Here is a 72,089-nt window from a genome sequence, read left to right on the forward strand (position 1 = left end):
CAGAAATTTTAAAAAAAAATTTTTTTTTTGGAGATAAATACTTTTAGAAAGAAATAATAAATATGATAATTTAATTTTTTGTGCTTATCTGGCATGTGTCAGACCATGTCCAATTTGTATCGGTGTGAAATTTTTTTTAACAAACCTTTTAATTCTATCCAACTAGAGAGCCGATATACTTTAGTTTCTTTTTTAATGCAAATATCAATGGATGCATGATTAGTGGGTATTTTCAAAAATTGAGTGAGCATATGAGAGTGTATAAGAGGAAATTGATTATCACAAATGTTGGGGCAGCAGAGACTAGAGAGTAAAAAGGATAGACAATTATATTTTGGATTAAAAAAAAAAATCAATAGGTGCAAGAATGTAAAGTGTAATATTGAGTGGGGCCATTTTTAAACTTTTGACAAAAATTATACCTGATAATGTAAATAAAAAATATTCTAGAGGGGATGCCTGCCCCACTAATCCTTAATTGAGTCCTTGCCTGGGACTCATGACCAATACAGAATTCATGTAAAGGATTTCAAATAATTAGAAAAAACTTAATTGTTGTCATTGTATTTAATTTTGGGTAAGAAATTAAATATTTCCTTTTTATTTACCAGATAAATGTTTTTAATTTTTATTATGAGTCATTCAATCATTGTAGTGTATAATTAATATTAAACGTAAATGTTTTTATGTTGAATTTGGGAGTCTCGTGTATCAGATTTGACATTTTATGTTATTTACTATTGTCATTTGCAACGTTACAATGCTGATTAGAGTTTTGTTTTGTTTTTGGTTCACTCTATGGCGGAATCAAAAATATTTTATTTAGGGGGCCAAATTAGTAATTTAAAATAAATAAATAAATAATTGTAAATATTTTCTTTCTTTGTAGTGCATTTTAAATGTATATTGTTAAGAATATGTCTCTAAATGATATGAGAAGAAAAAAATGGAGAGAAGAACCATTGAGTTTGTAAGTGTCAAGAAATTTTTTCTCTCTTTAGTGTAAATATATATACACACACACACACATACATGACCATATAGAGAATATTGTAACAAGGATTACAATAATAATTAAGAATTTTCCTTTGCAATAAATTTGTTTTTTTTTTTTTTTTTTTTTTAAAGGAAAAGGTTCATTAGTGAAGGGGTTACACATAAATTCATTTCCAAACCACAAGGTAACTATAAACAGAAAATTTTAATAAATTTGGGTAGGGCAGCTTTAGTTTTCCATAAAATAGAGGAAAATAAATCACAACTAATGATTATAATTTATTACCATAAATAGAGTTTTCTAAATAAAAAAAAAATTTATACTCCACAACATTATAACTAGGAAAAAACAATATATTCTTGGGAAAATTTTTAATTAAATTCCAAAACACACAAGCAAAAGACATTATGATGCCCATGGTATACATGGATACCACCCATCTATGCAAATTACAAAAATTACTTTTAAAAAATTAGAGCCTGCTTGATTTGTAAGTCTTCTGAAAACAAAAAATTGTTTTTAGAAAACGGTCTTTCTATTCTCTAAATTCTTGAAAACTGTTTTTAGAGTTAGAATCAAAAAGCCCTTATTGTCTATGCAACTTTATTCCATAATAAACTTGAAGCTTTTTTTCCGTTCAGCAATAACATTTGCATTCCTTATAAACACATCGAATGGTGCAACGGTAAGGACATGGCTGGTTATTACAATCTTTGAAAGTGGAGCACAAGTTCGGGTGAGAAATAATTTGCTTAAGACGATAATTTGGTTTCTGATTATCCATGTTTTTGACAACCGATTCATTTTGGTCCCATTGCTGTGCTACCCCTTCTTCAAGTGACACAGCTGAGAGCGCCAAACCTATCAAACAGTATTTTATTAGTCACCTTCATGTCGCACAAAGTGTACCACTATATAAGCTCTTTGTGTGTGTGGGTGTGTGAACCAGATGCAGTGGCCAAGAGCATGGCCAAGAAAAGCACCTTGAGAGAAGTCTGCTCCATGTCTGATCTTTTGAATTGGTCTGTGTTGTTGCTTATAATATGTATATGGGCTGTTCTTTGTTATGTGGTATTTATAGTTGAGAACGTGAATGATTTTAGTTCTCCACAGACTAGTATCAATTGAAATTTGAATTGCATTCATTGATGGTATGTTTTTATTTTTATTTTTATTCCGTCTCAGGGTAGTAATATCTTTTCTTTTTAGGGATTTTTCAAATTAATATATATATATATATATATATAAAGTAAGAAATTTTAAAAGAAAACAATGCATTAATTGCGTATTCTTTAAAAAATTATAATAAGAAAAGTGGACCTATCTGACAAAATAAGTATTTATTTAGTTTTTTGGTTTTTATTTTATTATTTATTTATTTGATTTTTATTTTTTATTCAATATTTATTTATCTTCTACATTTTTTTTTTTCACTAGTTAATTGCAATATATATTTCTTTTTTGGAGTTATGTGTTTCAAATTTATTAGTTATTAATTGCTAAAACTCCACCTGATTCCGAGCTTGTGGGATTTTGATTCTCCAAAAATTTCACCTACTCCATTTCAAAAATAAAAATAAAAAATCCATTCCCCTTCTTTAGTCAAACCTTTTTTTTTTTATTTTTCTGAATGGTAATCAAACACTAAATTTACTATTCAAAGTTCTCTCATTTTTCTTTTCTTTTTTATTTATTTTATTCTTCTTCTTTTGTTTTGTGTTTTTCTCTTCTTAAAATTTCTTATTCTTGCACTCATTTATGATGTGTATGAGCACTAACCCTTTTTTTTTTATATATATAATTTTTTACTGCCTATTTTTGCTAATAATGGCACAATATTTGAATATTGACTACTGCACCGTTACTGCACTTCTATATTTTTGGCTTGCTATTTTCCATTTTATGTCAAATGAAATAATAATAATAATAATAATAATAATAATAATATTCATGTTCAATATGTCCCACTGAAATAAATTCATATCTATGTGCGTGAGTTGGTATGCGCTGCAAATCAAATTTATTTCCTCAATTGTCAGACATTGTCAATAAAAACTTTATTCCATAATAACTTTATTAGCTCAGCATGTTTCCATTCAGCTACAATTTTTACAGTGGCATTTGTGATCAGCACCGCAGACGGTGATGCAAGGGTTAGGACACGTAGGACAATCACCATTCTTGGAGCAAGGGCCGTTGCCAGCATTAATTTTGGTAGAAGCAGCGTACTTCAGTTTCTGATTATTGATGTTTTTCACAACCCATTCATTATGCCTCCATCGCTCTGATACTCCTTCTTCAGTTCCAGGGACAAGTGAGAGTGCCAAACCTATCATACAGTCTTTCAAATTAGTCACCTTCATGTCACACAAAGGGCTAGTTTGGTCTTGTGGAATGAATTGAAATGGAGGTGGAAATAGAATGGAATGGGAATGATAATTCTTATTTTATCGTTTGGTTACAAACATGGAATATGTAAAAATAGAATGTTCATTCTTATTCCACTATTTGATAAGAAAGTTGGAATATAATGAATTATTTTGTTTCTTGAAAGTATATTTTATTATTAGTAAAATATAATTAACTAAAAAATTAACATATGTAAAAATAAAAAGAGAAAATAGATGAGATAGAGAGAGAAAATAGATGAGAAAAAAGAATTGAAAAGGAAGGATGAGGTTGAAGACTTGGCAAATTAGGGCTCTAGTTCGTCTTGCTTCTTTGCCCAATCATCAGAGACGTCTTACCAAACATGAAACTAGGAAAGAGTGGTTATGGATTGTCTTCCTCTTGTTCAATTGATCTCTAGCCCCAAACTCTCTCCAACATCACCATCAATTTCAACATTGTCAGCATCATCGTCGTCTGGAAAGTGTTCCATATTACGGAATTTCTCAACTAGATTCCCGAGATAAAGACGAATTGGAAGGTGATCGAACAGAGGAGAGGCGTCGCCAGAGAACAACCTTAGATCTCACCCGCCCGACGAATTTTTCGATCATCTTCTCCGGCAACGTTCTTTGAAAGTTTTAATAACAAAATCTTCAACAATTGCATCCTTTGAATCAGAGAGGGAGATATATATATATATTCCATGGTATATAGTGACGTGTGAAGAGAGAAAAAGGAGAGAGAGAGGGTGTACAATGCGTAATGAGAGGAGAGATGGAGATAGAGTCTGCCAGATCTGTAAAAAATAATGCGTATGGGTTTTTTTGGTCTTTGTATTTTATTATTTTAATTTAGTGGAAATGGAATGATCATTCCACAAGTCCAAAAGAGGAATGGTCATTCCATTTAAAAGTTAGAATGAGCATTCCAAGAGAATGGCCATTCCACTTTTAAAGTTGAGGAGGCCTCGGACGACATGGGCCGGATCCGACTCGCAAACACAACATTCAGTTCGTATAGCTGGGTCGGCCCATATAAAGACACTGCCATATGGGCCGAACGGGAATAAGCCCATCAAAGGTGACCAGGGCTTATGGAGGAATAGGCCCAGATCCAGCAATCAGTAAATATCTTGAAAATATCTTGTAAATATCTGGTAAATATCTATAAATAGGATATGGAATGGAAAGGAGAGGGATCTTTTGGGTTGAGGTGTAAGAATTCTAGAGAGAGAAAGAGGAGAAGGAATTTCTTGCATCTTCAATTGGCGCCGTCTGTGGGAAACGCATGGAAGTTTGGTTGATCAATGAGGAATATCGAATGGATTCAAACCAATTCGGTTGATCGAGACTCGATCTTTGGGATTTGAATCCAGATCTGAGCGATTGTGACCTACTCTGGAGGAATTACAATTCTTGAAGCTTTGGCAGGAGTGACTTCAGATCTACGCAACAGCGAGTTGTTCGATTGTGGCAGGATCTGACAGATTTAGAGTTCAGACAATTCAGATCTCGAAAACAGTGAGCATAATTCGGAGAATTAGAAGCCAGATCTAAAAATTCCTACTCACGAAGCTCGGATCTACTCGCGAACTTGAGATTAATGCCTTTACTCCGTTCGGGAATAATGATAGGTGAAAGCTCCAATCCGATGGAGACTGTCCAGCAAACAAAGCTTGAGGAGTTGATGAACTTGATTGAAGCTCTCAAAAAAGAGAATGCAGAATTGAAAGCTGGACTGCAACATCGGCAAATACCTGCGGTTTCGCATCCACTTCCAGTCGGAGAAGGAGGTGTTCAATCTAATATCGCGCATCAAGGCGAACAGGACGAGAACAATCAGTCAGCTCACCACCGTGATGAAAGGATGATGGACAATTTGCCGCCAAATGTTCATCGAGTTGAAGATCACGAGGGATCGACTCACGTTGTTCCGCAGCGGGAAAGGTTCGACCGAGAGGAAGTGATGGAGGCTGATCGCCGTCGAATAGCGTCGCCTTGGCAAAGAGAGTTCATAGAGGAACGGTCGTTCGATCCGTCTTACCGGCCCTCCATGGTTACTATCACTCATCACGGTTCGGAGGGCAGAACCGTAACTCACAGAGCTACCGCTGGACTCCAGAGAGAGAATGAAGCTCTCCGATCCGCAGCTCGGACGGTGGATTCACCATTCACCGACGAGATCTTGAATGCCCCGCATCCAAGGAAGTTTGCTATGCCAGTCTTTATTCTGTTCGACGGAACGACCGATCCGATCGATCATGTGTATCATATCCAGTTGAAAATGGCCCTGAATACGGAAAACGACTCTTTAATGTGCAAATGTTTCCCTACAAGCCTGGCCGGACCGGCGCTCAGCTGGTTCAAAAACTTGCCTAGGAGCTCCATTGGTAGTTTCAAAGACCTGTGCGATCGGTTCATAAGCCAGTACTATGGGAACAAACGCCCGCCGAAGGACATCTCGAGCCTATTCACGATGAGGCAGCACAAGGATGAACGTCTCCAGGCCTTTCTTACCAGGTTTAATCTCACTAAGAGTATGGTGATCGAATGCCACCCTTCTACGGCAGTTCAAGCCTTCAAGTTAGCCATGACACGCGGAACTCCGTTTCACACCAGTCTGGTAGTGAACACGCCGACTACTATGGATGAACTCAATGAGAGAGCCGATGGCTTTGTGCGCCTAGAAGAAGAGGAGGCAGCTAATGCTCGGACAACGTCGCTTGTGTCGACCGAGGAAAAGTCCAAGGCAAAGATCAGGCAGAAGCAGGCTCAGCCGCAGCGTCAGACCTCTTGGAAGGCAGAAAAAAGGTCCAGGGAGGAAGAGTTGATTACTCCGCTGAAGGTCACTCTGGCGAGGCTGTATCAGGAGAACAAAGACAAGTTTCATCCACCACTGCCAATTAGGCAACCCCTCGAACAGAGGGATCAAACTAAACATTGTGCTTTTCATTCTGATTTCGGTCATCAGACTAACGAATGCAGGAACCTGAGGAGGCAAGTGGAGATGTTGATAGCTAGAGGGGAGTTCGCGAGTTATGTTCAAGGTTCGGCGATGGAGCAGAATCGACCGGTGGAACAAATAAAAAGGAGTCATAAACAAAGCTCCCACAATTCACAACCAGTTCGTATAATCAATGCTATCCATGGTCGACCCGAGCCTAGTGAAGAGTCAGATGAGCTGCTCCGGGTGCGCCTGCGGCAGGCGCAGATGAAGAAAAGGGTCGGCAATGTGACTACTCTACACCAACAGAGCCCGTCGATGCAGATAAAGTTCGACTGGACAGACCTGCAGCGTGTTCAACTGCCTCATGACGACCCGTTGGTAGTCAGTTTGACAGTGGCAGATTGCTTGGTGCGCAGAGTTCTGATCGATCCTGGGAGCAGTGCGAATGTCATGCCGAGGGACACATTTGACAGGCTCGACATTAAACCAGAGAGACTCAAGCCCACCGAAAATCCCTTGTTAGGGTTCGATGGGAAGAGGGTGGAACCCGTCGGGATGGTGGAAGTGGAAGTTCAAGCTGCAGAACGAGCTCTTATGGAAACTTTTGTGGTTGTGGAAATTCACCCCTCGTATAATCTCCTGATGGGAAGAGGATGGATTCACAGAGTCCGAGGTGTACCCTCAACTCTGCATCAGGTCATGAGGTGCCTCGGGCCCGATGGAGATAAAGTGATAGACATTCGGGGGGATCAGGTCGCAGCCAAGGAGTGTTATTCCGTCACACTAAAGCATGCTGGGAAAGGAAAGGCGCCCGTTCGTTCGGCAAGCCCCAGATAGCAATTACAGGAACCTCCGCTCGAGCAGAATAGGGTGGAGGAGTCAGTCGAATTGACCGAGGAGCCCCTTCTGGATGTGCAGATCGATCAGTCCAGGCCAGAACGAACTACCAGAGTAGGTATAAGACTGACCAGAGAAGAGCAGCAAGAGCTAGTGGATTTCTTATCCCGCAATGCCGACGTATTTGCATGGAGTCACCTAGACATGCCTGGAATTAGTCCCTCCGTATCCTGTCATTCCCTGAATGTCAATCCCAATTTCAAACCAGTGAAACAGAAGCAGCGAAGATTTGCTCCAGAACGTAATCAGATCATAGCGGAAGAAGTCGATAGGCTGCTTGATGCGGGATTTATCAGAGAGGTGCACTACCCTGAGTGGTTGTCCAACGTCGTTGTTGTGCAGAAGAAGAATGGGAAATGGCGAGTATGCATTGATTTCACCAATTTGAACAAAGCCTGTCCGAAGGACAGCTTCCCGTTGCCTAAGATTGATCAAATGGTGGATGCCACCACTGGGTATGAGCGTTTAACCTTTCTGGACGCATATTCAGGTTATAATCAGATTCCTATGGACCCCGCAGATGAAGAAAAAACTTCTTTTGTCACCGAGCGAGGAACATACTGCTACAAAGTTATGCCTTTCGGGCTAAAGAATGCGGGAGCAACTTATCAAAGACTTGTTAGCAAAGTTTTTAAGAATCAAATGGGTAAGATTGTGGAAGCCTATATTGATGATATGGTGGTAAAGAGTAGGAAAAAGGATGATCATCTGAAGCATCTGCAAGATGTATTTGATGTACTAAAGCGATATGGGATGAGGCTCAATCCGACCAAGTGCTCGTTCGGTGTGAGTTCCGGACAGTTTCTGGGACACGTGGTCAACCGCAGGGGCATCGAAGTTAGCCCCGCTCAAGCAGAGGCTTTGATTAAGAATGCCGAGCCAAAGACGATCAGAGAGGTGCAAGCCCTCACAGGACGAGTAGCTGCATTAAGTCGATTTATTTCAAAATTGTCAGATCACTGCAAACCATTCTTTGACACGATTCGGAACCATGGAAGGCAGGTCTGGGGGGATGAGCAACGACAAGCATTGACTCATTTGAAGGAATATATGCAGAATCCACCAGTCCTGTCAGCCCCAGAACCGGAAGAAAAGTTATTTCTATATCTTGGAGTATCTGGTGTCGCGACGAGTGCCGTTCTGATTCGTTGCAAGGAAGGGGTGCAATACCCGGTATTTTATGTAAGCAAAACACTGACGGAGGCAGAAAGAAGATACTCAAAGGCCGAACGGGTGGTACTTGCCCTTGTAAATGCAAAAAGAAAGTTGAGGCATTATTTCGAATCCCACCCCATAGCTGTTCTAACAACTTTCCCAATCAGAACGCTTATGCACAAGCCAGAGCTCTCGGGCAGAATGACAAAGTGGGCCATAGAGTTGAGTTCATTTGACATAACGTATGAGCCGAGAACAGCTGTTAAGGGGCAAGCGGTAGCCGATTTCCTACTAGAATGTGACACCAAAGATACGGAAGAGGACCTTAGATGCGGCTCTTGGAAACTTTTTGTGGATGGCTCCTCTAACCAGATGGGGGCTGGGATTGGGATCAAACTGCAAACCCCAGAGGGTACTTCCTTGAGCCAAGCACTCAGACTTGAATTCCGAGCCACCAATAATGAAGCGGAATACGAGGCGTTGCTAAATGGATTAAAGTTGGCCAGAGAGCTACAGATCAAAAGTTTGACAGTGTATAGTGACTCGCAGCTGATTGTTCGACAGGTAAATGGTGAGTACGCGACCAAAGATGACACGATGGGGGCATATCGTTCTGCCGTTCTGCATAGAGCCAAGGACTTCGCAAAGATCGAATTCATACAGCTCCCGAGGGAACAGAATGCAGATGCAGACCGTTTAGCATGCAGTGCTTCGAGTTGCGGTGAAACATTGGCGAGGGTGATTCCAGTAGGAATAGTGACCCAGCCCTCTATTTTCGAAGAACCGTTGGACTCTGACCCTTGGCAAGTCAACGTCATACCGTATGAACCGAGTTGGATTGACCCCATCATTACCTATATTCGAGATGGCGTTTTGCCTATGCAAAGGGATGAAGCTAGGAGACTCAAAAAGAATGCTGCCAAGTACGCCATCGTGCGGAACCAGCTGTACAGAAGGTCCTACTCTGGCCCATACTTGAAATGTGTCACCCCCGCGGAATCGCAGCAGGTATTGCGAGCTATTCATGAGGGTGTGTGTGGCAATCATTCTGGGGGGCGATCGTTAGCGCATAAAGCAATGACACAAGGGTATTTCTGGCCAAACATGTCAAGAGATGCGGAGGAGTTCTCTCGAAGGTGCGATAAATGCCAACGATATGGACCATTGATCCACCAACCACCTGAAGAATTGCACGTAATGGCCTCGCCATAGCCTTTCGCGCAATGGGGGATGGATGTGGTCGGTCCTCTGCCAACTGCAAGAGCTCAGAACAAGTATGTGTTACTGGCCACGGATTACTTCACTAAATGGGTGGAGGCAGAACCGTATCCTAGCGTGACTCAGACTCATGTGAGACGATTTATTTGGAACAATATTATCTACCGTTTCGGTGTTCCCAGATCAATAGTCATGGACAATGGCACAAACCTCGACAGCAGGCAAGTAAGAAAGCTGCTGGAGGAGTATGGAATCAACCAGAAGTTGGCTGCAGTAAGTCATCCTCAGGCCAACGGACAAGCAGAAATCACAAACAGAACCATTTTCGCCTGCATTAAGAAGAAGCTGGAAGATCATAAGGGGAAGTGGTTGGATGAACTCCCGAACGTTCTATGGGCTTACAGAACCACCCCAAGGCGGCCGACTGGGGAGAGCCCGTTCGCAATGGCGTATGGCACCGAGGCAGTTATACCGGTTGAGCATTTAGTCCCCACTATCAGAAGCTTAGCATGGAGTCGAGATCAGAACGACAAGATGTTAAGATTGAACCTCGATATGATAGACGAAAGGAGGGACGCAGCGGCTATAAGGCTAGCATCGTATCAGCAAGTGCTGGCGAATAGTCACAACAAGAGAGTAAAACACAGGGATTTTGCCCCTGGCGATCTGGTTCTGAAAAGAAAGGTGGGGATGGTCAAAAAAATGATGCCACCCTGGGAAGGCCCATACAGAATTGCAGAAGTCATTGGCAAGGGGGCATATACGTTGGAAACCATGGTGGGAAGGTTGGTCAGCAAGCCCTGGAACGCCACGTCTCTGAAGAGGTACTACCAATAAAAGCTAAGTTCCGGCTTCAATTGGATGTTGTTTGTTGTCAATCAAATACATATGAATGAGCAAGTTACTGAAATTTACAAAAAAAGAATTTTCTTTTCCAACGGTCTACTATAAAAACTTAAAGCCAAGTGGCAAGTGGCATTCTAGCCGAGCGCCAGGCACTTAAGCAAGATAAGTGGCAGCTGGCACTATAAGCCGAACGCCAGACACTTGCTAAAGACTTAAAGCCAAGTGGCAAGTGGCATTCTAGCCGAGCGCCAGGCACTTAAGCAAGATAAGTGGCAGCTGGCACTATAAGCCGAACGCCAGACACTTGCTAAAAACTTAAAGCCAAGTGGCAAGTGGCATTCTAGCCGAGCGCCAGGCACTTAAGCAAGATAAGTGGCAGCTGGCACTATAAGCCGAACGCCAGACACTTGCTAAGAACTTAAAGCCAAGTGGCAAGTGGCATTCTAGCCGAGCGCCAGGCACTTAAGCAAGATAAGTGGCAGCTGGCACTATAAGCCGAACGCCAGACACTTGCTAAGAACTTAAAGCCAAGTGGCAAGTGACATCCTAGCCGAGCGCCAGGCACTTAAGTAAGATAAGTGGCAGCTGGCACTATAAGCCGAACGCCAGACACTTGCTAAAAACTTAAAGCCAAGTGGCAAGTGGCATCCTAGCCGAGCGCCAGGCACTTAAGCAAGATAAGTGGCAGCTGGCACTATAAGCCGAACGCCAGACACTTGCTAAAAACTTAAAGCCAAGTGGCAAGTGGCATCCTAGCCGAGCGCCAGGCACTTAAGCAAGATAAGTGGCAGCTGGCACTATAAGCCGAACGCCAGACACTTGCTAAAGACTTAAAGCCAAGTGGCAAGTGGCATCCTAGCCGAGCGCCAGGCACTTGCCATAAACAAACACACGGCAAAGCTAATAGAAAAGAAAAAGAGAGAAGAGATATGTATGTATTGAAGATAAGTTGAATAGAGCACAACACATAGGGAAAAAGAGTTCTGTCGTTTCATTAATATTGAGCATTGAGTTTACAAAAGAGAGATGTCCATCATTACAAAAAGATATGGAATGCAAGAATTCAAAGGAGCCCTAGCTAGACGCCTCAGTACCAACAGCATCCTGGTCGTGCCGACTCGCCTCCTCGGCCCCAACAGCCGTCTCACCTTCATGAGGTGGGGAATCAAGGTGAATGACTGAATCGTTCGGCTGGGGTTCAGCGTCAGCAGTGGCTATGGAAGGAACCACGGTTGACGATTGAGGAGCGGTCAGTGGCAGAGCGGTAGGAGGAGCTGTGATGATCCTGGAGGAAGCAATGTCCTGGCACTCATCAAATATACGCTCCGCTTCGGTGGGTTCTGGGTCGACATAGACCCCCAGAGGTTCGATCCCCAGGTCCTTGTCTACCTCATCCGGAGTGGAGCTGGTCTGTCCCTCATCCGGAACCCGGTCGGCGAAACCCTCCCGGAATCCTTGAGCATACCTAAGAGCACCGACCCTTGAGAACCGAGCGTGAAGGGCCAGCATCCCACCACCCACTCTGCTGATCGCGTCGATCAGAGCGGTACGCTCGTCCAGAGCTCTTTTTTCAAAAGCCATCCGAGCAGACTGTTCATCAGCTAGAAGGCGCTGGAGTTCTGCCTTCTCTTCTCTAATTGATTCCCGCTCGGTCTGCCAGACGCTCTTCTCAAGCTGGAGGGCGTCCTTCTCATCCTGAAGGGAATCATTCTCCTTCTTCAGGACATTTCTCTCTTGCTCGGTTTTGTCAAGCCGAGCCAGTACCTCGGTATTCTTCATGGCGAGGAGGTCGTTTTCTTTATTAGCCACCTCCAGGCTGTCAGAAAACTTACGGGCCCTGGCGTTCCCCATCTCCACCTGCTTCTGCATGGCCATCATTCCGAACAATGTCTGCATAGGTGCACATTAAAAACGGTTAAGCCAATAGTCAGGTCGGGCGAAGGCAAGACCAAATAATATGAGAGAATGCATGAGTTAGAAAATAAAAGTCACCTCCATAGCAGATTGGGGAAAGCGGCTGAACACATCCTTCTGGGAAAGGCCCTTTGCCGCCTCAAGGTCCTTCGGAGTCCACATGCTCCTGTAGTAGGCCATAGCGGTCTGGCCATCCTTCAGCATGGTCTCGTTCGGTTTCACGAACGTCCCATCCGTTCGGGTGTACCGAGGGGCCCATGGCGGTAAGGTGGGGATAGAAGAGGGGCCTGAAGCAGAAACAGAGCCACCAGCTGCAGCAGGCCCAGAGGGAGCAGGAGCTCTGACCGCTCGGTGCAAGAGAGCACCCGGCCCGGAGACCCGGGTCCTTCTAATGAGAGGCTCCTCCTCAGGATCGACTTCACTATCAGGATGAGGCCTTTTGCCTCGTTCTTTGTCCCAACCGCCCCCCGCAGCAGCAGGAGCTATGGTAGCTGGGGGGGACGCGTTCTGGTTGGCAGCAGGGGCGCTGGCAACAGGGTTAACAACCACTGCGCTCGGGGCAGTGTCAGATATGGTGGCTGAGGAAGAAGCTGACGCTGGAAAGGAGGTCGCCCCAGTAGCAGGAGTGGCTGGGGGAGTATTTTTCTTCCTGCCAAAAGAAGGAATCTGAAGTCTGCTCATGTTGTAGCCGAGTGATGAGAGCGCTAAGAGGTTGTCTGAAGTGAGGAGATCTGAGCAGGAAGGAATATCGTTCAGAACGTATTTCTTCAAGTAGTTACTCCTATCCCTGCAAACACTATAGCTCAAGTCATCACAAGGTATTCCCAAGGAACGGCATAAGAAAGTGCAAAAACGAGGAACGCATGTTTCGCAGGGGCAGTCATGTTTATGAGATTTGAATTTCTTATAGGAGGAGACAGAACAGACACCAAAGGCGCTCGGGATTGGGTAATCCTCTGCAGCCGGCGAAGACCAAGCCCCACTAATGCCCACTATGCTATCCCTCCAACCCTTCTCAGATTTTATTGTGTCCGTACATATGGACATCTTCTCGAACGGGTAGAGGTGGTAGAAGGGTTTGTTAGTACGGATCTTACTGACCTTATAGCACAGAAGGAGGTCTATGAGGTCGAGGTCCAAATTTCTGTCACGCATCAACAAGAGCATAACAGATATGATTCTAAAGAAGTTGGGGTTGACCTGCAGAGGGGATATCCCCAATCTATTGAAGACATAACTAAAGAAAGGGTGCAGAGGGAACCTAACAACATTCAATTGAAGGTTCGTGAATAAGACTTCGCCGGGCAGGAGGCCGGCGCCGGTCATAATGTTAACATCCTGGGGGCAAACCCTAACTTCGATGTTATCAGGAAGTCTAAGTCTCATACGAAGAACATCCAGATCTACAACCATGGTGGAAGTGCTAGAAGAATCTAAAAGGGGGTAAATGGAAGCCTGCCGAAAGTAAAAAGAACGAAACTAACTTCGGAGGACTGCAAGATCGCTGGAAGAATGACTCTTGAAGGATTTCACCAGAAAAAGCTTAGCACTGTTCTAGAAAGAGAGAGACTTGGCTGATAATGGAGACGGTAAAGGGAAGTGAAGTGGAATTCTAGAGCATTATAAAGGCGAGGGGGCCCGAGGGCCGAAGCGTCGGGAAGGCGAGAAATTCCTCGAGCCCCGGAACATTGATTCTGGATCTGACCGTCCGCTCCCCCACGTGGTTATCTCGAGCCGTCAACATCATGATGAGACGCCATCAATAATTACCCCTTATTAAATAAGGGGCAATTATGGGGGCAGTTGAGGAGGCCCAGGACGACATGGGCCGGATCCGACTCGCAAACACAACATTCAGTTCGTATAGCTGGGTCGGCCCATATAAAGACACTGCCATATGGGCCGAACGGGAATAAGCCCATCAAAGGTGACCAGGGCTTATGGAGGAATAGGCCCAGATCCAGCAATCAGTAAATATCTTGAAAATATCTTGTAAATATCTGGTAAATATCTATAAATAGGATATGGAATGGAAAGGAGAGGGATCTTTTGGGTTGAGGTGTAAGAATTCTAGAGAGAGAAAGAGGAGAAGGAATTTCTTGCATCTTCAAAAGTGGAACACCAAATAAGTGAAAGGAATGAGAAAGTGGAATGGTCATTCCATTCTACCCCATTCCATCACATTAAACTAGGCCAATACTACTCTATATGGTCTCTTTGTCTGTGTGTGAGAGAGAGAGAGAGAGAGAGAGAAATGAGAGACTGACCAAATGCAGTGACCAAGAGCATGGCCAAGAAAAGCACCTTGAGAGAAGCTTGCTCCATGTCTAATCTTTTGGTTTGTGTAGTAACTTATAAGAATTATTGCATGCTGTAGGTTTTTTGTCCGGTGTGGTATTTATAATTAAGAACTTTGAAATTTTTAGTTCTTGAAATTCCACCATCAATTGAATGCATTAATTATATATTTTTTTCCATATATATCTTTAAAGATATAGATTTTATAAAATAGGAAAAATTATATTTTGATGACCAAAATTAAACATAATTGCTATATAGTGACCTTAAAGTCAAGAAAATGTGAATAGTGACCAATCTTGAAACTTAATTGATATTAAGTGACCATTTAAGGATAATTTGGTCAAAAACACTTAAAAGTTTAATAAACATTTTAAAAATAAATTTTAGATGACAAAATTGCCATCCAATATAAATAATATTCATCCTCCTCCTACTCTCTCTCTCTCTAATTCAACGTTTTCTTTTTTTCCTTTTTAGTTTATAATTTACCAATTTAAAAAATTAAGATTTCTTTATCACCATTATCTTTTTTTCACCCTTTATCTATTTTTCAAGGCTCTCAACCATCTAATATTTTCCTTTTTAGTTTACAATTTACCAATTTATAAAATTAAAATTTCTTTATCAACATTATCTCTTTTCCATCCTTTATTTATTTTTCAAGGCTCTCCAGCATGAACGCTCATAACATTTACAGTGGCAAATCATACTTTTGAAACACCTTTAACAGTTAGTAAAATTATGAAATTAATCAATAATAGTCATTATTTCTTGAACTATAACTAAATAGTATTAAAAATTCCTAAAAATTACAATCTTATATCTTAAGAAAGATCTCTCAGACAAATCAACTCGTAAAGTATAATAACTATACCTTGAAAATAATGAATAAAAAGAAATCTCTTAGAATCTTGAAGAAAATGATGTTTCAATTAAAATATGATTAACGTTCATGTACCTTTACGGAGGCTTCCAGCCTATGCAAAGTATTCTAGTGTCAACAATTACAAGAAAAAAAACAACGAGAATTTTGTAGAATTTGTAGAAGCAAATGTTAATTCTCAAAGAAGTTGATGGTAAGCAAAATTCTATTGTTTAACCTCTTGCATTAAAGGTGATAAAGTTGTTCATACTTTGGTCTCAAAAGTTGCACCTGAAAAGATTTCCAATGATACAACTTCAGAGACTCATTGAAAACATGGCTGATGGTTTGGAAAAGGTGATAGACTTGAAATTAAATTGTTGATGATAAGGATGATGACAATGTTAAGCCATCTAGTGAAAAAAATGCTAAGCCATCAAGTGTGGTGCTTGCAAACACTTGTTATTCAAGTAGTAGTAACACAGACTCACGCTTGAAGGACAAAAATGATAGGGAGTCAGGAGAGCTTGAGCCAATGGTCACGCATGCTAAGGGTGTTGGCATAGTTAGCCTTAAAAATAAGGATAATTTTCATATTGAAAGTCATGCGAGGTCTATCTTATAGCGTGCACATCCATGCCACAACTACTTCATTGAGCAAGCTAAGCATGTTCAGTACTTTGTTTCTGAATCATGGTTCTGTGATTGGATATGGGATTCATTCTTTAGAGGAAAATACCAAAAGAATGATTTGGATTTGGTGATTTTACTTCAATGGTGCACACTCATAATCAATACTTTGGATATGCAACTGATGTCGTTGAACCCAACGAACATATTCATGGGCTCTTAGTCTTTCCTAAAGCTGTTGTCATGGTTGCCGGGCAAGCATTAAGGGAATGTTCCATGTGGTACAAAATTTTATTTATATTAATATATGATTAATCGACTAGGTTTTTTAAAGTAGAAGGGATTGATGTAGGACAGATTTTAAAAAATATTTTAATTAGATTTTTTATTTAGTTTTATTTTTATAATTTTGAGAGATATTTTAGTTTTAGGCAATTTTCTTGTATTTTTAGTTTTCTTTTGCTATTAATTAGGTTTATTTATGCTATTAGTATCCTTTATAGTTTTAAGGTTTTATTTATTATGAAAATCATGTACTGTAATAACATAAAAATCATTCAATTTTGTCATTGATATTTCAAAATTTTAGTTTGTGGAGTCTAATCGCTTCCGTTACTATTTTTCATATTGATAGTCAATATGTCAAAAAATAATAATATATTATTAATATATAGTAAAAAAATAATATATTTATTCTTGTTATATCAATTCAAAGGTTAGATAGACTAAATTCTATTTTCTTTGATCCCATCTTTATAAATCCAATCCACCCATATAAATTTCTTTCTTGTCTGCAACCACCAAATAATTTTAATATATCTATATAAAAAAAACATTACAAAGATTCACATTATTTTATTTTATTTTTCTTCTGTTTCACTCTCAACATATCACTGAACGCTTGTATAGGAATTTCATATCGCGAATAAAAATATTAATTTTTCAGAGATAACGAAATTGAAAAGATTGAGTATAACATGGATCAGAGAGAGATAACTGGTGGTGGCGGTGGCAGACGAACAATATAATAAAGTAATGAAGGTTTGAGGTGTTATTATATATATATATATATATATATATTCCCCGCAATTACGGGGATTTCGTCCATACATATTTAAATAATTGATTCCCCATGATCACGGGGATCACGGGAAGGCGTAAATAAATAAATATATATATATAATAAAGTAATGAAGGTTTGAGGTGTTATTAAATATATATATATATTAATTCCCCGCAATTACGGGGATTTCGTCCATACATATTTAAATAATTGATTCCCCATGATCACGGGGATCACGGGAAGGCGTAAATAAATAAATATATATATACGGGGATTTCGTCCATACATATTTAAATAATTGATTCCCCATGATCACGGGGATCACGGGAAGGCGTAAATAAATAAATATATATATACGGGGATTTCGTCCATACATATTTAACTAATTGATTCCCCATGATCACGGGGATCACGGGAAGGCGTAAATAAATAAATATATATAATTGATTCCCCATGACCACGGGGATCATTCCCCATGATCACGGGGATCACGGGAAGGCGTAAATAAATAAATAAATATATTTATTTATTTATTTACGCCTTCCCGTGATCCCCGTGATCATGGGGAATCAATTATTTAAATATGTATGGACGAAATCCCCGTAATTGCGGGGAATTAATTATTCAAATATAGTAGAAGTGTAGAGAGCTAACTCATAAGGAATGCATTTGGAAGACAATCAAGACAAGTTCTATCCTAATTTGAATATATTTGTATAAATAGGGGAGAAGTCCCCAGTAAGAGAAACACGCAACCTTTGCGCTATTGTTAAGAGAGTGGTTTTGTTGAAAAGAGCCACAGAATAACCCATTTTTATAACCCATTTTCTTATCTTTTTAGTTTTCCATAACGGTATTATCTTCTTTTTAGTTTTCTCAGTATTTTTCATGGTACTCAAATAGAAAATTTTGATTCGTACAAAAACCAAAATATTTTTCAAATTTTCAATTCTTTGCAATTTTTCTTTAAATTTTTCTCTTTGTTTTTGTTTCTGGAGTCACATAGATCATTACTTTTTAGGACGAATGGCAAAAAATCCCCCCTTGACCTTCACCTGTTAGCAAAAAAACCCCTTTGTGAATTGTTTTAGCAAAAAATCCCCTCATAATAGATATTTTAACTGTTGTCTGTCTAAGGGGTTATGTTTTGAACGAAAATACCCCTTAAGCAGTTCAACAATTTTTTTACCTTCTACTACCTCTCTAACCTCTCAATCTCCTCCATCCCACCATCCCTACCACAACCCACCTCCGCCACTGCCACCACAAGCCACCTCCATCCAACCCTTCTATATCTTTCCACTCACCGCCGCCTCCACCACCAAAATGGAAATTAGGCTCTTGAAAGGAATAACAATATCCATAAACATAATTTCTCAACTGTTCTGCTCTCCATAAGCCAAATGGGTGTACTTGTAAGGTTTAATTTATTCATGTCACTTACGAGTCAATGTACCTGGACATATAATGAGATACATAGACCACTCAGCTTCAAACCTTCCATAGTTCATGTAACAACCCACTCCACCACATGGTATGATATTGTCTGCTTTGGGCCTGAGCCCGCACGGTTTTGCTCTTGGGCTTCACCCCAAAAGGCCTCATACCAATTGGAGATGATGCACTTACATATAAGTACTTCACCTTTCCTCTACCCAGGCGATATGGGACTTGTGTACCCGTAGCTCGCTAGTATGGTAGCCTGACAGTGTCTCTCGCACCCGCCCACGGTACACCCACCTACAAGGTCATCACAATCCACCCCCTTTGGAGGCCCGACGTCCCCGTCAGCACACTTCCGGCTGGGTCAGGCTCTGATACCATTTGTAACGACCCATTCCAACACATGATATGATATTGTCCGCTTTGGGCCTGAGCCCGCACGGTTTTGCTCTTTGTCCGTGGGTGGGTGTGCCGTGGGCAGGTGCGAGAGACACTATCAGGCTACCACACTGGCGAGCTACGGGTGCACAAGTCCCACATCGCCTGGGTAGAGGAAAGGTGAAGTGCTTATATGTAAGTGCATCATCTCTAATTGGTATGAGGCCTTTTGGGGTGAAACCTAAGAACAAAACCGTGCGGGCTCAGGCCCAAAGCGGACAATATTATACCATGTGGTAGAGTGGGTCGTTACAAATGGTATCAGAGCCTGACCCAGCCAGAAATGTGCCGACGGGGACGTCGGGCCTCCAAGGGGGGTGGATTGTGATGACCTTGTGGGCGGGTGTGCCGTGGGCAGGTGCGAGAGACACTGTCAGGCTACCACACTAGCGAACTATGGGTGCACAAGTCCCACATCGCTTGGGTAGAGGAAAGGTGAAGTGCTTATATGTATGTGCATCATCTCCAATTGGTATAAAGCCTTTTGGGGTGAAGTCTAAGAGCAAAACTGTGTGGGCTCAGGCCCAAAGCGGACAATATCATACCATGTGGTGGAGTGGGTCGTTACAAATGGTATCAGAGTTTGACCCAGCCGGAAGTGTGCCGACGGGGACGTCGGGCCTCCAAGGGGGGTGGATTGTGATGACCTTATGGGCGGGTGTGCCGTAGGCGGGTGCAAGAGACACTGTCAGGCTACCACACTGGTGAGCTACGAGTGCACAAGTCCCACATCGCCTGGGTAGAGGAAAGGTGAAGTACTTATATGTAAGTGCATCATCTCCAATTGGTATGAAGCCTTTTGGGGTAAAGCCCAAGAGCAAAACCGTGCGGGCTCAGGCCCAAAGCGGACAATATCATACTATGTGGTGGAGCGGGTCGTTACAAATGGTATCAGAGCCTGACCCAGCCGAAAGTGTGCCGACGGGGACGTCGGGCCTCTAAGGGGGGTGGATTGTGATGATCCTATGGGCGGGTACGAGAGACACTGTCAGGCTACCACACTGGCGAGCTACGGGTGCACAAGTCCCACATCGCCTGGGTAGAGGAAAGGTGAAGTGCTTATATGTAAGTGCATCATCTCCAATTGGTATGAGGCCTTTTGGGGTGAAACCCAAGAACAAAACTGTGCGGGCTCAGGCCCAAAGCGGATAATATCATACCATGTGGTGGAGTGGGTCGTTACAGTTCAGACCTTCTCCACACTACACAGGTTTCTCTGATATTAGCAGAAAAATCACCACTCACCCATCTTTCATGGTAAGCGTTTCGACCCAACAAGAGCCCATTTCAACTCAGGATGTGTCGATTCAGAAGACCCATCAAACCTTACAGATACACCCATTTGGCATTTCTTTGATTTAAGCTTGATTTCATGCCATTTTCTTGATGGGTGTGTTTTGAATTGTTAAATTTTTTTAGCCCTTTTTGTGATTTGGTCAAATTGTTGTGTAATTGTGTTTCTTCATGTTTGTAGATTTTGGTTATGTTTGCTTTTTCTGTCTCTTTCTTATCTGCCTCTCATTCCCAGCTTTGTTCACTTTTACATAGGCATAACCTTTTCAATTTCTTCTTTTTTCTGAAGTAATTAATAGATGTTTTGCACAAATTTGCAATTTCCTCGGGTTATTAGTTTATATTGAAGTGAATTGATTTGATTCCTAATTTGTGGGGCTGTATGTTACCACATCATTATTCTCACAGTGGATGGAGGTGGATTGTGGTAGCAGTGGCAGAGGTGGGTTGTGGTGGCGATGGTGGGATGGAGGAGATTGAGAGGTTAGAGAAAAAAAAGAAAAAGAAAAAAAAAGGCTGTTAGAACTATTTAAGGGATATTTTTGTCCAAAATATAACCCTTTAAACAGACATTAGTTAAAATACCCCCTCATGATAGTTGAGGTGGGTTTTTTGCTAAAACAATTTACAAGGGAGGTTTTTTGCTAACAGTTAAAAATCGAGGGGGGGTTTTTCGCAATTCGCCTTTAGTTTTTATCATTATATCAAGGGCAAATTCTAAAAAACCCCTCTTTACTATTACCCAGTTGCGAAAAACCCCTTATGAATATTTTTGTCAAAAAATTCCCCTCAACTATCCCAAGGGTTGTTTTTAACTAATGCCCGTTTAAGTGTTGTCTGATGGAATTTTTTAGATGAAATTATCCCTTAACAGATTATTCTTCATTCAATTTATTTATTTTTTCTCTTTTCTCTCCCCGCATCAAGCAGACCTTCTTATTTCTTTAAACACAAAGGTAACAGTAGATTGAGAAACCCAATTGCGGAATCAAAATGATTTTCGAGTAGTAGGTGGTGGGATCAAAACAATATATGATGAGATGATAAATACATTTCTCTCAAACTAAATTATTTAAATATCCTTTATAATTAGATTATTGTGAATTGAATAGAGGGCAATGATGTCCTTTCATATTAAAAACTTTTATATTTTTAGGTCTTTAACTTGAGTACATCAACTACAACAATTTCGTCTCAAAAAAGTTACTTTGGGTATTTCATGTTCTCGAAGTAAGTAAATTTTTTTTTAAAAAAAAAAATTAGATTTGAAAAAGAAATTATGTTACTTTTTAATTGCCAATTTTAGTCCAACTTACCTCATAGCATAATTAGGGGTGTCAATTCTTACCGTCCCGCCTCATTAATAACGGATATGGAAACACTTTTTATACCGTTGGGACGGACATGGAAACAATGGCATATCTAAGGTAGGACTGGGCTGGGGCTCCAGCCCACCCTAAAAAAAAAAAAAAAAAAAAAAAATATTACTATGGATAATTTTAACCCAGCCCCAAAAAAAAATTATTATTAGTATTAACCCACCCAAACAAGCCCAATCAGTTAAGCCACAATACTAAAATAAAGGCCCAAGCTAAACAAGCCCATGCCAAACAGACCTTAATAAAAAAATTTCCTTAAAAAATTATGTTATTAAATTTATGTTTAATTTTATCCCACCCTATCCATGCAAGGGCTAATCCAGAAACCCTAATAAAAAAATTTGCTTAAGAAATTATGTTATTAAATTTATGTTTAATTTTAGCCTACCCCATTGACAATTTTTGGATCAGCCCTTGCATGGATACAAATTTTGAATCCATCGCGGGTCACGGGGAGGGTAAGGGTTTATTTTACATATCCGCCGGGGCCTCGCTAGCCCGCCCCGCCCAGCATATAACTATATTTAATATCTATATATATATATATATATATATATATATATATATATAACTTAACTTATTTTATTGGCTTATTACCCATCTCTTACAACCCTAACTTCTTATATATATTTACTGGCTTATTACCCATCTCTTAAAACCCTAACTTCTTATATATATACTTATTTTAGTGGCTTATTACCCATCTCTTACAACCCTAACTTCTTATATATATATATATATATATATATCTTATTTTATAATTTATTTGATCTATTCTTCTCAAGCAGAGGCAGAGTACGTGATTGATCTATTCTTCGTCTTCTTCTATTCGGACTATTCAACCAAGAAAATTATGGAAGACAGAAGGAGACACCAGATCAATTTTTGAGCCAAGTAAGCCTATAATAAATAGCTTAGAAAATATTCAATACAGAATGATTTGTATTTGCCTAACTCTTACATGATAAAGGTATTTGTGTGTGTATATTTATATGTGGAATCAGATCTTCTCTGGTACAAATTCTGGTGTTGTAAATATGCTTTACACATACAACATATTAAACTAAGTCAGCAAGATAATTATTTCAATAACTTTCACAAAAAAAAAAAAAAAAAAAAAAAAACCATACGGGTGGCTGCAACACTATTATTTTGTTTTTATTTTTGATTGATTTAGTGGTGACCCAGTGAAATATTTCATTAATATTTTTAATTTTGTTGGGATTCATAATTACATTTATGTTGTGCCATTCCTAGGCTTTCCACATTTAAATAGCAGCAGCTTTAGTCCCAAAAGGTGGGAGAAAAAAATTTGTTAGCGGGGCAGGCACGAGGCACAGTATTTCCCAACGGGGCGGGACTGGACATGAAAATCCAACCCGTCGCGGGTCATGGGCCGAGCATACACTTTACAAATTTTAACGGGGTGGGGCGGAATTTAGGGAAACCCGCCCTGTTGCCATCCCTAAGCATAATTAATTTAAAGAAAAGAAAGAAATTGAACTAAGGAAATATGGCAAATTATTAATTATTTTTCTTAAAATAATTAACTGTTATAAACTTATAATGGCTGCTAAAGATCAAAGGCACTAAAGGAGTTCTTGAGTTGCATTATTTTTTCATCTTCTATTCCAACATCACAGTGGATTTTTTCTCTCCTATACGGTTGTACTCAATTTATTTTAATAATTATACATAGCTTAAATATGATTTTGTTGGCTTTCCATTTTTTATTTTTTTTTGGGAATTTTTCTTAATTTGCTACTTCACATACCTTGCTTGATGAGAGAGAGAAAAGAGAAAAAATAAATAAATAAATTGTCTAAAAAATAATCTGTTAAGGGGGTAATTTCCTCAAACAATCACTTAAACGGACATTAGTTAAAAACACCCCCTTAGGATAGTTGAGGGGAGTTTTTTGCCAAAATATTCATAAGGAGTTTTTTCGCAATTGGCTAATAGTCGAGGGGGATTTTCTGCAATTCGCCCTTATATCAATGAACAAATGCCTATCTAATTATATATAACAGATGTAATCTTAAGTATCTTTGCGTTAGAGATCAAGATGCAATGTGATATACATAGTTCATTACCTTATATTCTAAAATGAGTCCCATTATATTTGACATATAGGTAGCCACATAGACTTGGTGAAGTAATAGGTTTTTATTTGTCGGGCGAAATAGCAGTACTCTAAATTTAATCTAACGACCCACATACAAAGTATGGATAAATTCCTATATATATATATATATATATATATATATATATATATTATCTTAGGTTTATATATTTGACACATTGATATTTATATATTAAGGTAGGGTAGTAATATTAGCACTCCACAATAGTACTATGGCCCTATTTTACTGCTATTAATAAAATAAAATGTCCAAAAATCCTTGTTTAAAGTTGTAACGGGATTCTACCACATCTCTTGTTCCCATTTTTTAAACCTTTGCAACTTTGTATGTATTTGTATTCTTTTGCCGCAAGAAATCCTTTCAGAACAATCACAAATCACAACTTTGTATATATTATTTATTTGTATCTATTTGTATTTATAGAGATGCTATCTTCTTCTTTTTTCTTTTTTCTTTTTTTTTTTTGGAATATCACATATATGAAATTTAGAGATTTGTATATTAAAGTATGTTTGGAGCACGTACAAAGGAGCCTATTTATAGGCTATTATGCAACGGCTATACAATTGTGATTAAGATATAATCACGGTAAGAATCAATATATATATATACAATGGTTATAATAAGATACACAAAATCTTTATATTAACATCCCCCTCAAACTCAAGGTGGTAAAGCAAAAACCAATTTGAGTTTGGAAACTAATTCCCGAAATTTGCCTTCTGGATGAGCTTTGGTAAAGACTGTTGGGATTTATATACCCTGGCATAGCAAATTCCTATTTGGATTATAGTGACATATGTTCCTTATATATTTGAAATATTTATGATTTATATAATTGGTGAATTCAATGTATTATGTTTCGATTCATTATAGAATTGATAGTGTCCATTTGATTACAAGAGATATATATATATATATATATATGATGGCGATCAATATATGAATATAAATAGTGATCATAAATTGTTCATAGTCGGTAATTATGGATGAATTCATTATTAACTAAGACTTGAACTGGATTCGTATTAGGTTGAGATATATTGCGAGAGACGTCGTATGCAATTGCTCCCTATCACCGTTATGGCATTTGACTCTTAATCATGAGAGAAGTATAGACTCTTTTATTAATTAGTAATTACTTTGATTTGTTCGGCAAAATCTTCGAAATCCTTAGACCGGCACTTTGGGTAATTATGTAATTAATAATTAGATGGTTATATTTTCAATATGTGCATCATTGCTACTTGTATTTATTTTGTATAGATTATGGTTGATCACAAAGTAAATTCGAAGGCCTTCGTGTATTTTTAGACAAAAATGATTTATTATATATTTATTTATTTAAATTATTATTTTTGTCAAATAAATGTTTTATTGTGATCAAGCCGGAAATAATCAAAGGTACCAAAAAAAATATATTAATTAAGTAGTCGGACTGATGACTTTATTTATCCGATAACTAATTATACATAGATGGGTCAAAATGCTACATTGACTTAGAGGTTATTTATTATTTAATTGGAGTTCAATTAATTTCTTTTAGTGGAGTAGAAATTAATTTATGAATTAATTAAATTGAGTTCATGGATCGGGTCAATTATTAATTCATTGTAGACAAGAAAATAATAAGCCCAAAGGATTCTCACTCATAGCCTAAATTGATATTGGAATCCTATTAGATTTGAGATATAGTAATTAAAGATTGAGAATGATTTAATGTTTCATTTTCTTATCTTTGTGTTGCCTATATATACATGGTCCATGTATATTTTAGGGGGACTTTTGGAAGAAAAAGGGATATATATTTTCTCTCTCTAAATTTAGGGTCAGTGGTCTTATCTAATGGAGGCTCCCACAAGCCTAGTTTTCTAAAGTCATTCATGGAAGCTTATGGGTGATTCCTAAAGGTAAAACCATTACCAAGAAGATGGAGATCCAAGGAGAAGACATCTAGCAAAGGGATCTACAATAACTGAGAACATTCACTTTAGAGGAAATATCTAAGGTTTACTCAAACCTTGATGAAAGTTTTCAATCTATTAATTGAATGACAGATCATATTTTATTTTTGCATAAAACTTGTTTCTATGTGATGAATCAAGATCTATGTATAAAAATCCTTCAAAAAGTTTTTAAAAACTTGCACGTTTCCCAATAGTGGTATCAGAGTATGGTTTGATTCATTACTAGAGATCATGTTTTTATCAAAATCATCATTCATGGATCCATATTATATTTGCATATATTTATATTTATTGATGTATGTTGATGTATGATTTAATATGTTGATATATATCGATACATGATGATGTATGTATAATTGTGAATGGACGATGATGTATGTTTGGTCCATGGATGAAGTTTATTGATAAGTGCTTAAATGTTGCACATTTCAGCACCTAAGTTAAGGTATTTCAGTCTTTGCATCTATCTTAATTTTATGTTTTAGTCCAAATTTATGTTTATGTGTATTTCAGGGCAATAAAGTTAAAATGAGTTAAGAACGGTCCAATTAAGCCTTTTTGGAGTTAAGCAAAGATTTTCAGACAATGGCACAAAGCGGTCAATTTCGGGCCTTTGATGATGTTCCCAAAGATGGAGAAGCAAACCAAATAGCCCGGGGCAAAAATGGAGCTGAATAAGGCTTAAAGGAATTTGTCAACTCTGGGGGGATCGATCCCCAGGGTGGGGGATCGATACCCCAGGACTTAGCAACATTACAGTTTTTATTTAATTTTTGAGCTCATTTTGGGAACTGTTGGGCTTTAATGAGATTGTTACTTAAGGCCCAATGAGCCATTAGATTAGGGTTAGTTTTAGTTTTTATTTAGGTAAAGATTATTAGAGAAAAGAAAAGAGGTTTTATATTATTATTTATTTTTCTGTATCGTAGTATCGTATTGTCTCTCTGGAAAAACACGCGAAGAAAGGGAAAAAGCAAGAACAGGCTAGGGTTTGGAAGAAAAGTTCAGAGAAGATGAAGCAGATGATGGGGATTGTCCTGTCTTCGACTCCATCAACCATGAGTGGCTGATTCTTCTACTTTGGGTTGGATAAACCCTAAGCATGTAACCTATTCTCTCTCTCTTTTCATACTTTTTGGGGATTAATTTATGTAATTAGTGTATAGTCTTGAATATTATGAATTAAATTCTTCCAATTGATTATCTGTATTAATCTCATATTGTCTTATGTGTGGTTGATTGATAAACAAATTTTACACATGAATTCTTTGTTAATTGATTCTTGTGATGGCTATGCATGGTATTGCTTAGTTGTAATTGTGTTTCAAATTGATGAAAAATGCTTCCATTTGATGGATGGTACTACATGTTTAGGTTAATTTGTTGTCTAATTAGTTTTAAATTCATATTTAATTAGTTTAATTTAAGTTTAATTAATTTAATTGCAATTCAATTATTAGGTAAGTAGACCATCCATACTTATGTTTGAATTCCATACTTTTTGTCACAATTGCATTATCTTCTAAATTAATGTGTGTTAAATTTGTAACTTGGATTGATAAATCATGCTTTGAATGGGTGAATTGCACTACACTTAGTTTAATTGTCATTAGGTAGTTGATTCATGCTTGAAATTGATGGTTTGCACTTTTCATTGCACTTGTTAGCCACATATAGATTACATAGTATTATTTCCCCAATTAGTTGAAAGTGAGTGAGTTAGGGAATGTACTTAGTGGTGAATCCTACACCCTAAGTCTCTTTCCAATCTCTTAAACTCTATTTCTTTATTGCAATCATTTAGTTTAAAATTAGTTTTAATCACAAACAAAACTCTTTTGGCAATCACATAAGCACTAAAGTAGAATTCAATTCTGGAAAACCTATAATTGTTTAGATCTCTTGGGACGATCCCTGCTCACTTCATACTCTATAGTATAAGTGTTTAGTGGTTTTATAAATTTTAAAATATGGTGCCCACTTGACATTATTTCTAAACCTAAAGTGTTGTGCATTATTTTGTGCACATGCTCGGTCGCACCATAGTTTTGGCGCCGTTGCCGGGGATCTAACGGTTTTGAAGAATTGAATTAAACATTAGTTCTTTGTTGATTGTCTACTTTTAAGTCATTTTAATTTTTAATTTTTTTTTTTATTTGATTTGTCAATTAGGTACTTGAAGCAAAGTGGAGCAAACGCTGGACTTAGAAGCAATTAAAAAAAAAAATTGAAGTTGCTTAAGGACCATCTGTAAGTTCTCTTTAATTTTAGTACTTTAATTGTATACCAATTTGCATGCTGTGGACAGCCCAAGTGGAGGCTTAAATTGAATTGTTTTATTTTTAAGTCCAAGCATACCTTCTTGTAGAAGGCATCGGCCCGTGTGGAGGCATTTATTTGTTTTAAGTGCATTGATATTATTGAGGAGTTTGGGAACATCGTATGTGGAGGTTGAAATTTTGAAATGTTGGTGTGTTGACTTGTTCTAGTGCATGCATGGTCGTAGATCACTTAATCGTCCTCTTGCTCCTGTAAATCAAAATCTCGAAATTTTTCTTCGGCGTTTAAGAAGTAGTACTAGGGATAGTCATCTTAATCTTTCAAATTTTGATCTTCCATCACCTTTAATGGAAGATCCAATTGAAGATCCCATTATAGATCTTGGTCATGTGGATCATAATGGTGTGCACCACCCACCACAAGTTCATATTGTGGATCCTCAAGGTGTGCATCCACCCTTGGGAATGCCACAACCAATTAATCATGCGGTGCAACAACCTAATCTAGGGATGCCAAGGCCAAATGTTGTTCCCCCAATTGGTGAGCAACAACAACAATATGTTCAAATGGCATACCCTCAACAAGGTCAAATGGCATATCATCAACAAGGTCAAATGCCATATCCTCCTCTCAATCCTCTCAATCCTCCAATGGTCTTTAGGGATCGTTACACTCCAAATCAATATAATGCACCTACTTGCATTCAATTGCCAAATTTTCATGCTCATCATTATGAGATTAAGGCTTCCACCATTAACATGTGCCCCCTTTTCTATGGGTTGAACAATGAAGAGCCTTATAAACATTTAGATAAGTTCTTGGAAGTTTGTTGCACCGTGAAAATCACGGATGTTTCGGAAGAAGTCCTAAAAATGAAGCTTTTCCCTTTCACTCTTCGGGATAAAGCTAAATATTGGTTCAACAACTTGCGGCCAAATACAATCACCTCTTGGGCACAATTGCAACAAGAGTTCTTAAAAAAGTATTACCCCGCAAGTCGAACTGATGCCATGAGAACTTCCATTTGTGAATTTAAACAACAAGAAGGAGAACCCCTTCATGAAGCATGGGAACGTTTGAATGACTTGCTACGGAAGTGTCCACATCATGACATTCCTAAGTGGCAATTAGTTCAATGTTTCTTTTCAAGTTTATCCGATGCCAATAAGGGCATTGTTGATGCTTTTTGTGGCGGAAGCTACATTGAAAGAAATGAAGATGAAATTTGGCAACTTTTCAAAAAAATGAGTGAAAACTCAATGCATAGATCTTCATCATCTAGGGGTAGTCACCTAACACATATGGGAGGAAAGAAAGCTATAAATCAAATAGACTCTTCCATGGAAATTGCCGCTGAGGTCAAAAATCTTACTCAAAGGTTTGATACATTCCTTTTGAATCAAGGTCCGGTAACTCAATCATATCCTCACCATTCCAATGAAATGTGCATGACTTGTTCTAGTTACACTCACCATACTTCAAATTGCCCTCTTGGACAAATTATACCAAGTGAGTCTCAAGAACAAGCAAATGCTTCTTTCATTCATCAAGGGAACAACCCTTATTCCAATACTTACAATCCGGGGTGGAAAAATCATCCAAACTTTGCATGGAGAAATCAAGGAGACGGTGCAAACCCTCCTCAAACTCAAGGTTACCAAGCAAAGTATGTTCCCCCACATCTCCAAAATCAAAATCATAATTCTCAAGGTTACCGTCCTTCATTTTATCCTCAAAATGTGAATCAATATTCTCATCCACAAGCATTAAATTCTCAATCTTTCTCTAATCCAAATCAAGCGCCTCCTAAGAGTTCTGCTTTTGAGGACAAAGTCTTGCAAGCTTTAGGTAAACTTCAAAAAAATAATCAACTGTTTCATTCTCACTCTCAATCAATTGCAAAGCTTGAAGCTCAAATTGGGCAATTAGCTAATTCTTTAAATGTGAGAGAGAAAGGTAAGTTGCCTAGTCAAACTGAGACCAATCCTAAAGGGCAATTTATGGCGCAAGCAAGTCCTTCATCAGAATTTTCTGGAAATGAGCAAGTTCAAGCAATTACTACCTTGAGGAGTGGTAGGAAAGTGGATAATAAGGTAGAGGTACCTAAGGAGGATAATGAATTGGCACAACCAAGTGGTTGCATCCATCCCATTCCAAATTCTATTCCAATTTCCTTGGATGCTAGTGGTTCCAAAAAGGACATTCCATCATCTTCATCATCATCTCCCCAATTAGAGAAGCCTTATGAGCCAAAAACTCCATTTCCTCAAGCTTTGAGAGAGAGTTCATCATTTGGGAGACAAGAAGGAAAAATTCATGATATGATGGAAGTGTTTAAACAAGTGAAAATCAATCTTCCTCTTCTAGATGTAATTAGGCAAATTCCACCATATGCAAAGTTCTTGAAGGACTTGTGCACACAAAAGAGGAAGAGCAAGGGAAGGGACCTTAAGAAAGTGCTTTTAACAGAACAAGTGAGTTCCATCATTCTTTCTAACACTCCTCCTAAGTTCAAGGATCCGGGTGCTCCGACTATTTCTTGTGTTATTGGAAACCAAGAGGTTCGTAGAGCTCTCCTTGATTTAGGTGCAAGTATCAATCTCATTCCATACTCTGTTTACTTGCAATTAGGATTAGGGGACTTGAAGCCAACATCGGTAGTCATCCAACTAGCCGATAGATTAATTAAAAAACCAAGGGGAATTGTTGAGGACATTCTAATTAAGGTTGATAAATTTTATTTCCCGGTTGATTTTGTGGTACTAGATATTGAGCCAGTCCCTAATCTCACCAATCACATTCCAGTCATCCTAGAAAGGCCATTCCTTGCCACTGCCAATGCCACCATTAATTGTAGATCTGGCATTATGGATATCTCATTTGGCAACATGATGGTTAAGCTTAATGTATTCAATGCGAGTCAACATCCCACAGATGAAGACGAGTGTTTCCTAGTGGATGTCTTGGATGAAACCATAGAGGAGACTCTTCCCTCTATTCTATCTAAGGACCCTCTTGAGGCGTGCCTTTGTGAAATGTTTGAAAGTTGTGGTTTTGACACAGAAGGATCCATAAGTGAGGTGAATGCTTTGATGGACTCTGTGGCCACTTTGGATTACCCACCTTGGAAAAGCAAGAAAGAACCTCTTCTTTCACTCTCTAGTACTCCACCAGTTCCATCTCTCATCTCTCCTCCTATTCTTGCGCTTAAGCCTCTTCCATCAAATCTGAAATATGCCTTCTTAGGCCCAAAAGAGACTCTTCCGGTCATCATTGCTTCCAATCTTGAAAATGACCAAGAGAATGATCTTTTGGAAGTGCTTAAAGCTAACAAAGAAGCCATTGGATGGACTGTGGCTGACCTAAAAGGCATTGACCCTTCTATTTGTATGCATCGCATACACATAGAAGAGGATGAAAGGCCATTTAGAGATGCTCAAAGGAGATTGAACCCAAATATGAAGGAAGTTGTCATGAAAGAGGTTGTGAAACTTCTAGATGCAGGAATCATTTATCCTATCTTTGATTCCAAATGGGTTAGTCCAACTCAAGTGGTTCCCAAAAAGTCAGGAATCACAGTTGTTGAAAATGCTAAGGGTGATCTCATCTCGAAACGCACCGCCACTTCATGACGTGTTTGCATAGATTACCGAAAGCTGAATTCTGCCACTAGGAAGGACCATTTTCCATTGCCTTTCATTGACCAAATCTTGGAAAGATTGGCTGGGCAACAATACTATTGCTTCCTAGATGGTTACTCGGGGTACAATCAAGTGGCCTTAGATCTATTGGATCAAGAAAAGACCACATTCACATGTCCTTTCGGTACATTTGCTTATCGACGGATGCCTTTCGGATTGTGCAATGCTCTTGCCACTTTCCAAAGGTGTATGATGTCAATTTTTTCGGATATGGTGGAGAAGTATTTAGAAGTCTTCATGGATGACTTCTCGGTTTTTGGGTCCTCATTTGATTCATGTCTGCAAAATCTCAAAAAAGTGCTTCAAAGATGTCGTGAGACTAATCTTGTGTTAAGTTGGGAAAAGAGCCATTTCATGGTTCAAGAAGGAATCGTGCTTGGACATGTCATCTCTAAAAGAGGAATAGAAGTAGATAGAGCGAAAGTTGAGCTAATTTCTGAATTGTCTCCACCTACTACGGTGAGAGAAATCCGCTCCTTTCTAGGACATGCCGGTTTTTATCGCCGATTCATCAAAGACTTTAGCAAAATTGCTAGACCCTTGTGTAACCTTCTTGCCAAGGAGACTCCATTTGTCTTTGATGAAGCATGCCTAAATACTTTTCATCAACTTCGCACTCTTCTATCATCCGCTCCTATCATGCAACCTCCAAATTGGTCCTTACCATTTGAGATTATGTGTGATGCTTCCGACTTCGCAATGGGTGCTGTTTTGGGGCAAAGGGTAGGTAAACTACCATATGCTATATACTATGCGAGTAAGACTTTCTCAAGTGCCCAATTGAACTATTCTACCACCGAGAAAGAGTTACTTGCCGTAGTATATGCCCTTGATAAATTTCGGTCATATCTCTTAGGATCCAAGGTAATTGTGTTTTCCGATCATGCCGCTCTTAGGCATCTTTTAATGAAAAAGGAAACCAAACCTCGCTTGATAAGATGGATTCTACTTCTTCAAGAATTTGACTTTGAAATCAAGGATAAAAAGGGCTCCGACAATGTCGTTGCCGATTATCTGTCTAGATTAATGGTTGAATCTTCTCCAAATCTTGAAATTCATGAATCATTTCCGAATGAACAACTCTTTCAAATCTCAAATGGGACGTTGCCTTGGTTCGCCGACATTGTTAACTATCTTGCAACCAGCAAACTTCCCATTAATTGGTCAAAACAAGAAAAGGACCGATTCTTTGCTAACATCAGGAAATACTATTGGGAAGATCCCATTCTATTTCGTTATTGCCCGGATCAAATCATCAAGAGATGTGTGCCGGAAAGTGAAGTTCCGAGCGTCCTTGCGTTTTGTCACACACTTGCTTGTGGTGGGCATTTTAGTGGAAAAAAGACCGCTTTGAAGGTTCTTCAAAGTGGGCTCTTCTGGCCCACTATCCACCGAGATGCCTATAACTTTTGTAAGGTGTGTGTTCGGTGTCAAAAGTTGGGATCAATGTCAAAGAGAGACATGATGCCCCTAACTTCAATCTTTGTAGTTGAAATCTTCGATGTATGGGGCATAGACTTTATGGGACCATTCTCAATGTCTTATGGCTTTCAATACATCCTCGTTACCGTTGATTATGTTTCAAAGTGGGTTGAGGCTTGTGCTACCAAAACGAATGACCATTCCGTGGTAATTGCATTCGTTAAATCAAATATCTTTGCTCGTTTTGGTATGCCAAGGGCTATGATAAGTGATGGAGGAAAACATTTCTGTAATCAATTCTTGAAGCAACTTTTCTTGAAATACTCCGTCACACATAAAGTGGCCACTCCCTACCATCCCCAAACAAGTGGGCAAGTCGAGGTGTCAAATAGGGAAATCAAGCATATTCTTGAGAAAACTGTCAATCCGACCCGAAAAGATTGGTCAAGAAAATTGAACGATGCTTTGTGGGCTTACCGGACAGCTTACAAGACTCCAATAGGCTGTCTCCATATAGACTTGTTTATGGGAAGCCTTGTCATCTTCCGGTTGAGCTAGAACACAAAGCACTTTGGGCAATAAAAAGGCTCAACTTTGATCTTGATAAGGCTGGAAAGGACCGTTTACTCCAACTCAATGAGCTAGAGGAATTAAGAAATGATGCCTATGATAGTTCAAAAATTTACAAGGCAAGGACAAAAGCACTTCATGATAAACATATTGTGAAAAAGTCCTTTGAAGCCGGTCAAAAGGATTGGTTACTCAACTCTAGGCTCAAATTTTTCCCTGGAAAGTTTCGAACCAAATGGGAAGGCCCTTATCAAATTATTTCCGTCTCACCTCATGGGGCTGTTGAACTTAAAAATCTAAAAGATGAAGGGACCTTCAAAGTTAATGGTCAAAGGCTTAAACCATACATTGATGGACAAAATTTTCAAAGAAATGTGGAATCTGCCCTCTTGGTAGATCCCATTTACTTTGAAGATTGAGAACATCTCACGTCTTTCTAGAGACGTTAAACACTAGTTGTATCGAGTTTCTCCTTCGTTGCATTTTAATTTTCATTTTATTATTATTTTATTTATATTTTTCCTTTTGTACATTTATGCATTTTTAAATTTAAAAAAAATTTTAAAAAAAATTGTAAATGAGTAATGTAGGTTGGTGTTTGATTTTATTTCTATTTTATTATTATTATTTTTGTATATATTTCATGTTAATTTTGATTTATTCAAAAACATAAATAAAAAATTTTTAAAAAAGTATTAATTAGTATAGGTTGATAAGTGATTTTATTTCAATTTTATTTATTATTATTTTTATTTTTTTTTATCTATTTTTCATTTTAGTGTATATATTCTTTTTAGTTTTGTTTTGTTTTATTTTTTTGTCTATTTTATTTATTTATTTATTATTATTATTATTATTATTTTTTTTAAAAAAAAAAAATTTTTAAAAATTGAAAAAAAAAAAAAAAGAAAAGATCGATTCCCAAAATGGGTAGGAGATCGATCCCATTTTCTTGGCAGAGAGCATCAAAAAAAAAATAGGCCAAGTGGATTGATCCCTGGTCCAAAGGGATCGATCCCATTTTACTTGTATTTCTCCTTCTCATTAAACAGTGAAGGGGACATTTTTTTGCCTAAAATTGTCGATCCCCCGTCAAAGCAGATCGATCGCCCCTTAGCCTTGAAACTAAGAATACATTCCTCTTGTCTGTTTCTTCAAATTTCTATTCCTCCCCATAATTTCTTCACCCAATTTTCTTTCTGGCGTTCGAGTGGAACACGAACCGAGATCTCCCGTAACAGAATGATTCCGGCTGGGCTTTAATTCCAGCGCTATTTGAGACTCGCCCTTTATTTTTCCGGCGTTGCGATCTCGGCTAGGACGTTGTTCTTTTCTGATCGCGTCTGTTCTGTTCTTCTTTGGTCGCACCATCTGATCATCTTTCCGGCGATCAAATCTGTTCATATTCCGGCGTCGGATATGGGTCACGGCTGCTTCATATTCCGGCGATTTTGACTGGGCTTGTGCAGTGATTCGTGGCTGGGTTCTTTCTGGTGGGTCGTCTTTCCGGTGAGCTTATGCGTCGTCATCTGCAGCGCCGTTTTCTCGGTTCTTTTCCGGCGCCGGCTGAGTTTATTTCCAGTGTCCCTGATCAACGGTGGTCGCATCTGGGTTGAGGGTCAAACGGCGTCGGATCTGGGACATCGTTTTTCAGGCTTCGCATCTGTTCGCAGTTCTCCAGCGATCTCGGCGTTGCATCTTTTCACATCTGTCTAGTTCTCCGGCGATCAAGGCTGTTTCGGCCTTTATTTTTCCGGCGCCATGGGTCTGAGCTATTTTTCCGGCGTCGCAACTGGGTTCATTTTTCCGGCGTCGCGGGTTCGTTTCTCTCTGGCCGTCTCGGCTTGGTTTCGCCGGCGAACAAGGCTGGTTCTTCTCCGGCCACGATTTCCGGCGGTTGGTTCTTCCAACAGCGGTCGCGGCTGTTCATCTTCTCCGGCGAGCTTTTAGCTTCGCCGTTCCAATTGATACATAGAAAAAAAAAAAAAAAAAAAAAAAAAAAAAAAAAAAAAAGAAAAGAAAAGAAAAAAAAGGAAAAGAAAAAAATTAAAATAATAAAAAAAAAACAAAAAAATAAAAAAATAAAAACATAACATAAAAATTTTAATAATTAAAAAGTATATATATATATATATATATTTTTTTTTTTGAATTGATTTATTAAAAAAAGGTAGATAAAAAAATAAAAAATATAAAAAAAAGAGTAGCATTGATGTTTAAAAAAAAAAAAAAGCTAAGTAGAATTTGTAGTAGTGTTTTTAGTTATTTATTTCTTTATTTATTTTTGAAAAAAATAAAAAAATATATTAAAATAAAATAAAATTTCAGTAACATTCAGTCTTGCTAGAGACGTTAAATTTAGCCAATTTTTCTTATTTTATTTTGTTGGTTGTATATACATGTTCTTTTCCTTTGTAAAAAAAAAAAAAAAAATTTTGAATTGATTTATTTTAGTATATATTTTTTTCTTTTTAGTTTAGTATATATTTTTTTCTTTTTAGTTTAGAATATTTTTCTTTGTGTTAAAAAAAAAAAAAAAAAAAAAAAAAACACTGGGAGATCAATCCCATTCTTGAAATTAAAAAAAAAACATATCACAAAAATTTCAAAAATATGTGTCCCCGTTATGCCCTTCTGCTTAGTTATGCATGTTTTCATCTTTTACAAAGGGCTTGATATCATATCTCTTTACATCTTATTCTATATTGTTTTGGAATGTATGCTTTACTTATCTCATTCGATATTTGATGTGAGTTGCTAGTGTGGCTTTTCTAGTAGGTTTTTGCATCCAAGTTTGGGGGAGACCTCTTTCGTCATGGATCATTGCCGGGCGTCATTAACTTTTGCCATCACGGTATACTCTTTCCATTTCTTTCATTGTTCTCATTGCACATTGAGGATAATGTGCAGTTTAAGTTTGGGGGTAAAGTAGCCTTGTTACATTCTACTTTAAGTTGAGCTTTAAATACATGATTGAGATTTGAGATATATTTGGCAATGATTTTGAACTTTTGAAGTATAGTTCCTTTGAAAAGCAAGTTGTTAGGGTTTAATACTTCTTGTATGCTCTAGGATGCCATTTAGGGGTAAATTTTTAATTTTTGATATCATGTTTGCTCTTATGGTACACATCATCTTGTTGGTTGAAAATGCATTGAGAGTTGATTCTAGAATTCTACACTTGCACTTGTGCACACTAGCATTCAATTTGTGGGGTACATGCTTAGTTGATTATTGTCTTGGTTTATTCCAATTGAGCTAGTATGCTTTAAAAGCTTTCATTCTTGATAAAATGACCTTGAAAAAAAAAAATAATAAATAAATAAATAAATAAAAGCACTCACCAAAAGTGAGGAATAAAAAATAAAAAAAAAAACTGCATTCTTTCAACATGTCAACTGATTAAAAAGGAAGACAAGGGAAGAATGTAAGATGTATGATTAGTTTGAGTTCGTAGCCTAGCCATTCCGAGTCATTACGCCCTTAGGAGTGTCTTTACACTTAACGCCCTAAGACCATCTGGTTTGGGAGTCGTTGGCTCAACGCTTGTTACATGGGGTGATTAGAGAGCTTAAGGAACTTGGACATTGCACATGGTCATACATAAAAATAAAAAATAAATAAATAAATGAAATCAATAAAAAAAAGAAAAAAAAAAAGAATGTTTGATTAAATAACAAGGTTCATTCAATGTCTTGATGTCTGGTACTATATCTGCATGCTAGTTTGAGGGTAAGGCTATGCTATTACTTTGATTTGCTAGGATAGCAACACATTTTGATGCCGGTTCACTTAAAAGGATGATAGAATTGATTCAATTTGCATGATTAATTGATTGATGTGTGGATGACCGTTTTTGCTTACATGATGTTGAAACGTTGATAATAGCTTAGAAATGGCAGAAATTTGCATACTTGAGGTAGTCTACTTTCAACACTTGTTTAATATGGGTCGTTACTTCTCAAGTAAGAAAGAGCTGTTGATGTTTGTGGGTACCATTTCTGTAAACCCTCATGAGACTTCACTCGTCCACTAGGGGTAACCTAGGGGTTTAAAAGGCTTGTTGCATATGCTAAATGCAACCGTGATCCCTACGAAAGTGGTGTTATCTTTATTTGCTTTATTAGTTCATAATTATATATATGTTTGTTTCATTTCCATGCTGTAGTTTATTGCTAGGGACTAGCAATATCTAAGTTTGGGGGCGTGATAAATGCTTAAATGTTGCACATTTCAGCACCTAAGTTAGGTATTTCAGTCTTTGCATCTATCTTAATTTTATGTTTTAGTCCTAATTTATGTTTATGTGTATTTCAGGGCAATAAAGTTAAAATGAGTTAAGAACGGTCCAATTAAGCCTTTTTGGAGTTAAGCAAAGATTTTCAGACAATGGCACAAAGCGGTCAATTTAGGGCCTTTGATGATGTTCCCAAAGATGGAGAAGCAAACCAAATAGCCCGGGGCAAAAATGGAGCTTTATAAGGCTTAAAGGAATTTGTCAACTCTGGGGGGATCGATCCCCAGGGTGGGGGATCGATCCCCCAGGACTTAGCAACATTACAGTTTTTATTTAATTTTTGGGCTCATTTTGGGAACTGTTGGGCTTTAATTAGATTGTTACTTAAGGCCCAGTGAGCCATTAGATTAGGGTTAGTTTTAGTTTTTATTTAGGTAAAGATTATTAGAGAAAAGAAAAGAGGTTTTATATTATTATTTATTTTTCTGTATCGTAGTATCGTATTGTCTCTCTGGAAATACACGCGAAGAAAGGGAAAAAGCAAGAACAGGCTAGGGTTTGGAAGAAAAGTTCAGAGAAGATGAAGCAGATGATGGGGATTGTCCTGTCTTCGACTCCATCAACCATGAGTGGCTGATTCTTCTACTTAGGGTTGGATAAACCCTAAGCATGTAACCTATTCTCTCTCTCTTTTCATACTTTTTGGGGATTAATTTATGTAATTAGTGTATAGTCTTGAATACTATGAATTAAATTCTTCCAATTGATTATCTGTATTAATCTCATATTGTCTTATGTGTGGTTGATTGATAAACAAATTTTACACATGAATTCTTTGTTAATTGATTCTTGTGATGGCTATGCATGGTATTGCTTAGTTGTAATTGTGTTTCAAATTGATGAAAAATGCTTCCATTTGATGGATGGTACTACATGTTTAGGTTAATTTGTTGTCTAATTAGTTTTAAATTCATATTTAATTAGTTTAATTTAAGTTTAATTAATTTAATTGCAATTCAATTATTAGGTAAGTAGACCATCCATACTTATGTTTGAATTCCATACTTTTTGTCACAATTGCATTATCTTCTAAATTAATGTGTGTTAAATTTGTAACTTGGATTGATAAATCATGCTTTGAATGGGTGAATTGCACTACACTTAGTTTAATTGTCATTAGGTAGTTGATTCATGCTTGAAATTGATGGTTTACACTTTTCATTGCACTTGTTAGCCACATATAGATTACATAGTATTATTTCCCCAATTAGTTGAAAGTAAGTGAGTTAGGGAATGTGCTTAGTGGTGAATCCTACACCCTAAGTCTCTTTCCAATCTCTTAAACTCTATTTCTTTATTACAATCATTTAGTTTAAAATTAGTTTTAATCACAAACAAAACCCTTTTGGCAATCACATAAGCACTAAAGTAGAATTCAATTCTGGAAAACCTATAATTGTTTAGATCTCTTGGGACGATCCCTGCTCACTTCATACTCTATAGTATAAGTGTTTAGTGGTTTTATAAATTTTAAAATATGGTGCCCACTTGACATTATTTCTAAACCTAAAGTGTTGTGCATTATTTTGTGCACACGCTCGGTCGCACCATTTATAGGTTAATTGAATGTAATTTTATCTTTGGATGAATGTAATTAAGACTTTGATTTAGCCGTTTGAAAGTTTAATGATTTAATTTATTTTTTTCCATTGTATTTCAAATTGTAAATATTTATTAAAGCCATGTAATCTTCATCAAAAGATGTTATGAAGCTTCAAGAAGGTCCAAAAGGGTTAAATTAGGCTTCAGTAATTTTTTGGCAATTTTTTGGGCTTAATTTAATTTTCTAGAATTTATTTTCTGGAATTTTCGGCGTTTTCCGGCGATTGGAGCGCCGCTGCCTACGAGGGCGGTGTTGGAAAGGAAGCCAGCCGATCCAGTGCTTCGCTGTACACCAGAATCATGTGCAACCGCATGCACAACCACAAGATGTGATCAGCGAAGAAGAGATGATTGAGTGTGGCGCGCCTCCATGAAGGATGGTGGGCATTCAGTTAGCTGGCGCATGAGGAGTACACGCAAGACAATGCTTCTTTAACCAGGCGCGTGTGGACCACGCGCCTGCAAGTTCTAACGCCACATGGCACGTGGCAACGCGTGGCATGGGCTACCAATCTCTTTTCGCGCGTGCAGGCGTGTGTAGTAACTTTGGGGCGAGTGGGGCTGTTGAGAACAAGTGTTTGACTCCTGTAGGTGCACAGGGCCTTATGATAGACCCTCGTACAATATTAAAGCATTTAAATGTTAAAAGCTTTATCTATTGGCCATTTTATTTGTTTTCTGTCTGTCATTTATTTATTTATGTGATGTATGAAATGCAATGAATAAATAATTGTTAATTAATTATTGTTCATGCATTAGATCCATAATTTTTATCTAAATGATTTGATTTATATTAATTAAATTATGAAAATTAATTGGATTTGATTACTAATTAATTAGAGGGCACTTATTGGGAAACGAAAAATTATTTTTGTAAATTATTTTTAAAATGTGCCTCAAATTAAATATTAGTGAATCATTTAAAAGTCCAAATATTTTCTAAATTTAATTGAATTAAAATCAAGGCGTTTTGCATGCATCATCTCATGTATTTGAATAAATGAAAAACCCTAATTATAAATAATTAAAAATTGAGTGGGAGCGGGGATTTTGATGCATTACTCCATGGCCTTCGTTATTATAACCATTGTAATTAGATCTTCAAAAATAAGGCGTTACACATGATTTGAAGAGTCTAAAAATTACAAGAATGATTGTCTCGTGAAAATAAAAATATAAAATATTCATTGTAATTAGATCTTTAAAAATAAAGCCCTACGCATGATTTAAAGAGTCTAGATTATAATGACAAGATATTTAATATTTTATTTTTCGTTGGAGCATTAATAACGTTATACACTCAATCTAAAATCAATAGTGTTAGCTCCCCAACGGAGTGGTCTACACTAGGTGATTTTAGAAAGGCTAAACATAATCGGGAATCATTTCATATAGATAGACAAGGCATTGTCTTAAGAGATATGGAAATGATAGGATTTGCCCGCCAATAACAATAATGAACTTCGCCAACCGAATAAGTTATTGGCGTATTGGTTATCCGATTTTTCATGCAGTGGTTAAGGGACGTACAGATATTTTAATGAAAGTGCTCGCCTAATAGCAAATGAATCTCAACAATAGTAATAATGAATTCCTCTATCAGGATAAGTTATTGACATATTGATTTTGTGATTTATTATGCTACGAAGTTGAGGGACCACATTAATTAAAAGGGATTGTTCACCAATAGTGATAATGAACTCTTATTCTATTGAGATTTATTATACTATGTGGTTGACAAACTCATTTTAATTTTAAATATGTATGATATTATTTATAATTCACCTTGTATATTGTATGAATGCATTTATATTCAGATATTATGTCTAATCCATTTTATTTGCTTGTTAACATATTCAATGTAATTGGACCTCATTTATACGGACTGGAAAAAGGAACTTAGATATTTTATTCACAACGTGGTGGTACAAAATGTATTTATTTCTCGTAAACCTAATCATTTTACTTTAAGATACCCAAGAGAACATTAATACTTTTAATAAGTGAAATAAGACAAATGATATGACTCGGTGCAACATTCTAGAGTTTATCTCGAATACTCTTTAAAGCTAATATTTGTATTATTTTATTTATTTTAAGCATCATGTTAAATCTTAATGAGATGTTTGGTGAGATTAGATAGATCGTATGCCTAAGTACAATGTCAGATTTAAATACCATCAAGATAGCCTAAGGATCTTCAGTAAAAAATCAAATTTTGGAAAATGTTTATTATTTAAAAATTTAACTGGACGTCAATTGGGCTGACTTGGGTGGTAAGTTTCAAGTTAGCATGATTATTGCCTTGTTACCAAACTCGTTTGACTCTTTACTAAATAAGGAACCAGTTTGAGTTCATGCTCGCTAGTATTCTTATAGAATTGGTAACATACGAAAGGATAATCAAAAGTATGGGCGTTCCTATTAATCTAACCTAGTCTATACCATCTTCTTCTAGGCCGAAGTGGAAGGGCAAAATAAAGAAGAAGGATGATAATAGGACTATACTAGAACAAAACATGGGTATCCAAAAGGTTAAAGGGATAAGGCAATGTATGTTAAGGGCGAATGAAACTGTTTCTTTTGTCGCTAACTAAGACACTAAAAAATGAACTGTCTAAGTAATAACGTGGCATAGGAAAATGTATATTTAATCATTGAGCCATGTTATGTGATTGTATCTATTAATTCCTGATGGATAGATTTTGGAGCTACTAAATATGTTTGCAATTCGTTGCAAGGATTTCAGGAATCCAAAAGCCTCAATGATATGGATATATATTTGTCTTTTGACTTGATGCCAAGGTTGTAGCTAAGTCAGTGGGAGTATTACATCTAAAATTAAAGAGTATGATGATATTAGTATTAGAGAACTATCTTTATGCACAGATGTTAGACGCATTCTCATTCTTATTTCAGTTTCGGTTTATAAAAACTGTGTTGTTACTTTTGGTAAAACTGCTTTTATAAAATTGAATAGATGTGCGACTGCTTCTAGTGTATTGAAGATGGTTAATATACTATAATCACAAGCTCTTAATATTTGCATGATGTAGAAACTAATGTTGCATTTTCTGGATTGAATGTTAAGAGAAAATTTGTTATTCCTGACTTATTATATTTTTAGTGTCTATTATTGGGTTATAATCAGTCAAAATAAGATTCAAAGATTGGTCAAAGAAGGTTTATTACCTAGTGAGGCAAGGGAGCCTAAACTAACTTGTGAATCATGTATTAAATGATAAATAACCCTAAGGGCTTTAATCAGCCAAATGAAATAGACATAAAGAACAATTGGAGTCGGTACACACTGACACGTGTGGTCTTATGAACATCCAAGCAAGATTACTCACGTTTTGGATAAATTTACCTGATATAACACAAGTCTTAAATTTTTGGTATATTCTGAAAGTGTCAAGACTGATATGGAGCACAGATTAGGTAAACTTATCAAAACACTTCAATCTGATCGTGGATATGAGTATTTATTGGGATAGTACAAAGACTATATGGTCAATGAGGGTGTAGTGTACCAGTTTTTCCGCAATTAATGCTCAATGAATTGAGGTGTCAAATAGGAATAACAGAATTTCGATTAACATGGTTAGATCTATGATCTGTTATGCTACATTATCTCTTTCATTTTAGAGTTTAGCCTTAACGATATCGATACAGATTATGAATTACATTCCATCTTAGTCTGTCTCAGGGATATCTTTTGAGCTGTGTTTTTTACTAAATCTTAATTTGAAACACATGCATATAAAGGGTAGTCTTGCACATATGCGTTTGATATGGACAAGTAAGTTGGAAGCAAATTATATTCATGATAGATTTGATAGTTACTCTAAAGGCACGAGGATGGATCATTTTTATGATCTCAATGATAAAAATTGATTATTTACACTCATTGTTTATCTATAGAAGAATCATATTATGAATCACATACCTAGTACCATAATGTTAAGGAATATAGTATGAGTACTAGTTGTACCACAAATGAACACCCTTATTATAGAAATTAAGAATTATATATGATTCTCTATTGATGCGTCGGCATCATTTAGTACACAGATTCCTGCATCAGTACATCGATGTAGTGGGAGGATTATCATCCAATCTGACAAAATTATGTTTTTAGCTGAGACCTTTATGGATATCCTTGTTAAACATGAGTTGGACCCAGTAAGCTACACGGAAGCGTGAACCGATATGGATACAGATCGTTTTGGCAAGTTGCTATGAAATCAGAGTTGGAATCTGTAACGACCCACTCCACCACATGGTATGATATTGTCCGCTTTGGGCCTGAGCTCACACGGTTTTGCTCTTAGACTTTACCCCAAAAGGCCTCATACCAATTAGAGTGACATACCTATATATAAGCACTTCACCTTTCTTTTACCCAGGCAATTTGGGACTGTGCACCCGTAGCTCGCCAATGTGGTAGCCTGACAGTATCTCGCACCCGCCCACGGCATACCCGCCCATAAGGTTATCACAATCCACCCCTCTTGGAGGTACGACGTTCCCATTAACACACTTCCGACTGGGTCAAGCTTTGATACCATTTGTAACGACCCAATTAAAATACAACAAATATCATACCATGTGGTGGAGTGGGCCGTTACAAATGGTATCAGAGCCTGACCCAGCCGGAAGTGTGCCGACGGGGACGTCGAGCCTCTAAGGGGGGTGGATTGTGATAACCCTGTGGGCGGGTGTGCCGTGGACGGGTACGAAAAGACACTATCAGGCTACCACACTGACGAATTATGGGTGCACAGTCCCACATTTCCTGGGAGATGAAAAGGTGAAGTGCTTATATGTAAGTATGTCATCTCTAATTAATATGAGGCCTTTTAGGGTAAAGCCTAAGAGCAAAACCGTGCGGGCTCAGGCCCAAAGCGGACAATATCATACCATGTGGTGGAGTGGGTCGTTACAGAATTTATGTATTCTAATAAAATCTGGGATCTTGTAGAACTTTCTAATAGGGTGATACCTATGGAAGGCAAGTTAATCTACAAAAAGGATACCAGAAGATTTCTTAGTGAATAAACTATGTGTGTGCAGGGTAATGTCATTATTTTTCCTAATTCTATATATTGATGACATCCTAATCATTTATAATGATGTGGAAGCTTCGTCATCATTAAAGAGGTAGTTGTTCAATTATCTTGAAATGAAGGATCTTCAAGATATAAGCTATATTCCTAAGATCAAGCTTTTGCAAGATCAGTTCAAAAGAAAAATAGCCTTATCTTAATAATCCTACATTGATAAAGTTTTGACCAGGTTTGGTATGCAAAACTCAAAGAATGAGTTCTTACTTTATTGATATAGATTGTTCTCTCTAGTAAGTAGTTTCCCAAGACTATCAGAGGAGATTGAGCAAATGAGAGTGGAAAAATATGATTCGGCATGTGGAATTCTCATATATGCCATGATCTATACCAAACGAGACATCAACTACATTGTAGGGATAGTCAGTAGATATCAGTCCAATCCCGAATTTGATAACTGGTTTGTTGTGAAAAATATCATTAAGTATCTTAAGAGAACCAATGATCTTGTACTCATTTATGGATATGATGATATGGTTCTAGTCAGGTTTGCTGATTCTAATTTTTAATCAGATATAGATATTATGAGGTTCATGAATTGGTGTATGTTCACTCAATGGAAGGGAAATCAGTTGGTAGAGTGTTAAGCAAATTTCAACTGCTTACTCAAACCTGAAGGTGGAGTACATTGCAGCCTTAAAGGCAGAAAGGAAACCATTTGGTTTGATCTCACTGATTTAAAGGTTGTGGAGCATACTAACCTACCCATCGAGCTATATTGTGACAATAGTATAGAAGTAGTCCATACCAATGACCCAAGGTTCTATAGAGGAACAAGGTACATTGAGAGGAAGTATCTACTTAATATTATCAGATAAGAAAATATACTCGTGGCTAGAACATTGCATTGGAACACAATTTTGTTGATTCATTAACAAATGTGTCATCGATCGATTATGACCTAGATAACATTGAAGTTAGATGCAATTAGAATTGGCTATGAGGGCAAATGGGAGCTGTTGGGATTTATATGTTCTAGCATAGCAAATTCCTATTTAGATTATAGTGACATATGTTCCTCATATATTTGAAATATTTATGATTTATATAATTGGTGAATTCAATGTATTATGTTTCAATTCATTATGGAATTGATAGTGTCCATTTGATTACAAGAGATATTTATATATGTATGTAATGGCGATCAATACAAGAATATAAATAATAATCATAAATTGTTCATAGTCGGTAATTATGGATGGACTCATTATTAACTAAGACTTGAACTGGATTCACGTTAGGTTGAGATATATTGCGAGAGCCGTCGTATGCAATTGCTCCCTATCACTGTCGTGCCATTTGACTCTTAAGTATGAGAGAAGTATAAACTCTTTTATTAATTAGTAATTACTTTGATTTATTCGGTGGAATCTTCGGAATCCTTACACTGGCACTTTGGGTAATTATGTAATTAATAGTTAGATGATTATATTTTCAATATTTGCATCATTGCTACTTATATTTATTTTGTATTGATTATGGTTGATCACAAAGTAAATTCGAAGGCCTTCGTGTGTTTTTAGACAAAATGATTTATTATATATATATTTATTTAAATTATTATTTTTGTCAAATAATTGTTTTATTGTGATCAAACCAGAAATAATTAAAGGTACCAAAATAAATATATTAATTAAGTAGTCGGATTGATGGCTTTATTTATCCGATAACTAATTATACATAGAGGGATCAAAATGTACCACTGACTTAGAGGTGATTTATTAATTAATTGGAGTTCAATTAATTTCTTTTAGTGGAGTAAAAATTAATTTATGAATTAATTGAATTGGGTTCATGGATTGGGCCAATTATTAATTCATTGTAGCTAAGAAAATAATAAGCCTAAAGGATTCTCAGTCATAGCCTAACTTGATATTGAAATCCTATTAGAGTTGAAATATTGTAATTATAGATTGAGAAGGATTTATTGTTTCTTTTCCTTATCTTTATGTTGCCTATATATACATGATCCATGTATATTTTAGGGGACTTTTGGAAGAAAAAGGGATATATATTTTCTCTTTCTAAATTTAGGGTTAGTGTTCGCATCTAATGGAGGCTTCCACAAGCCTGATTTTCTAAGGTCCTTCATGGAGGCTTATGGGTGATTCGTAAAGGCAAAACCATTACCAAGAAGATGGAGATCTAAGGAGAAGATATCTAGCAAATGAATCTACAATAAGTGAGAATATTCACTTTAGAGGAGAGATCTTAGGTTTATTCAAACCTTGATGTAAGTTTTCAATCTATTAATTGAATGATACATCATATTTTATTTTTGCATAAAACTTGTCTCTATGTGATGAATCAAGATCTATGTATGAAAATCCTTCAAAAAGTTTTTAAAAACTTGCACGTTTCCCAACAAAGATGTCAGCGGTTTGATCAGCGGAAGTTACAAAATGAAGGAGTACGGTTCCCTGAGTAACTTGTTGACGCACAATATGACAATCAATTTCAATATATTTGGTGCGTTCGTGAAAGACATCATTATGAGCAATATAAATAGCACTCTGATTATCACAATAGAGAATAATGCCACTGGAATGAGAAACACCTATATCTGTTAGGAGCCATCGAAGCCAAATAAGTTCTTGTATAGAATCAATAAGGGCACGGTATTTAGCTTCTATAACCTGGAAATGACGGATTACTTTTTACTTCGCCAAGAAATGAGAAAGTTACCAAGAAAAAAGCAAAAGCTAGTAGTAGAATGCCGGTTAGTTGGATCACCTGCCCAATCAGCATCAGAGTAAGCACGTGGCTCAAGTGAAGAATGAGTAGAAAAGTGAAGGCTATGAAACATAGTCCCTTTAATGTATTTAATGTATCGAAGAATGCATAATACAACAGTATAATGAGTAGATCGAGGCGTAAAAATGAACTAACTGACAAGATGCACAGCATAGGCGATGTCAGGTTGAGTAATAGTGAGATATACCAGACTGCCAACCAATTATCGATACAATATGGCATCACTAAGGAGTGTACCATCTAGAGGAGTGAGCTTAACATTGGTCTCAAGAGAAGTAGGAGTTGTCTTGTAATTAGTGATACCAGCACGAGCAAGAATATCAGAAGAATACTTGGCTTGGGAGAGATAATAGCCATCCAAATCAAAGAGAATCTCCAAGCCTAGGAACTAGTGGAGGCGCCCAAGATCCTTCATATCAAAGTGATGACTGAGAAATTTTTTAAGTGCAGAGATACCTACAAGATCATTGCCAGTGATTATCATGTTATCAACATAAAGTAAGAGAAAAATAATACCAGAGTCAGTTGTGCGGATAAAAAGGCCAGAATCATATAAGCTTGGGGTAAATCCAAAATCTCCAATTGTAGAACTAAATTTAGCAAACCAAGCTCTTAGAGCTTATTTAAAACTATACAGTGCTCGACAGAGTTTACAAACTTGATGTGGAGAATGGTCATATCTTGGAGGAGGTTTCATATATACTTCTGCAATGAGATCACCATTGAGAAAGGCTTTTTTCACATCCATTTGAAATAATTCCCACTTACGAGCTGCTACAACAACCAATAGGCTACAGATAGAAGTAAGTCGAGCAACAGGGGCAAATGTTTCCTCATAGTCAATGCCATATTCTTGGGTGAAGCCCTTTGCAACTAGACGAGCTTTATATCGTTTTATTGAACCATTAGAATGAGTTTTGATTTTGTAAACCCATTCATAGCCAACAACAATTTTGTCAAAGGGAAGAACAACCATATCCCAGGTATGAGCTTATGTGAGAGCCTGTAGTTCTTCTGCTATAGCTTACTGCCAAAGGGGGATAGAGCTAGCCTCACGATATGATTGAGGCTCATGATGAGACATAATAGTAGAGAAACACTGAAAATCACGTAAATGACTAGGAGGTTTTCTTACCCGATCAGATTTGCTAGGAGGTTTAGCAGTAGTGATGGTATCTGATGAAGAAGATTCAGTAGCAGGACCATCAGATGTAGCAGATTCGTCAGGTAAGGCCATTTGTGGGAGCTCAAATGAAAACGTTATTTCTAGAGTAGATGAGATAGTGTTTAGAAGCTCAGATGAAGATATTGTATCTATGTCGTCTGGGAAGAGTTCAACTAAAGAATCAGTAAAGAATAAAGGAGTAAAAGATGGAGATAGATGAAATTTGGAGAGAGAAAAGAACATTTTATGTTCCCAAAAGATGACATGACGAGAGACACGAAGACTTCTAGAAATGGGATCTCAACATCGGTGTCCTTTATGTTTAATTCCATAACCTAGAAAACAACATAGACGAGCCCAAGGTTCTAATTTGGTACGTTCATGAGGTTGAAATAAGACAAAACAAGCACATCCAAAAACTTTGAGAAGATTTTAAGCAGGAAATATCCCATATAAGCGTTCATAGGGAAATTTGTGACGATGTCGGCACTTGTAGAGATCGACGGCAGCTATTGGCGACAGTGGCAGAGTTTGTGATGGCAAAGAGCTGCGACGGTAGAGAGCAATGGTGACGGCGGCAAAAAGCAGCGATAGGAGTAGTGGTGACGGGCAGTAGAGAGTTTGTGAAATTTGAGATTGAATTTCAAAGGTACAGTAAGTGGAATGATTCAGTACAGGCCATTAATTCATGGCTTTGATACAATGTTGAATATCAAAGATAGAGAAATAGAGATATGAAATGTAGAGATTTGTATATTGAAGTATGTTTGGAGCATGTACAAAGGAGCCTTTTTATAAGCTATTATGCAATGGCTATACAATTGTGATTAAGATACAATTGTGATTAAGATATAATCAATAGACAACGGTTATAATAAGATACACATAATCTTTATATTGACATTTTTCTTTCTTTTTTCTTTTTTGAATAATCCGGGGTATCCGAGGTTTCGCTCTGACTAATTCTCGAGTCCCAAAAAAGGACGCAAGTCATATACTCAGCGAAGGCGTGTCCCCAAATTGTCGTAAGCTCCGAATGAGAGGTCCAAGTAATTTTACCACTAAGTCAACTCCTTCAGGTTAGAGATTTTATCCTTCATATCAAAAGAATCACAAATTTCACGTCAATACAAAGAAAACCCAAAGAGAAAATGTTTACCTCCTACCCTTTTTTTTCTTTAAAATCGAAAGAAAACAAAGTAACAAACAAACAGAAACATCCAATTCAGAGAAGAGGAGAAAATTAAATATCAACGGACAACAGTTAATTAATATGATTACACCATATATTCCAAAAGAGAGAATACCAATTAGAGAGAATAATTAACCATTAATACAATCAATATATAAAGTTAAAAACACTACACCTTTTATACAATTTTTTTTTCCCTTGAAAACACTACACCTATATATTACACTATCACTTGCAAGTTATTATAATATGGTTAAGAAGGCCTATTGTAGTCAAACTAGTTTAATTCTAGTCGAATTAGAGCCCAATTAAACTTTAATTTAGCTCGATTTAATCATAAAATTAAGTCAATTGTGTGCCCAATTAGATCAGATTCCCTTGCAACTCGTAGGCCCAGCCCTCAGTGGGCCCATTGTCCTGCCATCAATTGCAAAGCCACAGTTTGGGCTAAGGCTTTTAGATTTGACTTCCCTAAACAAAGGAAACACCAGGAATCTGAATTTTCTCTTCTGCCTATTTAATATCGCAGTTTGTGTTGTTACATCGGTTATGCAACTGTACTCAAATTGGTTATAGGTGCAACAGTACTTTGCACAGTGATCGATTTCTAGGTGTTGTCTAAACTTAATTAGTTACTTCCAATTACTTAAATTAATAGTTCAAACCCCACTCAAAACTCAAAAGTAGGCATTTCTCTTTTTATAGGAACATATGTACCAGAAACAATGGTATCTCCAATTCAAGTACATTATACATTGATTATGCAACAGTTTTTTAACCAAAGGTTAAGATCAATGTGGCATTAGAAGTAGTAGCAAAATTGAAGGTCATCACTAAATTTATAATAATTTAGCCCCACCTTAACCAGCTTAAATTTAAAAATAAATTTCTCTATTGAGCTCTTTTTTTTTTCCTTCTGACTTCATAATATTTTAACAAAAAAAACTCACATGCAAATTCAGAATGAGGACACATATAGCAAAGGTAATATATCCTTTTTGTGAATTTCACTACAAGAATCTAATTCAGGTGTGATACCCCAAACCCTTTTGTGAAGTTCAACCCAATTATTTTTTTTTTTTTTTTTTTTTTTTTTTTTTTTTTTTTTTTTTTGTGAACGTCAACCCTTTTGATTCTTAAACATGAGTAGTGTGCGCCGAATCTAATATATGCGCAGATGGTTCATGAATGCCGGAGCCGCAATATGCATTTGCATAATAAGCGCCGTTGAGCTCAAGGTTAGTGCTGCCTGTACTCTACAAAGTTCAGAATAACATTTACAGCTTGCTTTTGGGGGCCACAAGTTGAAATTGGTGTAACAAAATACCTAGGACACCGTTAATTTAAGACTTCAAGGGCCCAGAAAAAAGTTCAATTCATTATGCTTTTACACTTTTTGTTTTGTCATCACTACTAGCACTATAAATTAATGAGACCCTTCATTTTGCTTAGATATACAACAACTGAATTGCTTGAAATACCCTGCCTAAACTGATCATATCACATATATAATGGCAAGTCAGCAACCACCAGCTCGTCCATGGATCCGGTTTTCTTCTACAAATCGCCCTTCAGCCCCAGCCCCAGCCCCAGCACCCGCACCAGCACCAACCATTTTGGCGCCTCAGGCTCAACCACCTGCTCGCCAGCCAAGGCCACCATTTGTCCGACCCACATTTAGGCCCCCAGTAGCCCAACCTCCAGCACCACCTGTTGCTGCACCACCTCCTGCCACCACTTATGTGTCGTCGTCATCTCCATCCATCAAAGTTTCCCCTTCATCTTCTCTGCCAACTTCTCCAGCACCAAAACCATCACCAAAATCCACAGTTCCTCAAGTTGAATCCTCTTCTTCACTGTTACCATCTCCTAAAAAACAACTACTTTCAGCTTCTTCATCTTCATTGCCCACTTCTCCAGCCCCCAAAGTAGTGTCACCACCAGCACCACCTTCTTATATCTCTGCCACCACCGCCTCCACCACCACTATCAATGCTCGTGCCGCCACCCCAGCATCCTCCCCAAAATCTCTGTCCCCCAAGATGGAGCCCATTTCTACTCCACCGTCTCCTCTATTTCTTCCTCCTGCCCAAATAAAGTTTGTTGGCAAGCCCGAAACCAAGATTCCAGCAGAAGCGGAGAAAAAAACTATACTGGTACAAGAAACCTTCTACACCTCCAATGGTAACTTTCAAAAGCATGCCAGCACGTATTCGGATTCCGAAGATTTTGGGGTGAGAGTTATAACAATTGCAGGTGAAAATAGAGGTGCTATTATGGAATTGAGCCCTTCCCTCCGCAACAATCGCAATCCCACAGCTCTGGACAACAACGGTGGGAAATTGGAAAGAGAGAGTAATGAAGAAGGGAGGTCAAAGATGAAGGACGAAACTCACAAAATGGTAAGGCCATTGAAGACTACATTCATTAACAGCAACGTGCAGGGTGCGAGCAGCTCGATTCTCTTGGATTGTTCTTTCACTCAACACGGTCCTGGTGTCCACCTCTCTCTCTCTGGTAAGGCCAACGGTGGCCGTGGAGCTCAGCTCAAGGACTAAAATAATTGGAGAAAGAGAGGGTATATACATATAAATAAAATTTTAGTTTTACAATTTTATGTAATCAGAATAAATATGAGTGATTGATGATAAAAGGGGCGTGGATTCTGATTCCCCATTGTTATATTCCTTTTACACGATGGGTAAGAGTGAATAAGCAAGTAATGGAGGAAGTAATAAATGAGGGACCTTTGTATGTATAGTATATGAGTAATGGTTAGATCACAACAAATGGTAGTGACAATATATTGAATCTTTGTACCGATGTGATTTGATAGTAATGATACAGTAACACGATATATGAACCAAGATCATTTCTTGTGTCATTTCACACCAATAATGTGTTGTAATTAAATTATTTATATAGCCGTCTCACATCGCTTTTTATGTATTTGTTACACTAAGACATAATGTGTTGTACTAATAATTTACAACGGTGGTGAGAAATTGGAAAGAGAGTAATGAAGAAGGCAGGTCAAAGATGAAGGACGAAACTCACAAAATGGTGCTTGTAATACCTCTAATTTTAAAAAAACAGTTCTGACATTTAATTTAATTATTTAAGTGCGTTTGTTACTAAATTATTTGTTTATTTTTCATTGAATTGTGTGTTTTCTTTATTTGTTTTTTTTATTTGTTTTTATTTAACTGGTATTTTGTTTAATTTGTGACTGGTTTAATTATGTGCTTATGTGGCTATTTAAATAAATTGTTTTTTTAAATTAACTGTTGTTCGTGTTTTGGTTGCTATGTATATTAGATGTACGGTTTTATTTTAGTTTTTAATTAATCATATGAGGGATTTGGCCGACTTAGGGTTGGTTTTGTATTAGAATTAAGGTTGTGCTGAAACTTATAAATACAGTATTATACATTGGTTTAGGGTTACAAACAAAACCCTATTCACTACGGTGAAACGGAGAGAACTTTGAGAGATTTCCAAAGAACTTTGAGAGATTTCCATAGAGGTTCAAGGATAAATGAACGAAGTGCTTCTGGGTTGAACCAAGAGCATCAGAGGTGTAGAACAGGAGTCTTGGACGTGGATGGAAGCTTCAAAGATGGTGGTTTAGAGTTTCAAAACTGAAACTCGAGGCAAGTCTCTATTCTATTCCTTCCCTTTAATTCGTGTTCAGTGCATGCCTAGTTAGACTCCAGGGATTAATCAAGCATTAAAATAGATTAAATTGAAGTTAATAATAATCTTGTAAGCATGTTTGAATCAACTTTTAAATCGTTGCATAAATCTTTTTTTGTGTTGAAAGTTGTTCTCGCTTAAGAATCTGTTTACATTGGTTTTTAATCTTGCTTAACCTTAGTGTATTTGGGATTGAATGCATACTTATAATTAATTTTAGGACATCAATTGAACCTTGAAATAAATTATAAAAACTATACAGTGACTCTGAACTTCGCCGGAGGCGAAGAAGACGAACAGGTTAGGGGATACGGTTCTCAAAGGAGGAGAGCTGGCTCACCAAAAGAGGGAGGCGGCTCTAGGGCTTGTAGAGCCAGCTCTACAAGGGGCAGAGCCGGCTCCACATGAGGTGGAGGCGGCTCCACCAAGGGGAGAGCCGGCTCCTTTAGTTTGGGAGGCGGCTCAACCCTCTTTTCTTGGGTTTTTCATGTTCTGGGTTTGGTTTGGACAGTTGGGGTTGTTTCTAAATGTTTCCGGTTGCTATGAATGAAGAATATTACCTATTACAGACTTGTAAAAACTCTTGGGAAGCATGTGGATGTTAATATGTTGAAGCAGGAAGTAATATAAGGTTAAAAAATAAACCTGTACGTGGGAAGTCGGATTATACATTGAAACTGCTTACTATTTTTCTAAAGCAATTTGATTTCTTTCGCATGATTTAAAATTGTTAATCATATCTCAGCTGTGTTATAAGCATATAGTTATTTATCTGGAAATATATATATATATATATATATATATATATATATATATATATATATATATATATATGCTTAGATGGAATTAATTGATGTTTAAATCTACAGTTTATTGCATCAGTTATGGTATTGTTTGGAGGTGTTAAATGGGTAGTCTTACTTTGTAAATTTGAAAGACTGGAATATGATTTCTAAATCTTATATTGGATGCATAATTTGTCGTACACATGTTAGATTATATTTATGTTAATTCTGGAGTATGGTTGATAAGTATCTATTACTGTTTTGTCAACTGGAGGATTGTATGTACCGGTATGGGATCGTGACATACTAAGTATGGACTAGTTTAAACACTAAGTCCTATCTAATTTGGATTAAGGTACGAATTAACAGTATAGGTTAAGTCCATCACCTACTTATGTCATGTCGACAAAATAGTTGAATGACTTAATGTGGTTTCAGGACGGATGTTTATACATATATCATACCACTACACAGATGGATGGTATTTTGTATTAGGAGGAGTACGGACTTTATATATTTATTATATGGTGCTATGGTATGAGCTTGAGTCTCAAGACCATGGTTAGGGCATTATATCGCCTATGATGGTTAACTGGACATAGATGTTGTTCCCTGGTAGGTCTAGCTACACATGACCACATTATGTGCGATTTGTATGGTATCTCTACTTAGGCTGAGACAGACCTATTGGACTAGCGAGCGTCCTATAGTGTGTACTATATATACATGTGGACTACTCTAGATATTGTTGGGCTATCTAGGACGTATCTGTATATTGGATTACTGTATGGATTATAGTATAATAGGACTTACATATGGGCTTGACCCATTCTCTTATTTTTCAGGTGTTCATCAGTTTCAGGGTTAGAGCTTGGACGTACAGTGCAGATACAGACATTCATTCATTCGACTACGTAGGAATCCTTTCTATGTTTAGCTTTAGATTCTTTTTCTGATGTTTTAGTTTCTATTGGGATTTTTAATAAGGGGTCCACTGGATGGATTCCTGAGTTGTTAAACTTATGGAGTTTTGGAGTATCGGATTTTAATAATTATATTTTTGAGGATTTTAAATTAGCATTCCTTCAGTTTTTTATTTTTTATTTTTTATTTCATTTTGTATTCTGTGTTCGGTTACATATTGATTGTTTGATATTCCCTCGGGTTTGGGCATGGCCTGATTAACCCATGTCTCGGATCCGAGGGTATCACAGTTGGTATCAGAGCACTCTAAATTCAAGTGTCTCTAGGATTCTATCGTATAAGACTTCCGCGTAGCGTTTTCTCTTGATTAAAGCTTAAGTTTAAGATTCATTGTATTCTTTACGGTTCGGTTCAATCGTACTGATGTCTGTCTTTTTGTGTTGACAGAATGGTTAACGCAAGAACCAGACGGAACAATCGGCAATGAAGGGAAGCGGCCTGTAGGCAGCGTCAGGAGGATGAGGGTCAGTTCTATGAGGAGCCGGAGGAAGTTCAGCAGACTCGGGATCAGGAAGGAGATCCAGAGTATCCTCCTCACATAAACGACCTTATTGCTCGGGCTATAGAAGTATGTGTAATAGCTGCACTTCGGAATCAACCTCAGGTACAGTCGACACCGTTACCAGCATCGGTACCAACACCAGTTGTTCAGACTGATACTTGGGAGAAGGCCAGGAGTTCTTCAATAAAGGGGAGCCCACCTGAGTTCACAGGCTCCACCGATACAAGAGCAGCTCACTAGTGGAAACATGACATCGAGCGACATTTTCGCTTGGTTCAGTGCACGGAGGTTCAGAAGTAGATGTTTGCTACCTTCAAGATAGTTGGGGATGCACTGCAGTGGTGTGAGTCAGTTACCACCATAGAGGAGAGGATGGCATTGACTTATGATGAGTTCAGTGCACGCTTTGAAGAGAAGTACTTCCCTTATGCAGTCAGGGCAGCCATGAAGACTGAGTTTCTTAATCTGTAATAGGGGAACATGACAGTGGCAGAGTATGAGTAGCAGTTCACACGCTTATCTCTTTTTGCACCGAAGGAGGTGGATACAGAGGAGAAGAAGCACAACAGTTTTGTCAAGGGACTGATGTGGTCTATTAAATGAGCTATCACAGGGAGTCCAGTCTATACTACCTATGCTCAAGTGGTGGACACCGCTTTACAACAGTATCAGTTGACTATGGATTTCAGACAAGCTCGGGGTGAGAAGCGAGGTGATAGAAACTCTGCTAATCAGTTAGTTGAGAAAGGGGACAGCAATGGACACCGACAGAATGATAAGGGCAAGTTCCAGGGACAGTAGCCTTGGAAGAAGCATAAGAGTGGTTTAGATGCTCAAATGGGACACCTATTTAGAGGCAGCAGAATAGGGGACCACAGGCAAAACAGGGTCAGCCACCGGCTAACCAACAGAGGAGGCCATTTGGAACTTTTCAGGGTAGTTGCTACACTTGTGGGGAGTATGGTTATACCTCGAGGCAGTGTCCTAAAGTAGGATAAGGACAGGGACAGCATGTGCAGTAGGGGCAAAGGGCGCCAATGCCTTTACCAGCTCCACAGGTTCCACGGATTCAGGGACAGACACATCTGCCTTTACCGGCACCGCCGCAGACTCAGGAACAGGCACCACTGTAGTTGCACTATGGCAGGGTGTACAACCCCATGCTATAGGATGTTCAGGCACCTCAGGCTGTTGAGGGTAAGTTTCCTATTTATGGTTTGCATGGATGTGTTTTATTTAATACGGGTGCTATACACTCATTTGTAGCTAGGACTTTTGTTACTTTATCTGGGATGAGGACGAGGGTATGCACTAGACCTCAGGGTATTTCTACACCATTGGGCGACACAGACATTCTACATGAGAGTGATGGGCCTGTGACACTAGATATCGGTAGACTCAGATTTCTAGCCAATCTATTGGTCCTGGACATGCACACTTATGACGTGATACTCGGGATGGATTGGTTATCTCACTACCATACCCAAGTTAATTGTTTTGATAGGTCTATTGTATTTACCATACCTGGGCAGGATATGTACGTTGTAACTATGCCTCGTTCTAAGGGGGGCGGTAGCACTTATTTGTTTTATGTGGAGATGGAAACGGAGAAAGAGGTTACTGTGTCATTGGATCGTATACTGATTGTACAGGATTTTTTGGATGTTTTTCAGGAGATTCTAGGATTATCGCCTAGTCGCGAGATCGACTTTGTGATTGACTTAGCCCCGGGCACTACGCCTATTGCTAGGGCACCTTATAGGATGGCACCAGTGGAGATGAGAGAGCTGAGGGATCAGATTCAGCAATTACTTAGCCAGGGTTTTATTCATAGGAGTACGTCACCCTGGGGAGCACCGGTCTTGTTTGTGAAGAAGAAGGATGGTTCGCTTCGCTTGCGTATAGATTACAGGAAGTTGAACAAGGTTACTATTCGTAACAAGTATCCTTTACCCAGGATTGATGATCTATTTGATCAGTTAAGGGGAGCCACATATTTCTCCAAGATTGATCTGCGTTCTGGATATCATCAGTTGAGGGTTAGGGAGCAGGATGTTCTTAAGACAGCATTTCTTACGAGATATGGATCTTATGAGTTCCGTGTCATACCGTTTAGGACGACTAATGCACCAACAGTTTTCATGGACCTGATGAATTGAGTCTTCAGGGTTTATTTGGATCAGTTTGTCATTGTTTTCATTGATGATATCTTGATCTATTCTAGGTCAGAGGATGATCATGCTAGATATCTTCGAATCGTGTTGCAGACCCTTCGTAAGCACCAGTTATATGCCAAGTTCAAGAAATGTGAATTTTGGCAGCGGGAAGTGAAATTTCTGGGTCACGTGGTGTTAGAAAGGGGAATAGCAGTGGATCCAGCCAAGGTTTCAGCGGTGGTTGAGTGGGGACAGCCTACTTCACCTACCGAGATTCGGAGTTCTCTCGGATTGGCAGGATATTATCGAAGGTTCATCAAGGGGTTCTCTAAGATAGCTGGACCACTCACGCACCTAACTAAAAAGGGTGTACAGTTTGTGTGGGATGAGCATTCTCATCGAGCTTTCGATGAGCTCAAAAGGAAGTTGACTTCTGCACCGGTTTTGTCTACTCCACAGAGTGGGATTGAGTATCTTGTTTACACGGATGCTTCATTGTAGGGCCTTAGATGTGTTTTGATGTAGGAGGAGCAAGCGATTTTTTATGGATCTCAGAAGCTTAAACCTCATGAGCTTAATTATCCAACACATGATTTGGAATTGGCAGCAGTAGTCTTTACCTTACGTATTTGGAGGCATTATCTGTTGGGTAAATCCTTCAGATTATTTAGTGATCACAAGAGTCTGCAGTATCTGTTCACTCAGCGGGAACTGAATATGCGACAGCGCAGATGGTTGGAGTTTGTCAAGGATTATCATTTTTCTATACAGTATCATCTAGGGAAAGCGAATGTGGTGGCAAATGCACTCAGTCGCCGACCTGTTAGTAGTCTTTTTGCTTTATTCACCACTAAGTGGAATGTTTTGAGGAATGTGGATGAGTTGTCGGATGCTTTTATGGCTTGCTTGGTGGTTACACCTTCCATCATTCGCAAGGTTCTACAAGCACAACTCACGGATCAGCAGTGCATTGACAAGGTTGTAGAAATAGCTTCTGGGGAGGTTCCATTTTACCATGTTTGGACTGACAGAGGGTTGAGGTACAAGGGACGTTTAGTGGTACCTTCTGCTGATGATTTGAGGAAGGACGTGATGACTGAGACTCATCATTCTGAGTTTTTTGTTCATCCAGGCAAAGATAAGATGTATCAGGATATGAAGCGGTAGTTTTGGTGGGCAGGTATGAAAAGAGACATTGCTCTTTTGTTTCTCGGTGTAGTACTTGTCAGATGGTTAAAATTGATCATCAGAGGCCGCCAGGAGCTCTACAGCCACTACCAATACCGAAGTGGAAATGGGAGAGTATTTCTATGGATTTTGTGGAGGGATTGCCCAATTCTTTCAAGGGTCATAATTCCATTTGGGTCATCGTAGATAGATTGACCAAGTCAGCTCATTTTTTGCCTATTCGCACTGATTTCACTTTAGATCAGTTGGCGAGGCTTTACATTTTGGAGATTGTGAAGCTACATGGCATTCCATTGTCTATAATATCGGACAGGGATTCGAGCTTTGTGTCTGGTTTTTGGAAGAGCTTTCAGCAAGCTTTGGGTACAGAATTACATCTTAGCACTGCTTATCACCCTCAGACTGATGGACAAACGGAGAGGGTGAATCAGATCATGGAAGATATGCTTCGGTCTTGTGTTCTTGACTTCAAGGGCCACTGGGAGGATTATTTGCCACTTGTGGAGTTTGCTTATAACAATAGTTTCCAAAAGACTATTGGTATGGCACCATTTGAGGCATTGTATCACCTGTTTGTTGGATGGAAGTTGGAGAGAGCAGATTTTTGGGTCCTGAGTTCATCAAGGATACTTCGGAGAAGATTGTTCTTATTAAGGATCGCATGCGCACTGCCCAGAGTAAGTAAAAGAGTTATGCCGATCGTCGCACACGTTCTTTGGAGTTTCAAGTTGGGGATTAGGTTCTACTCAAAGTGTCGCCTATGAAGGGTGTAATGCGCTTTGGGAAGAAAGGGAAGTTGTCACTGCGGTTTGTCGGTTCATTCATGATTATGGATCAAGTTAGAGCTGTTAATTATCGGTTGGCACTTCCGAATAATTTGGATCGCGTTCATAATGTGTTCCATGTTTCCATGTTGCGGAAATTTCTGCGAGATGAGGATCGGTATCAACATATCGATGTAGGGGAGGTTGAGTTGTAGCCGGATGCAACGTATTTGGAGCCACTGTGTCGTATCATTGACCGCAGGGATCAAATCCTTCGTAATAAGGTTATCCCTTTGGTGCGTGTTCAGTAGAGTCATCACAATAAGGCTGAGTTTACTTGGGAACGGGAGGCTGTCATTCGCTCGCAGTTTCCTGAGTTATGGGAAGAAGGTAAAAGCGAATTCTGAGGACGAAATTCCTTTTGTTAGGGGGGAAGAATGTAATACCCCTAATTTTAAAAGGACAGTCCTGGTATTTAATTTAATTATTTAAGTGCGTTTGTTACTAAATTATTTGTTTAATTGTTTAATTGTTTATTTTTCATTGAATTGTGTGTTTTCTTTATTTGTTTTTTTTTTTATCTATTTTTATTTAACTGGCATTTTGTTTAATTTGTGACTGGTTTAATTATATGCTTATGTGGCTATTTAAATAAATCGTTTTTTAAATTAATTGTTGTCCGTGTTTTGGTTGCTATGTATATTAGATGTAGGGTTTTATTTTAGTTTTAAAGTTGTCCGTGTTTTGGTTGCTATGTATATTAGATGTAAGGTTTTATTTTAGTTTTTAATTAATCATATGAGGGATTTAGCCGACTTAGGGTAGTTTTGTATTAGAATTAGGGTTGTGCTGAAGCCTATAAATACAGTATTATACGTTGGTTTAGGGTTACAAACAAAACCCTATTCACTAAGGTGAGATGGAGAGAACTTTGAGAGATTTCCAGAGAACTTTGAGAGATTTCCATAGAGGTTCAAGGATAACTGGACGGAGTGCTTCTGGGTTGAACCAAGAGCATTGGAGGTGTAGAACAAGAGTCTTGGATGTGGACGGAAGCTTCAGAGACAGTGGTTTAGAGTTTCAAAACTGAAACTCAAGGCAAGTCTCTATTATATTCCTTCCTTTTAATTCGTGTTCTGTGCATGCCTAGTTAGACTCCAGGGATTAATCAAGCATTAAAATAGATTAAATTGAAGTTAATATTAATCTTGTAAGCATGTTTGAATCAACTTTTAAATCGTTGCATAAATCTGTTTTTGTGTTGAAAGTTATTCTCGCTTAAGAATCTGTTAGCATTGGTGTTTAATCTTGCTTAACCTTGGTGTATTTGGGATTGGATGCATACTTATAATTAATTCTAGGTTATCAATTAAACCTTAAAATAAATTATAAAAATTGTACACTGACTCTGAACTTCGCCAGAGGCGAAGAAGACGAACAGGTTAGGGGATACGGCTCTCAAAGGTGGAGAGCCGAGTCACCAAAAGAGGGAGCCGGCTCTAGGGCTTATAGAGCTTGCTCTACAAGGGGTAAAGCCAGCTCCACATGAGGTGGAGGCGGCTCCAGCAAGGGGAGAGCCGGCTCCTTTAGTTTGGGAGGCAGCTCAACCTTCTTTTCTTTGGTTTTTCATATTCTGGGTTTGGTTTGGACAGTTAGGGTTGTTTCTAAATTTTTCTAGTTGCTATGAATGAAGAATATTACCTATTATAGACTTGTAAAAACTCTTGGGAAGCATGTGGATGTTAATATGTTGAAGCGGGAAGTAATATAAGGTTAAAAAATAAACCTGTATGTGGGAAGTTAGATTATACATTGAAACTGCTTACTGTTTTTCTAAAGCAATTTGATTTCTTTCGCATGATTTAAAATTGTTAATCATGTCTCAGCTGTGTTATAAACATATTAGGTATAGACTAGTTCAAATACTAAGTCCTACCTAATTTGGATTAAGGTACGGATTAACAGTATAGGTTAAGTCCATCACCTACTTGTGTCATGTCGACAAAATAGTTGAATGACTTAATGTGGTTTCAGGACGGATGTTTATACATATATCAAACCACTACACAGATGAATGGTATTTTGTATTAGGAGGAGTACGGACTTTATATATTTATTATATGGTGTCATGGTACGAGCTTGAGTCTCAGGACCATGTTTAGGGCGCGTATGTCGCCTAGGATGGTTAACTGGACATAGGTGTTGGTCCCTGGTAGGTCTAGGTACACATGATCACATTATGTGCGATTTGCATGGTATCTCTACTCAGGCTGAGATAGACCTATTGGACTAGCGAGCGTCCTATAGTGTGTACTATATATACATACGGACTACTCTAGATATTGTTGGGCTATCTAGGATGTATCGGATTACTGTATAGATTGTAGTAGAATAGGATTTGCATGTGGGCCTGACCCACTCTCTTATTTTTCAGGTGTTCATCAGTTTCAGGGTTAGAGCTTGGACGTGCAGTGCAGATATAGACATTCATTCCTCCAACTACGTAGGAATCCTTTCTATGTTTAGCTTTAGATTCTTTTTTTGATGTTTTAGTTTTTATTGTGATTTTTAATAAGGGGTCCACTGGATGGATTTCCGAGTTGTTAAACTTATGGAGTTTTGGAGTATCAGATTTTAATAATTATATTTTTGAGGATTTTAAATTAGCATTCCTTCTGTTTATTATTTTTTATTTTTTATTTCATTTTGTATTCTGTGTTCGGTTGCTTATTGATTGTTTGATATTCCATCGGGTTGGGGCCTGGACCTGATCAACCCATGTCTCGGATCCGAGGGGTATCACAGTGCGGCCATTGAAGACTACATTCATTGACAGCAACGTGCAGGGTGCGAGCAATTCGATTCTCTTGGACTGTTCTTTCACTCACCATGGTCCTGGTGTCCACCTCTCTCTCTCTGGTAAGGCCAACAGTAGCCGTGGAGCTCAGCTCAAGGACTAAAATAATTGGAGAAAGAGAGGGTATATAGAAATAAAACTTTAGTTTTACAATTTTATGTAATGGGAATAAATATGAGTGTGAGGGGCGTGGATTCTGATTCCCCATTGTTATATTCCTTTTACACGCCCATGGAAGGTGCTGAAGATGGTGAAGATGGGTAAGAGTGAATAAGCAAGTAATGGAGGAACTAATAAATGAGGGACCTTTGTATGTATAGTATATGAGTAATTGTTAGATCACAACAAATGGTAGTGACAATAAATTCAATCTTTGTACCGATGTGATTTGATATTAATACGATAGTAACAGGATATATGAACCTAAATTATTTTGTGTGTCAGTTATACAACGATCTCACATCGCTTTTGTATTGCGATATTAATTTTTTCATGTATTTGTTGCACTACGATATAATGCGTTGCAATATACAGTATAAGTAGAAAAGGATCAGGCAGAAATTATCTTCCATAGGAAAGGATCTAAATTCAAATTGTTTATGCAATAGATTCACATTGTATCTGCATTGCAATAACAAATTTTTTCATGTATCTATGCAGTACGATATAATGCACTGCACTAATAATTTACGCACAGCACATGACAAAGGCACAAATTCTCTTCCATGGAAAATGATCCAAATTCAAATTGTTTATGCAATAGCTTCACACTGTATGTGTTGCAATAACAAGTAATATGTTGCACTAATCATTTACATACAGCGCTTGACCCGGCACAATTCTCCTCCATATATATGATGACACCAATAACAGATGGGGGACTCCAAGTCTCCAATTTCAAAGGTGACTCCTTGTAGGTCCGAGTTATTAAATTATATTTCCGAGTTATTAAATTCTAACCAAATATAATTTGTTATTTCAATTGCATGTTAAAAAATTTAAGCATGGATGAATCACTATCTTTTTATGCTTTCGCAGTTGAGCATATTGTCATTAGTATTGAGACGGTGTATAGGCAAATGTTGAAAAACAAAATGTCAATCATCATCACTTATAGTAGTATATTAGTATAATAATTCAATTAATAAACTTTACCAACCACATAGTTAATAATATATATTTATAACAAAGTAAGATATTTGTGATTAATAAATTAATAAATGATAATAAGAGTCCCATTTAAATTTGGGCCAGTTAAACTTTAAAATAGCCTGATTTAATCATTAAATGAGGTCAGTTGGAGGGCCAATTATATCAAACTCCTTAAAAACTCATAAGCCCTCAGTGGGGTCCGTTGTCCTGCAAATCAAGACCAACCACAGTTTGGGTTTTTAGGCATTGTAAATTTTCTAGACCTGATCTAGGCCCAAATAAAAAATCTAGGCCATTTAGATTTTTCTGCATTGATCAAAAGTTAACACCATGAGAATACTCTCAATTACAACATGTCTAACCTTTTCAATGTGGCATGAAAAAAAATAATAAAAAAAGGTAAAGTCCTACTGTCTTTCTCACCTTGTTAAGTAGAAAATCGGAAGTTCGAACTCCGATAATAAAATGTCTTAGTGCTATATTTGGGAGTACCGAATATTAGAATTGGAGAAAGATTTGTATTCTAATTAGTTTTAAGGTAACACTCATAAACACACTTTCCTAAATGCCTTTATTCATAACACCAAATCTCTAATAAATACATTAACTCTTGACTTTAATAATTACTTCAGATCATTCACAAAACAACCAAATTAACCACACTTCAACAATAAAAGCTTCAGGACAGATCCAATTTCTTTCTTGCATACCCTTCAAAAGAAGTATCTGAACTTTCATTGAGGGATTCTACTTCTGAGAGACTTTCAACAAATCTGCTGAAGGGGAACCAATTACTCCCCTGCCTTGAAGGAAAGATATTACCTCAATTTCATTGGTTAGAAAGAGATGGCAAGAATTGTTAGATATATAACTTCCGAAAAAAATATATTAGATATATATATAGAGAGAGAGAAAGAGGTGAGTTTCTATTGGCAATTCAAAGTAAATGATTTTTTTAGATACTAGTAAAGTGGAGGTGGAGGAGGAGGAGTTGAGTATATCACAATGTCTCCGATGATGATTTCACAAATGGCCGTTAAATAATGATTTAGTTTGAAAATGGAGTCACACCTATTATCTCTCAAAAGCTTACTCAACACAAATTTTTTACCCATCATTAGATTTTCGTACTTTGAGGATGAGACAATGATCGATGCTTTGAGTAAGCTATTGAGAGATAATAACAATGACTATTTTTTTGGCTAAATCACTATCCATTTTCTCATGTATGGGTTGAAAACAAACTTATTGTAACAAGGGTGGATCCAGAAATGCATAATGGGGTGGGCTAATCTATTCTTGGATGGGCTAGTACTACTAAAACTTTTTTTTTTTTTTTTGACTGGGCTAAAATTACCTCTAGTAAAAAAAAATAAAAAAATTTGGTGGGCTTGCCTGAATCCGTCCTTGATTGTATATATATTTATATATAACTATTATGGTGGTGTTCTCTCATGCTTACATAACTATTATGGTATTCCCTCGTGCTTACGTGATAGTCGCACGTATACTCACATGTAATATTTTAATTTTTTTTGGAAGATAATCAACTTCATTGGCTGGAAAGAGATGGCAAGAATGGTTTAGATATATAACTTCCGGAAAAAAAAAAAAATAAATAAAAATAATAAAAATAAAAAATTATTAGATATATATATAGAGGTGAGTTTCTATTACCAACTCAAAGTGAAAGATTTTTTTTAAATACTAGGAAAGTGGAGGTGGAGGAGTTGAGTATGTCACAATCTCTGTGATGATGATTTCACATTTATTAGTCTCTTTAATGATGATTTCACAAATGGCAGTCAAGTAATAATTTAGTTTGAAAATGGAGTCACTCTTAATATCTCTCAAAAGCTTTCTCAACACATTTTTCTTACCCTTCATTAAATTTTCATGCTTTGACAATGAGACAAGGAAGCTTTGAGCAAGCTATTATACTACCCATTTTCTCATGGCGATTTTTCTTCATGCGTGTTACCCACCCCCAATTTAATCCCCAATTAAAATACCGGCTGAGAGTCGTTTTCAGTAAAAGGAAATAAAGTTAGCAGGCTTGAAATTGGACTATTAAATTGAATCTAATGATCCACATACAAAATGTGGATAAATTATCTTGCTCACCAGTAAGCAAGAGATCAAACTCTCTCCCTCTCTCTCTCTCTCTCTATATATATATATATGTATATATAATATACACTTTTTGATATTTTTAGTGTAGCAATACAAGGTAATTACCAAAATAAAAATAGAAATATTTGAAAGAAAATTATACCTATATATATTGCCATTCCCACCTACACGCACAAATAACTATAACAACAATATTGTTTCCCATGAGAGCTTTGGTTCTAAAACAACATGAAACATCTCTGAATCTTGGAATCGTGCACCCCACTTAAGGTCACAAAGTATTTCTCATCACATCACCAAATTCAATTGTATGATCTCTTATTAAATATTAGTAGTTATATTGCTCATACATATGGCTATTTTCTTTATATAGACTTGATTTGAAAAGTCTTTATATTGGCTATTTTCAAATGATAACTTGCCTATTAAGATGATGTATCCCTCCTTATCATGTCTTATATCACTAGGTCTTAGATGGTTCACTTGGGGAAGGATAAAAGAGAGATCATTTGTTTTATATCTTTGAACATAAGTGTCGAAAAATTCAACAAGAGAATTTGTACAACATTATAGTATATTTGCTGGTAAATTTACTTATACTAGATAATTATATTTATTTGAATTTTAGTATGTGCACATGCAAAAAAGTCCACATACTATTGAACATTGAGAACAACAAGATGTTTCTTAGGAAAATACTCTAATATCATACTTTTCTAGCAAAATTGAGAGATACGAGATTCGAGATTACCTGAGGAAGAACATTTTGGGTTGATCCTTCAGTTAATGGTGTAGACGTGGGCAACTCTGGAAACGAAGGGGGGTCATTACGGGAAAAACAAGGATCTGTGCATAATTCTGGGTCAGCGTCGCGGCGCTCGGGCCTGTTTCCTCAAAAACTTCAGAACATCCCCCATTTTCCTCCAACTTGAAACGAAATGCGAAATTAACAAATAGTGGATATATTTGGACATCATGCCGGATAAAACCAAACGCATAATAACTATTTTGGGTTACTAGCCCGCCAGAAACTACCCTAGTGCGCACAATTTGGTCCCTCTCTTCTCAACTCCCTCGCCCGAAAGCAAACCTCCCTACCATCAAGCTCCACCCTACCTAACCCTCTCATCTCCCTCATCTCTCATCTCCACCGCGACCCAAACCGCCATCTCCATCTCTGTTCACTGCCAAAGCCCTAGCCGTTTCAATCTTTACTCATTAAAACCCTCTTTGCGACTTTATTGGGAACTCGAATACGTTTAACTCAAAATGTCAGTTTAGCTCTTGGATTTGGAGCTTCATACAAGATGTTGCAGGGTTCTACATTTTGCCAAGCTGCTGGATGGATTTGATCAGCTGGCGTTCAGCTCACTGGACTTCAGCAAAGTTCTTCATTCACAAGCTCCTACTATTAGCAGCAATCTATTTTCTTTGGCAGGAAAGGAATAGTAGATCTTTTAAGAATGTTTCCAATACCCCTTATCATGTTATCTCCTTGATAAAGTCCTGCATCAGAGCTCATTTAGCTGCAATTAAGTTGACGAGGAGTTCTGATCTTAGAATTATCACAGCAGAGCATGACCTCCATAATCTTTTTGTGCAGTCTTGTTCTTCCTACTCGTGGCTGATATTTTAGGATAACCTTAATGCTTTTGAGTTTGAATGGTATCCAATACTTTGGTCTGAAATATTTATGCTATTGGTGTTGTAGTTAGCTGTGTTCTTGGTGCTCTTGGCAACTGTGCTACATCTTGTTGAAGTTAGTGTTGAACCTTTGTTTTGTTTGTGTTGTACTTCCCCTAATAGGGGCTCCATGTATATCCTTTCTTACTTATATACAAGCTTACTCTTTAACAAAAAAAAAAAAAAAAAAAAAAAAAAAAAAAAAAAAACTCACATGCAAAGTCAGAATGAGGACACATATGGCAAAGGTAATATAAACCTTTTGTGAATTTCACTACAAGAATCTAATTCAGGTGTGATACCCCAAACCCTTTTGTGAAGTTCAACCCTTTTTTTTTTTTTTGAGTGAACGTCAACCCTTTTGATTCTTAAACATGAGTACCGTGCGCCGATGAGCTCAAGTATTATTAAAGAGAAACATGAATCTAATATATGCGCTGATGGTTCATGAATGTCGGAGCCGCAATATGCATTTGCACAATAAGCGCCGTTGAGCTCAAGGTTAGTGCTGCCTGTACTTTACAAAGTTTAGAATAACATTTACAGCATGCTTTTGGGGGCCACAAGTTGAAATTGGTGTAACAAAATACCTAGAACACCGTTAATTTAAGACTTCAAGGGCCCAGGAAAAAGTTCAATTCATTATGCTTTTAGACTTTTTGTTTTGTCATCACTACTAACACTATAAATTAATGAGACCCTTCATTTTGCTTAGATATACAACAACTGAATTGCTTGAAATACCCTGCCTAAACTGATCATATCACATATATAATGGCAAGTCAGCAACCACCAGCTCGTCCATGGATCCCGTTTTCTTCTACGAATCGCCCTTCAGCCCCAGCACCAGCACCAACCATTTTGGCGCCTCAGGCTCAACCACCTGCTCGCCAGCCAAGGCCACCACTTGTCCGACCCACATTTAGGCCCCCAGCAGGCCAACCTCCAGCACCACCTGTTGCTGCACCACCTCCTGCCACCACTTATGTGTCGTCGTCATCTCCAACCATCAAAGTTTCCCCTTCTTCATCTTCTCTGTGAACTTCTCCAGCACCAAAACCATCACCAAAATCCACAGTTCCTCAAGTTGCATCCTCTTCTTCACTGTCACCATCTCCTAAAAACAACTACTTTCAGCTTCTTCATCTTCATTGCCCACTTCTCCAGCCCCCAAAGTAATGTCACCACCGGCACCACCTTCTTATATCTCTGCCACCGCTGCCTCTGCCACCGCTGTCAATGCTCGTGCCGCCACCCCACCATCCTCCCCCAAATCTCTATCCCCCAAGATGGAGCCCGTTTCTACTCCACCATCTCCTCTGTTCCTCCCTCCTGCCCAAATAAAGTTTGTTGGCAAGCCTGAAACCAAGATTCCAGCAGAAGCCGAGAAAAAAACTATACTGGTACAAGAAACCTTCAACACCTCCAATGGTAACTTTCAAAAGCATGCCAGCAGGTATTCGGATTCCGAAGATTTTGGGGTGAGAGTTATAACAATTGCAGGTGAAAACAGAGGTGCTATTATGGAATTGAGCCCTTCCCTCTGCAACGAAGGCAATCCAACAGCTCTGAACAACAACGGTGAGAAATTGGAAAGAGAGAGTAATGAAGAAGGGAGGTCAAAGATGAAGGACAAAACTCACAAAATGGTGTGGCCATTGAAGACTACATTCATGAACAGCAACGTGCAGGGTGCGAGCAATTCGATTCTCTTGGACTGTTCTTTCACTCACCACGGTCCTGGTGTCCACCACTCTCTCTCTGGTAAGGCCAACGGTGGCCGTGGAGCTCAGCTAAACGACTAAAATAATTGGAGAAAGAGAGGGTATATATATATATATAACTCTAGTTTTACAATTTTATGCAATCGGAATAAATGAGTGGTTGATGATAAAAGGGCCGTGGATTCTGATTCCCCATTGTTATATTCCTTTTACACGATGGGTAAGAGTGATTAAGCAAGTAATGGAGGAAGTAATAAATGAGGGACCTTTGTATGTATGTATAGTATATGAGTAATGGTTTGATCAAAACAAATGGTAGTGACAATAAATTCAATATTTGTACCGATGTGATTTGATATTAATAATATAGTAACAGGATATATGAACCTAGATCATTTCTTGTGTCATTTCATATCATCATGTGTTTGTATCAAATTATTTATATAACAATCTCACATGCTTGTGTATTGTTATATTAATTTTTTAATATATTCGTTGCACTAAGATATAATGTGTTACACTAATAATTTACACACAGCACATGACCGAGGCACTAATTCTCTTCCATAGGAAAGGATCCAAATTCAAATTGTTTATGCAATAGATTCACATTGTATCTGCATTGCAAATACAACTTTTTTCATGCATATGTGGACTATGATATAATGCATTGCACTAATAATTTACACATGACCAAGGCGCAAATTCTCTTCCATAGGAAATGATCCGAATTCAAGTTGTTTATGCAGTAGCTTCACAACGTATTTGTGTTGCACTAATCATTTACATACAACACATGACCCGGCACAAATTCTCTTCCAGGAGGGGATCCGAATTCATAGATATGATCACCGCCTAATCAGCTCCAACTCAGCGCCCAGTCAGCAATTTAGTTAACAAAGTTACTGATGTACTTTTTTTTTTACCACATGTACTAATACAGCAGCCAAATTGACAGCACGATCTAAAACTATACAACATACACTTAGAGCATCTCCAACTGTTATGTATATTTTTTTTGTGTAAATCTGCTGTGTCATCATTGATTTACACAAAAAAATTAAATTATTTATTTTTAGTTCCAACGGTTGTTTTATACCTTTCGTGTAAAAATATATCCCTTAATAACAACCAACCACATGTCATGCTAGGACCCACATAATTTTTACAAACCTACTTAATATATATAGGGTTAATTTTTTAATGGAATGAGAAACGGGGAAAATAAAGGAAATATATTGATGTGGATGTGTAAAAAGGTTGTGTAAAATACACAATAATTTTACACATTTATGTATCTTAACAGATTGTTGGAGATTAAAAAAAAAAAAAAAAAAAATTACACATCATATGTGGCAGTGTATATTTTACACAAAATGATATTTTAACATACTACTAAAGATGCTCTTATACATTATATATATACAAAAATATATATACAAATCTTATATACAAAAATATATGGGTGTTGTTCAGTATCCAAATATACGTATAACAAATATTTTATTCCATTCTCTTTCTGTAAAATTACAAATTCTCACACAACATACACTTATACATTATATATATACAAATCTTATATATGAAAATATATCGGTATAGTTTAGTACCCAACTATACGTATAACAATATATTAAATACAAAAATATTTTATTCCATTCATTTTCAGTAAAATTACAAATCTCCATAAAACATATACTTGTACATTATATATATACAAACCTTATATACAAAAATATATCAGTACAATTTAGTATCCAAATATACATATAACAATATATTATATACAAAAAAAAATTTATTCCATTCCTTTTCAGTAAAATTACAAATCTTAAATATTGATTATGTATCGGTATAATTCAGTATCCAAATATAAATTTATTTTAGATTTTAGGGTTTTGAAATAATTGACTAATTATATAGATTTTAGGGTTTAGAATTGTTAAATTGAATAATGGAAGTTAATTTTTTTAACGTGTTAGGAAAATATATTGATACTTTATGCAATTCATACATGATACATGTTTAACGTATGATAATATATTGATACTTTTTATATGCTGTTACAAAAAGTAGGTGATAGAATATGCAAATCTTCCTACATATATATTGAAAGTATTTGTGATTCTTATTATTAATTTAGGAATTGTGAAATTGAGTTATAGAAGTTAATTTTTTTAACGTGTTAGAAAAATATTTTGATGCTATATGCAATTCATACATGATACATGCTTAAAAAAGTTGTGATACTAATAATTTGATCTCTCCAACTTTTGTATTGTATGCTGTTACAAAAAGTAGGTGATGGAATATGCAAATCTTCCTACATATATGTTAAAAGTATTTTTTGATTCTTATTAATTATTAATTTAGGAATTGTGAAATAGAGTTGTGAAAGTTAAATTTTTTTAACGTGTTAGGAAAATATGTTGATGCTATATGCATTTCATACATGATACATGTTTAAAAAAG

General features: G+C 37.4%; 3 protein-coding genes and 1 non-coding gene across 4 annotated transcripts; 2 read left to right on the forward strand and 2 right to left on the reverse strand.

Moving 5' to 3' along the window:
• Positions 1-3,093: 3,093 nt before the first annotated feature.
• On the reverse strand, positions 3,094-12,672 carry LOC132296094 (uncharacterized). The gene is made up of 3 exons (XM_059794335.1): positions 12,443-12,672; positions 12,176-12,340; positions 3,094-3,354 (listed from the first exon to the last, which is right to left on the reverse strand). Exons 1-3 carry the CDS (start codon positions 12,566-12,568, stop codon positions 3,094-3,096), a joined length of 552 nt encoding a protein of 183 aa, XP_059650318.1. The 5' UTR covers positions 12,569-12,672.
• A 16,499-nt stretch (positions 12,673-29,171) lies between these two features.
• On the reverse strand, positions 29,172-29,278 carry LOC132297758 (small nucleolar RNA R71). Its single transcript, XR_009479397.1, has one exon. It is a non-coding gene; the product is annotated as a small nucleolar RNA R71 (small nucleolar RNA).
• A 22,226-nt stretch (positions 29,279-51,504) lies between these two features.
• LOC132296095 (vegetative cell wall protein gp1-like) lies at positions 51,505-52,551 on the forward strand. The gene has a single exon (XM_059794336.1). The coding sequence runs from the start codon at positions 51,505-51,507 to the stop codon at positions 52,549-52,551; it is 1,047 nt and encodes a 348-aa protein (XP_059650319.1).
• A 16,520-nt stretch (positions 52,552-69,071) lies between these two features.
• On the forward strand, positions 69,072-69,698 carry LOC132296096 (uncharacterized). Its single transcript, XM_059794337.1, has one exon. The coding sequence runs from the start codon at positions 69,072-69,074 to the stop codon at positions 69,696-69,698; it is 627 nt and encodes a 208-aa protein (XP_059650320.1).
• Positions 69,699-72,089: the final 2,391 nt, after the last annotated feature.

Source organism: Cornus florida, unplaced genomic scaffold (genome assembly GCF_030987335.1).
Source record: "Cornus florida cultivar Cherokee Brave unplaced genomic scaffold, ASM3098733v1 CherokeeBrave_3.0.0_Hap2_Chr02, whole genome shotgun sequence".
Classification (NCBI taxonomy): Eukaryota; Viridiplantae; Streptophyta; class Magnoliopsida; order Cornales; family Cornaceae; genus Cornus; species Cornus florida.

Excerpts from the sequence above, each read along its gene's own strand:
- LOC132296094 (XM_059794335.1), bottom strand. The coding sequence starts at position 12,568 with ATGCTGAAGGATGGCCAGACCGCTATGGCCTACTACAGGAGCATGTGG. Across the intron at positions 12,341-12,442 it reads TTCCCCAATCTGCTATGGAG|ACATTGTTCGGAATGATGGC; the intron begins GTGACTTTTATT and ends GCACCTATGCAG. Across the intron at positions 3,355-12,175 it reads AAACCGAGCAAGAGAGAAAT|GTGACTAATTTGAAAGACTG; the intron begins GTCCTGAAGAAG and ends TGTGACATGAAG.
- LOC132296095 (XM_059794336.1), top strand. The coding sequence starts at position 51,505 with ATGGCAAGTCAGCAACCACCAGCTCGTCCATGGATCCGGTTTTCTTCT.
- LOC132296096 (XM_059794337.1), top strand. The coding sequence starts at position 69,072 with ATGTCACCACCGGCACCACCTTCTTATATCTCTGCCACCGCTGCCTCT.